This window comes from Triticum dicoccoides, chromosome 7B (genome assembly GCF_002162155.2).
Source record: "Triticum dicoccoides isolate Atlit2015 ecotype Zavitan chromosome 7B, WEW_v2.0, whole genome shotgun sequence".
Taxonomy (NCBI): Eukaryota; Viridiplantae; Streptophyta; class Magnoliopsida; order Poales; family Poaceae; genus Triticum; species Triticum dicoccoides.
This window is the reverse complement of record NC_041393.1, coordinates 171,615,210-171,666,023: the sequence shown is the minus strand read 5'-3', so window position 1 is coordinate 171,666,023 and position 50,814 is coordinate 171,615,210. Positions and strand designations below refer to the sequence as shown.

Here is a 50,814-nt window from a genome sequence, read left to right as displayed (position 1 = left end):
TGTGTGTGTGTGTGTGTGTGTGTGTGTGTGTGTGTGGTGGATACACCCAAAGAAAACAATGGCGAGGAGAGAAAGGACGCAACGGAGGATAATCCCCTCGAGCAGAAACCAAAGCGACGACGTAGGTGCCGCTCTAGATCCCGCCACAGCAAAAACAGCAATAACAGCACAAGAAAGAATAACACCCCGGTCGACTCCAAAGGAAACGACGACCCCATGGACCCAGCGATGGAGCAGGATGAGCCAGGGGACGCTGAACATAGTCTGGAACCGATGTCCGATGACGGTGATGCACTCATCATCCCGGAAAAACACTTGGAACAAGAGAACCTCCATAGAAGGTTTATTGCCACCGCGAGGAGCTTGAAGAAGCAGAAGCGAAGGCTTACATGCGCGTAGGATACGCTCAACCGCAGATGGAACAAAGTGCTTGACACTGAGGAAAAATACGGCGACGATCGCCACACAAAGAGCTACCCAAAGCGCAAGCTGCTGCCTGAATTCGACGATGAGGCCGTAGAGCTCATTCCGCCGAAAAATAATACGGCCGATCAGCCGAACCGACCACCCCGTGGCCGCGACAGGGCAGCTAATAATGTCGCACACAAGTCAGCACATGATTTACGTGAGCTTCTGGACAAAAAAGCCGGTGTGGCCAGGTGCATCTATGGATCTAGAAAACGTGCTCCGACACAGGATCACAGCCACCAAAACGATCATACCGATCGAATACCACCTCGGAATCAACACCGAACACAACAGCCGTCGACAGCATGCCATGACACATCCAAATACAGGGGTGCCGCACACCCCCTGTGCTTCACCGATGAGGTGCTGGATCATGAATTTCCAGAGGGATTTAAACCCGTGAATATAGAGGCATACGACGGAACCACAGACCCTGGGGTCTGGATCGAGGACTTTATCCTTCACATCCACATGGCTCGCGGAGATGATCTCCATGCCATTAAATACCTGCCCCTCAAGTTGAAAGGACCAGCTCGGCATTGGTTGAAAAGCCTCCCCGAAAACTCAATTGGAAGTTGGGAGAAACTTGAGGATGCTTTCAGGGCCAATTTTCAAGGGACCTATGTCCGACCTCCGGATGCAGACGATTTGAGTCACATAATCCAACAACCCAGAGAGTCAGCCCGTAAGCTTTGGAACAGATTTCTCACTAAGAAGAATCAAATCGTCGACTGCCCGGATGCTGAGGCCTTAGCGGCTTTCAAGCATAGTATCCGAGACGAATGGCTCGCCAGACACCTCGGCCAAGAGAAGCCGAGGACAATGGAAGCCCTAACAAGCCTTATGACCCGCTTTTGTGCGGGCGAGGACAGTTGGCTGGCCCGTAGCGGCACCAGCGACCCAGGCACATCCAAAGTCAGGGATGGCAATGGGAAGCCGCGACGCAATAAAAACAAGTGTCGAAACAATGAAGACAACCCAAATAACACGGCAGTCAACGCCGGATTCAGGGGCTCTCAACCCGGTCAACGGAAAAAGCCATTTAAAGGCAGCAGAGATGGACTATCCAGTCTAAAAAAAATTCTAGACAGATTATGTCAGATTCACGGCACCCTCGAAAAACCTGCAAATCACACCCACAGAGAATGTTGGGTTTTCAAGCAGGCCGGCAAGCTAAATGCCGAACACAAAGGGAGGGAGACGCCAAGTGAAGACGAGGACGAGCCTCGGCAGCCGAACTCTGGGGGACAGAGAAAATTCCCACCAGAAGTCAAAACAGTGAATATGATTTACCAACTCACATACCGAAGAGAAGGCGCAAACGCGCACTTCGAGATGTATACGCTGTAGAGCCCGTCGCCCCCAAAGTTAATCCTTGGTCGGCCTGCCCGATCACTTTTGATCGTAGGGATCATCCGACTAGTATCTGACACGGAGGATCGGCTGCCTTGGTGCTCGACCCAATAATTGACGGATACCATCTCACCCGAGTCCTTATGGATGGCGACAGTAGTCTTAATCTGATATATCAGCACACTGTCCGCAAAATGGGGATAGGCCCGTCAAGAATTGGCCAAAGCAATACCACCTTTAAAGGAGTAATACCAGGCGTCAAGGTCCGCTGCACGGGCTCTCTAGTACTAGAGGTTGTATTCGGTTCTCCCAACAACTTCAAAAGCAAAGAATTAATCTTCGACATCGCTCCATTCCGAAGCGGCTATCAGGCACTACTCGGAAGAACGGCCTTCGCTCATTTCAATGCAATACCGCACTATGCTTATCTTAAAATCAAGATGCCTGGTCCACGTGGTGTCATCACAGTTAGCGAAAACACAGAGCGTTCCTTACATGCGGAAGAATATGTGGCGGCTCTAGCACCCGAACACTGAACGGCCTCTCCAACCAAAATGATCAGTCGTCAAGGCCACGGACACGGTTAGACGAGTCTGGCGCACCACCTAAACCTAAGCTCGGGTCAACGGATACACCCCCATAGGTGGTGCTAGGGGCTGCCTGCATGTAAAAAAAGCCCATAGTTCGGCTTGACCCTATTTATACAATAGTAGATTGCATTTTCATGGTTCATTAAGAATAACCAACGTTTCGCACGAAGTCTTTCACCTGGATTTTTTCTCTCTCTCTCTCTTTTACAAATGGTCATCGTGCTACACCCTTCCAGGATACGGCACAACGGAGACAAAGGCGCAGACGTGCAGCAGGGCCTCGCTCAAAGGTTTCTTTTTAGATTCAGACCCTGCGTAAACCTTTTTAATGTCTCTTGTTGCTTCACACCCTCCGGGCACTCAACGCAATTGAGAGGGATGCTGGCGTTATTCGCATTTCGTTATGCCAGACCTATGCATGTATCTGGAAATTCAGGGCTCATTATCGAGGGCGTTACTCAGCCCAGTATATGTTGTAAAGTCCGAATACCTTAGGGAGTGTTCGGCGTCGCGAGTTTGGCCTTATATGCATCAGCTCCGAATCATGTCTTTGGTCAATAGTTGGGTTTGCCCGGCTCCCGTGTTTTGCTACCTTACGTTCCGCTCTATCGGCTAAGGTGGCACCGGGAGAACTACTGTGATTGTGCCCTGATTCATCTGGATGAGCACCTCAGTAGAGAAAGCCGAAAACTGACTGTCATGATATAACGCGAGACTGGTCAACCACTCGATGACTCAGCGGAATCTTCGCGATTCCTCCGCATTAATGAAGGACCGGTTTCCCGGTCATGTACGTACGCGCACCGTATTCGGATGAACGCGGAAGTACTAGGGGCTATATAGTAGCCCCACCGTCAAACTCCTATGGCTAAGTGAAAGTGTTAAAGCTATATAGTCCGATTGCCTAGTTCGCCGCGCTATCACCTCCTTAATGGACCAAGACGTTGGATCAAGTGTGATTACACGCTTTTTCAAACACCCCCGCATTATATGCGTGGGGGCTAAAGCCGACAACTGCAAACTTTCAGGTTATATACATACATAAACGGCCGCACATGAGGCACTATAACACTTTCGGGCAAAAGTATAAATACAACCTTTCTAATCAAAATAGCATTGTTTTTACAATTCAGATACATGGCACTCGAACATGGTGCTCTTCGAGCACTGAGCCTCTATTAAACGAGCGCCTTCTAGGACTTCTTCAAAATAGTGCTCGACCGGGTCCTGGCCTCCCGCCAGACCCCGGTTTGCAATAGCAGTGGTCTCCATCCCTATCCAATATGTTTTCACGCGGGCAAGAACCATCCGCGCACCCTCTATGCACGCCGACCTCTTCACAGCGTCGATATGCGACACATCCCCAAGGAATCGTTGCACTAAAGCGAAATAACTGTCCGACCTTGGTCCCTTCGGCCAAAGGTGATCCACGACAGACCTCATAGCAAGCCCGGACAACCTATGGAGCTCGGCCCACTCGGTCATTCGTTCATTCAACGGCAGCAGACGCGTCGGAGCACTGAACTGCGACCAGAACAACCTTTCCACCTCATGATCTTTCTGATCTTTGAAAAACTCAGTCGCATCAGCAGCACTCTTTGCCAAGTCTGAATACGCGTCTGCAACACTCCATAATTGATCCAGAGGGGCATACTTCGGATCTCCAAATTTCATCCGCAACATAAAGGGCCTCCCAGCCGCGATATCTCCGGCTTCACGAAGCTCCTCCCTCACCCCTCTCATTTCAGAGCGGGTTTCCTTGGCTGCTGCCAAGGCCTTCTTCAGGTTAGCCGCTTTCGCTTGGCTTTCCCTTTCAAGGAGCTCACATCGGCCGACAGCATCTTTCAGCTCAACAACCATCTTGGCTATTTTATCTTCGCTCCGGCGATGAGCAGCCCGCTCGGCTCTTAACACTTCGGCCGCCTTTAGGGCGGCCGCATCACTTATCATGGCTTGTTCGTTGGCTCGGGCAAGTTCCGCCCGAAGGGTCTCCATGGCAGCAGCTCCATTTGCAGTCACAGCATATTATAGATACTAGCATCATGCTCCTCTTAATATTTGCTAACAATCCGAACATACATACCCTGTGCCTCATCAAGCCGCTTGTTCACAAGCGCGATGTCGGCATCCGCCACGTCAAGCTGCCGCTTCAGTTCGGCAAAATTAGCAGTCCGGTCAGCCGCCGGACACTCAGCCGCCTGCACATAACACAGTGTGATCATTACCTGGGACTATGATCCTCGGTTTGCCACCTCTGGACGACAACCAGAGTCTCAGGGGCTACTATCTATACGGAGCACACCTAGCGTTTGCGGTACAGCCGAAAATATACATATTACTTTGTGTACCTCAAAGCCTTTGAGTAGGCTTGTAAAAGCCTCATTCAACCCGCTTTTGGCAGATGATATCCTTTCAAATACCGTACCCATTAAGGTACGATGCGCCTCTGAGATAGCCGCTTGCTCCAGAAGACCCGTCAGTGTGTCTGGCTGTGTGTCGGACAATCCCGGACTCTTCTTGTTGCTCTCCTTGGGAGCCAGATACTCCGGGCTTCGGGCGACCTTACCTTCTGGCCTTGGCGGATCAGGAGAAATCCTCCGTGACGACACCTCGAGGTCATCCTTCCCATGAGGCGGGGAGGTAGGAGGAGGCGTTTCACTCTCCATCATCTCCGGAAGAAGATCCCCCGAAGACGAACTCTGTTGAGAAGGGCTACGAGCCGGACTGCAAGAGATAGGTCTCGGTTATTATTCTCAGAGATAAAGCGGGATATATTTACCAAAGTATTCTTGATTCACTTACAGCTCGGTGGAGGGCTGGCCCTCTTGCGGGCGTTGTACGGTGAGGACGCCCTCTAGGGCAGGGCCCCCTGGCGAAGGTTTCTCCCCTCATTTGGAAACCTCCGCTTCCAAGTCTTCGGAGGCGGCCCTTTTCTTCCCGTCGGGGGAGGGGATTTTAGATTCACCTCCCCGATTATCCTCCTTAGCGGAGGCACTTACTCCCCCGGTTTGGATGTGTAAGGTATGAAGCCCGCCAGTGGCTTCTCTATTCCTCCCCTCGTCTCCTCCTGATGGCACCTGATATGGTGCGCGCTCAATCATCCTGGTTAGTAAAGGATCCGGCGAGCCTTCGGGAAGGGGGACCGAACACCTGATCCTCTCCGTCTTTCTTATCCAGTCCTGGCCGAGAGCAATTTTTCAGATTAATGTTTTGACAAATATAAAGACAGCGTGTTCGGCCGGGAAATTACTTACTTGGGTATCTGGACAGTTACAGTTGAGACCCGCATCCTCGGTGGTGTCCGGACACTTTATTCGTGATCCGAAGAACAATCTGTACATCCCTTCAAGCGTCATGCCGAAGAATTGTTGAATAGTTCGCGGTCCTTTCGGGTTGAACTCCCACATACGAAGAGATTGACGTTGGCACGGCAGGACCCAACGAACTAGCATTACTTGCATTACCTTGACAAGACTGACATCCCTCTTGAGGAGATCTCGAATGCGGCTTTGCAATGTTGGTACGTCATTAATTGACCCCCAGTCCAGTCCCTTGTTGACCCATGATGCCAGTTGAGGCGGAGGGCCCGAGCGGAAGGCAGGGGCGGCCGCCCGCTTTGTACCTCGGGGAGCTGTGATGTAGAACCACTCCCGTTACCATAAGTCAGACACCTCCGGGAAGGAACCCTTTGGCCATAGGGCATTAACGCCTCTGCTTATTACAGCGCCTCCGCACTCCTGTGTCGCCCGTTAATGACCCAAAAGTATAGGGGATCTATCATAGTCCTTTCGATAAGTAAGAGTGTCGAACCCAACGAGGAGCAGAAGGAAATGACAAGCGGTTTCCAGTAAGGTTTTCTCTGCAAGCACTGAAATTGTAGGTAATAGATAGTTTTGTGATAAGATAAATAGTAACGAGCAATAAGTAAATAAAGTAAATAAAGTGCAGCAAGGTGGCCCAATCCTTTATGTATCAAAGGATAAGCCTGGACAATTTCTAATAATAATAAAGGAGCTCCCGAGGACACATTGGGAATTATCGTCAAGCTACTTTTCATCACGTTCATATGATTCGCGTTCGGTACTTTGATAATTTGATATGTGGGTGGACCGGTACTTGGGTACCGCCCTAACTTGGACAAGCATCCCACTTATGATTAACCCCTATTGCAAGCATCCGCAACTACAAAAGAAGTATTAAGGTAAACCTAACCACAACATTAAACATATGGATCCATATCAGCCCCTAACGAAGCAACGCATAAACTAGGGTTTAAGCTTCTGTCACTCTAGCAACCCATCATCTACTTATTACTTCCCCATGCCTTCCTCTAGGCCCAAATAATGGTGAAGTGTCATGTAGTCGACGTTCACATAACACCACTAGAGGAAAAGACAACATACATCTCATCAAAATATCAAACGAATACCAAATTCACATGACTACTAATAGCAAGACTTCACCCATGTCCTCAGGAACAAACGTAACTACTCACAAAGCATATTCATGTTCATAATCAAAGGAGTAATAATATGCATAAAGGATCTGAACATATGATCTTCCACCAAGTAAACCAATTAGCATCAACTACAAGGAGTAATCAACACTACTAGCAACCCACATGTACCAATTTGTGGTTTTGATACAAGATTGGATACAAGAGATGAACTAGGGTTTTGAGAGGAGATGGTGCTGGTGAAGATGTTGATGGAGATTGACCCCCTCAAGATGAGAGGATCGTTGGTGATGACATTGGTGATGATTTCCCCCTCCCGGAGGGAAGTGTCCCCGGCAGAATAGCTCCGCCAGAGCCCTAGATTGATTCCGCCAAGGTTCCGTCTCGTGGCGGCGGAGTTTCGTCCCGTAAGCTTGCCCCTGATTTTTTCCAGGTTAAAAGTGATGATATAGCAAAAGATGGACACCGGAGGCCCACCAGGGGGGCCAGGAGATAGGGGCGCGCCCTATAGGGGGGGCGCCCCCTGTCTCCTGGATAGGGTGTGGGCCCCCTGGCCTATTTCTTTCGCTCAAAAATTCTTATTAAATCCAAAAAGTTGTTTTGTGGAGTTTCAGGACTTTTGGAGCTGTGCAGAATAGGTTTCCAACGTTTGCTCCTTTTCCAGCCAGAATTCCAGGTGCCGGCATTCCCTCTCTTCATGGTAAACCTTGTAAAATAAGAGAGAATAGCCATAAGTATTGAGATATAATGTGTAATAACAGCCCATAATGCAATAAATATTGATATAAAAGCATGATGCAAAATGGACGTATCAACTCCCCCAAGCTTATACCTCGCTTGTCCTCAAGCGGAAGCCGAAATCGAAAAATATGTCCATATGTTTAGAGATAGAGGTGTCAATAAAAAATACGGACATGAGGGCATCATGATCATTCTAATAACAACAACATATATAGATTTTGTCATATGATTTCCTATGCTCAAGTAACAAGCAATTCACAATGCCGAGTATGGTTCAAAAACTTCATTGGGAACTAACAAACTATAATCTCAGTCATTGATGCAATTGAAATTTATCATAACATCAGAAAGTGTCAATAATAGAGCTTATCAGCAAGCTCACATACTCAACTATCTCGTAGTCTCCTACCATTGCTAACACTCATGCAGTACTTGTGGTTATAGAGTTTCAGCCGGACACTGAGAAAGATAGGGGCTTATTGTGTTGCCTCCCAACGTATTCACCTTTAGGTGATGTCAACAATAATAGCCCATGCTAACTTACATCCAATTGGATACATATATAAATCATGATCTTTCAAACACGAGGAGCTTTCCAAAGGATAAAATGAAAAAGGGAAAGGTGAGGATCACCTTGACTCAAGCATAAAGTAAAAACATAAAGTAAAAGATAGGCCCTTCGCAGAGGGAAGCAGAGGTTGTCATGCGCGTTTAGGGTTGATGCATAAAATCTTAATGCAAAAGAACGTCACTTTATATTGCCCCTTGTATGTGGACCTTTATTATGCAGTCCGTCGCTTTTATTACTTCCACAACAAGTTCGTACAAAGCTTATTTTCTCCGCACTAATAAGTCATACATATTTAGAGAGCAATTTTTATTGCTTGCACCGATGACAACTTACTTGAAGGATCTTACTCAATCCATAGGTAGGTATGGTGGACTCTCATGGCAAAACTGGGTTTAAGGGTAATTGGAAGCACAAGTAGTATCTCTACTTGGTGCAAGGAATTTGGCTAGCATGAGGGGGAAAGGCAAGCTCAACATGTTTGGAAGGTCAATGACAATATACTTTAACTGAGATGTCGGAAAACATAAACCATTACGTTGTCTTCCTTGTCCAACATCAACTCTTTTAGCATGTCATACTTAATGGGTGCTTCACAATCATAAAAGATGTCCAAGATAATATATCTATATGTGAACCCCTTGTTCCTTATCACTTCCTATTAATTGCAATGATGACCAAGGCTATGTTCATCAACTCTCAACAATTTTTATGCCTCATACTTTCTATGTGTGAAGTTATCACTATCCATAAGATCAATATGAACTCTTTTATTCTTTCTACTTTCTCAAGATCATAGCAACATAGCAAAGCCCTTGACTCAACACTAATCTTTATTATAGATAGCACACGGACTCGATTACATAAAGAGATCACAAAGCAAAACTCAAACTACTTGATATCAAAACTTCAATCTACTAGATCAAGATACTACTAAAAGGATTGAACTAAATAAAGCGGTAAAGATAGGAGTGGGATGGTGATACGATACCGGGGCACCTCCCCCAAGCTTGGCAGTTGCCAATGGGAGTGCCCATACCCATGTGATTATTTCCTCGGAGGTGGTGAGGTAGGAGTTGTTGATGATGTAGGCTTGTCGTTCGTCTTCCAAGGCATAGGCTCTCCATCATAAAAGGATGATCGAGTCTCCGGGATCCTTAAATATGCAGCCAAACTCATTCGCTTGAATCTATATTCATACTCACAGTTCTGGTTTTGCAGGCCATAGGTCTGGGCTTGGAGGTGCTCGATTTTCTCTTGAAGCTTGAAGATGGTCTCCCCAATGACTTTAGCATCTAGCTTGTGGTTGTTGGTGAACTCCGTGATCATCATCTGGTTGGCGTTGAGTCCACGCTCTACCATCCCTTGACACTTGAAAACTTCCTGCTCCACGGCTTCGAGCTTTGTCTCCACGCTCCCGGCACGCCTTGGTCCCTCCACATCGCGGATGTGCAGCACCCCCTCACGCATCTTAATGGTTTGAGGGTGTTGCAGTACCTCCGCGAGATAGGGGTTGATAACCCTCTCGAAAAACTTGTCCTTGGGAGCGCTTGGAGATGCCATGATGCTCTAGATCTGAAACAGAAATAGCTCAAAATGAAAACAGAGGATATTTGCGTGATACGGTGGTCAAAACCTTCGGGAGTATATATAATGAATTTTTACCGACAAAAATACGTAACATACAAGAAAATGGAGTCCGGGAGGCACACAAGGTGCCCATGAGACAGGGGGCACGCCTTATAGGGGGGGGCCCCTCCACTCTCGTGGGAGCCTCGTGTCCCTTTCGGACTACTTCTTTCTTCCTAAAATTCTTAAATAATCCAAAACTGATAAAAATTGCCATTAAAGTTGTTTTGGAGTCGGTTTACTTACTATACCACATACCTATACCTTTTCAGAGTCTGGAACATTCTGGAAAGTGTCCCTTATGCATTCCTCAGGGGTTACGGTTTCAATAATATTAGTTTCAACATTGATAGGATTACCTGAAATATAGTGTTTAATTCTTTGACCGTTAACCACCGTTGGACTTGTGCCTTCGAAGTTGTTGATTTTTATAGCACTAGAACGATAGACCTCCTCGATAACGTAGGGACCTTCCCATTTTTAGAGAAGTTTTCCTGCAAAAAATCTTAAACGAGAGTTGAATAATAACACATAATCTCCAACGTTAAACTCATGCTTTTGTATCCTCTTATCATGCCAGCATTTGACTTTTTCTTTGAAAAGCTTGGCATTCTCATAGGATTGGGTTCTCCATTCATCAAGTGAGCTAATATCAAACAACATCTTCTCACCGACAAGTTTGAAGTCATAATTGATCTCTTTAATAGCCCAATATGCTTTATGTTCAAGTTCAAGAGGTAAATGACACGCTTTTCTGTAAACCATCTTATAAGGAGATGATGAGGACATCAATACCATTGTTACACCCACAGCCCCTGCTGCTATACATACTGGACCAATTACTAGAGCTCGCGCATGCCAACTAAATTACCAGGTACTTCCGTTTCTTGGTAATGATTCTAATGTTCATGAGAATATGATGCTGCCTAAATTGGATACATTTGTTTTGCTTACAAATGAAGGGCCTAGCTTGGAGAAGGATGAACATTGGAGCAAGAGAAAGCATGGAGATGATGGCATGCGCAAGGGGAACAAGAACGGAGTTACGAGTGATGATTTCAGGTCTTTGAAGCCACCATAACGAGTGCATGAAGCCTTGGACGAAATATACAAGATGCCACTTCACAAATTTCGTCCAGAGGCTATTATAGGTGTTGCGTCACCTTTTTATTGGGCCAGGCCCAGGTAATTTCGAAATACATTAGTATAGGCTATTTTTAGAGTCCGTATGTGTGGGGAAACAAGAGATAGGGTTGATTTCAGACCCCTCCACCAAGGGCCACGAAATTCCCCCTCTCTTCCTCCATATATACAGCCCTTAGGGCACCGTTTAGACTTTGAGTTTTGTTTAGATTAAAGTTCGCCATAGCTGCAACTTCGCGTACTTCGTTTGTGTTCAATGACCAGACAAAGGCGTCACAGAACCCCACCTTGATCAATAAAGCTTTCATCTTATATTCACAATATCCATATTGCAATCTCAGTTTCTTGCTTGTTCTTCGTTTGCTCGCAGGAAATAGACCCTCGTGGTCAGGTTGATCGTGCTCCGGCGTGGTCAATAACCTCTCGGAGTTGGTTTAGCGATTGCTAAGGCGTGACGTCCTCACACGTTCGTAGTCGGATCGTCAAAGTCGACTTCCACCAAAGCGAAATCCATCATCTCATCGAAAGACGGGACACCTTTGCCTCTATCAAGTGGTATCAGTTTTCAGGTTGCTCGGTGAGATTTTACAGTTTTTCGTAGTTCAGATCGAGTCTGTTCTTCATACCTATAGTCCATGAAAAAGCCACAAAAAAATTAGGGTTATCATCATATCCGAACCAGTCTGAGCCATTACATAATCTTTTCTGTATTTGCATTGTTAAATTTGCGGTTGCATCGTCGTGTCTAGTTGCTGGTCTTAGTGTCTAGTCCTTTAGAGTTTCGAGTTCTGTTCACAAGTTGTCACGCCGCCGCCGCATCATCATCACCGCTACCATATACCACCATCGTCATCACCGCTGCCATATACCACATATCCACCTCCATCACGCTAATCCGAGTCCACCTGCAACATATATCTGCCACCAGTCCGAGTTCCACCAGATTCATCTCCGCCACCAGTCCGAGTTCCACCAGATTCATCTCCGCCACCAGTCCTAGTCTGTGTCTAGTATTTGTTGCTTTGTTTTCGACTTCCAGATCACGCCATACTCCGAGTCGTGATAGAGAAGGACTCCCGAACTTTCGTGTTACCCGCAGTAGAAAAATAGCTCAAGTTTTAAAAAAAAACTAAGTCTGGAAAATTCTGGCTAGGCAGTTTCTAGACCATTTGTAGACTTTTTCAAAAAAAAATTGTTGCGGAGCAAAAAAAAGTGCAAAAAAAAGTGAAAAAAAGAGAGAAAAAATTCAGAGTGTGCTCCTCCCTTGTTTACGTGTAGCACCGTGATTTTGTTAGTGTTCTAGGCTTGCGTCTCTAGCACAGTCTAGCCTAGGACTAGCACAGTACTGTCGTCGAGCGTTTATTCAACTTTGCATCTCTGAATTGATTATTGCTGACCCTTTTTGCTACCATATTATAAGCCTTCCCAGCTCCACATACATCTACGTCGTGTGTTTGATTCTCCCTGGTAATCGCTCTATCCAAGCTTTGAGAGTTTTGACTAGAACGGTTGCCGATCACCACCTGCTGCTGGGTAAGAACTGGTAAGAATTTGAGATTCACTTGAAGGATTTGTGACACACCACCACCACCACTGCTTCCTAGTAGTCTGTAGAATCATATTATTTTGTGTTTCTATTGTTGCTAACCATGCCAGGATCACAAGCCGATGAGACTGATTGGGAGAACCTGACGAACAAACAGCTACATGATAAATTTCAGCAAATGATGAGTGGACAGATGCAAGATGTGCTAAACAGATTTGACGAGGCCATGGAGAAGATAGATGGCATTGAGAAGACGTTCGAAACAAAGCTTGATAGCAAGTTTAATGAATTGCTCGCGCGTTTTCCACAACCACCGCCGGCTGCACCTATCGCACCTCTGCAACAACAACAACAACGCCTCCTTCCGAATCAGTATGGACGAGCGAAGCATGTTCCTATTGAGGATGGCCAAACTTCTGGTGTTGTTGTTCCTGTTGTTGATGTTTCTTTGGCTCGTGCTACTGCTGCTGCTGGTACCCAGGAGGATGATGAGTATGCGGGCGATTATGAGGATGAGGTTGATCAAAATCAGAACTACGTGCAGCCACCAGCACGACCACCAGCAGGTCGACCTCAGGTATATATTCGTAATGGTAGGCCTGCACCACCACCTCAGGTACGAGATGATGTCCATATTTCTAAACTGAAATTGAATATTCCATCATTTGAGGGTAGATATGTTCCTGATATATATCTTACTTGGGAGTTAGAAACTGAACAACGATTTACATGTTTACAATATCCTAAGGAGAGACAGGTTACTACTGCTGTTTGTGCTTTCACTAGTTTTGCATGTGTATGGTGGTCTGAACATTGTAGATTATATCCTATTCCAACTACTTGGCCTGCTTTGAAAACTGTTATGCGTACGCGTTGGGTTCCACCATATTATCAACGTGAATTGCTTCAAAAATTGCAGCGTTTAAGACAAGGGAAAAATTCTGTAGAAGAATATTATCAGGAATTACAAACTGGCATGATTAGATGTGGTATTGTTGAGGAGAATGAAGCTATGCTTGCACGTTTTCTGGGTGGATTAAATAGAGAGATTCAGACCATTCTAGACTATAAGGAGTATACTAATATCACTCATTTATTCCATCTTGCTTGTAAAGCTGAACGTGAAGTGCAGGATCGACAAGCATTGGCGCGAACTAACTTTTCTGCAGGCCAACTTCATCATGGACACCGCGTGCATCTTCTACTTCAACTGCACCAGCACCTCAATCAGGTGCCTCCTCCAGTCGTGATACAAGAAAATAGGCACAACCACCATTATCTGCCAAGAGCGCACCTATCGGGCCTGCACAGAGTTCTTCCTCTTCCATGGCATCAACAAGGCACACAAGTGATATTATTTGTCGTTGTTGTAAGGGAGGAGGTCATTATGCGAGAGAATGCAGATCTCAGCGTGTGATGATTGCTACCGAGGATGGTGGATATGAGTCCGCTAGTGACTATGATGAGGAGACTTTGGCTCTTATTACACGTGAAGAACATGGTGGAGATGATTCTGATCATGAGACGCAATACATGGCTCCTGAAGACGCTGACAGGTATGAATGTTTAGTTGATCAACATGTTTTGAGTGTGCAGGTCACACAAGCTAAGCAAAATCAGAGGCACAATTTGTTCCATACCAAGGGAGTTGTGAAGGAGCGTTCTGTGCGCGTCATCATAGACGGAGGTAGCTGCAACAACTTGGCTAGCATGGAGATGGTGGAGAAGCTTTCTCTCACCACAAGACAACATCCACATCCTTACTACATCCAATGGTTCAACAACAGCGGCAAGGTTAAGGTAACACGTACTGTTCGTGTGCATTTTAGTATCTCTACATATGCTGATTATGTTGATTGTGAGGTGGTACCTATGCAAGCATGTTTCTTATTACTTGGTAGACCATGGCAATTTGATAAAAAATTTGTACACCATGGTAGAAACAATCAGTATACTCTTGTTCATAAGGATAAAAATATTACTTTGCTTCCTATGACTCCTGATTCTATTTTGAAAGATGATATTAATAGAGCTAATAAAGCAAAACAGGAGAAGAATAAGAGTGAAAAACAGATTGTGGCAAAAGAATTTGAGCAACAAATGAAGCCTAATAATAAACCATCTAGTGTTGCTTCTGAAATTAAATTGAAAAGTGCATGTTTATTTGCCACCAAATCTGATATTGATGAGCTAGATTTCAGCAAATCTGTTTGCTATGCTTTTGTGTGCAAAGAGGCATTATTTTCATTCGAGGACGTGCCTTCCTCTTTGCCTCCTGCTGTCACTAACATTTTGCAGGAGTTCGCTGACGTCTTTCCACAAGACGTGCCATCGGGATTACCGCCCATTCGAGGGATTGAGCATCAGATTGACTTAATTCCCGGTGCTTCACTGCCAAACCGTGCGCCATACCGTACCAATCCAGAGGAGACGAAGGAGATTATGCGTCAAGTACAAGAGCTTCTCGACAAAGGTTATATACGCGAATCCCTTAGTCCTTGTGTTGTTCCTATTATTCTAGTGCCGAAAAAGGATGGTACATCACGTATGTGTGTTGATTGTAGAGGCATTAATAATATTACTATTTGTTATCGTCATCCTATTCCTAGGCTATATGATATGCTTGATGAATTGAGTGGCTCTACAATATTCTCCAAAGTTGATTTGCGTAGTGGATACCATCAAATTCGTATGAAATTGGGAGATGAATGGAAAATAGCATTTAGAACTAAGTTTGGATTATATGAGTGGTTAGTCATGCCTTTTGGGTTAACTAATGCACCTAGTACTTTCATGAGATTAATGAACGAAGTTTTACGTGCTTTCATTGGACGATTTGTGGTGGTTTACTTTGATGACATATTGATTTATAGCAGATCTTTGGAAGAACATTTGGAACATTTACGTGCTGTTTTTATTGCTCTACGTGATGCACGTTTGTTTGGTAACCTTGGGAAGTGCACCTTTTGCACCGACCGAGTATCTTTTCTTGGCTATGTTGTTACTCCACAGGGAATTGAAGTTGATAAAGCCAAGATTGACGCTATTGAGAGTTGGCCGCAGCCCAAAACGGTCACACAAGTGAGGAGTTTTCTTGGCCTCGCTGGATTCTATAGGCGTTTTGTGCGAGATTTTAGCACCATTGCTGCACCTCTCAATGAGCTTACAAAGAAAGATGTGCCTTTTCTTTGGGGTACCGCACAGGAAGAAGCCTTCACGGTATTGAAAGATAAGTTGACACATGCTCCTTTACTCCAACTTTCTGATTTTAATAAGACTTTTGAGCTTGAATGTGATGCTAGTGGAATTGGATTAGGAGGTGTGTTATTACAAGATGGCAAACCTGTTGCATATTTTTCTGAAAAATTGAGTGGGCCTAGTCTGAATTATTCTACTTATGATAAAGAATTATATGCTCTTGTTCGGACTTTAGAAACATGGCAACATTATTTATGGCCCAAAGAATTTGTTATACATTTTGATCATGAATCTTTGAAACATATTAAAAGTCAAGCTAAACTGAATCGTAGACATGCTAAATGGGTTGAATTCATTGAGACTTTCCCTTATGTCATTAAACACAAGAAGGGAAAAGAAAATGTTATTGCTGATGCATTGTCTCGTCGCTATACTATGCTTTCACAACTTGACTTCAAAATATTTGGTTTGGAGACCATCAAAGATCAATATGTGCATGATGCTGATTTTAAAGATGTAATGCAGAATTGTAAAGAAGGAAAAATGTGGAACAAGTTCGTCGTTAACGATGGATTTGTGTTTCGTGCTAACAAGCTATGCATTCCAGCTAGCTCTATTCGTCTTTTGTCGTTGCAGGAGGCGCATGGAGGAGGATTAATCGGACACTTTGGCGTGAAGAAGACGGAGGACATACTTTCTACACATTTCTTTTGGCCAAAGATGAGACGGGATGTTGAGCGTTTTATTGCTCGCTGCACTACATGTCAAAAAGCTAAGTCACGACTCAATCCTCATGGTTTATATATGCCTTTGCCTGTACCTAGTGTTCCTTGGGGGGATATATCTATGGACTTTGTTTTAGGTTTACCTCGAACAAAGAAGGGGAGGGATAGCATATTTGTTGTCATAGATAGATTCTCGAAAATGGCACACTTTATACCATGTCATAAAAGCGATGATGCTATTAATGTTGCTGATTTGTTCTTTCGTGAAATTATTCGCTTGCATGGTGTGCCAAATACTATTGTTTCAGATCGTGATACTAAATTTCTTAGCCACTTTTGGAGATGTTTATGGGCTAAGTTGGGGACTAAACTGCTTTTTAGTACTACTTGTCACCCCCAAACTGATGGACAAACTGAAGTAGTTAATAGAACATTGTCTACTATGCTTAGGGCTGTTTTGAAGAGTAATAAGAAAATGTGGGAGGAATGCTTGCCTCATATTGAATTTGCTTATAATCGTTCATTGCATTCTACTACTAAGATGTGCCCTGTTGAAGTTGTGTATGGTTTCCTACCTCGTGCACCTATTGATTTGTTGCCTCTTCCATCTTCGGAGAAGGTTAATTTTGATGCTAAACAACGTGCTGAATTGATTTTAAAAATGCATGAGTTAACTAAGGAAAACATTGAGCGTATGAATGCTAAATATAAACTTGCTGGAGATAAGGGTAGAAAACATGTTGTGTTTGCACCTGGAGATCTTGTTTGGTTACATTTTTGTAAAGATAGATTTCCTGATTTGCGCAAATCAAAGCTAATGCCACGTGCTGATGGTCCCTTTAAGGTGTTAGAGAAAATAAATTATAATGCATACAAACTTGAGCTGCCTGCAGATTTTGGGGTTAGTCCCACTTTTAACATTGCATATTTGAAGCCTTATTTGGGTGAGGAAGATGAACTTCCGTCGAGGACGACTTCATTTCAAGAAGAGGAGGATGATGAGGACATCAATACCATTGTTACACCCACAGCCCCTGCTGCTATACATACTGGACCAATTACTAGAGCTCGCGCACGCCAACTAAATTACCAGGTACTTCCGTTTCTTGGTAATGATTCTAATGTTCATGAGAATATGATGCTGCCTAAATTGGATACATTTGTTTTGCTTACAAATGAAGGGCCTAGCTTGGAGAAGGATGAACATTGGAGCAAGAGAAAGCATGGAGATGATGGCATGCGCAAGGGGAACAAGAACGGAGTTACGAGTGATGATTTCAGGTCTTTGAAGCCACCATAACGAGTGCATGAAGCCTTGGACAAAATATACAAGATGCCACTTCATAAATTTCGTCCAGAGGCTATTATAGGTGCCGCGTCACCTTTTTATTGGGCCAAGCCCATGTAATTTGGAAATACATTAGTATAGGCTATTTTTAGAGTCCGTATGTGTGGGGAAACAAGAGATAGGGTTGATTTCGGACCCCTCCACCAAGGGCCACGAAATTCCCCCTCTCTTCCTCCATATATACAGCCCTTAGGGCACCGTTTAGACTTTGGGTTTTGCTTATATTAAAGTTTGACATAGCTGCAACTTCGCGTACTTCGTTTGTGTTCAACGACCAGACAAAGGCGTCACAGAACCCCACCTTGATCAGTAAAGCTTTCATCTTATATTCGCAATATCCAGATTGCAATCTCAGTTTCTTGCTTGTTCTTCGTTTGCTCGCAGGAAACAGACCCTCGTGGTCAGGTTGATCGTGCTCCGGCGTGGTCAATAACCTCTTGGAGTTGGTTTAGCGATTGCTAAGGCGCGACGTCCTCGCACGTTCGTAGTCGGATCGTCAAAGTCGACTTCCACCAAAGTGAAATCCATCATCTCATCGAAAGACGGGACACCTTTGCCTCTATCAGGAGACATACCCATAGGATTTTTGTATGCAGTTCTATAGGCCCATAATGCGTCATCAAGTTTTTTGGACCAATTCTTTCTAGATCTATTCACAGTCTTTTGCAAAATTAATTTTAGCTCTCTGTTGCTCAACTCTACTTGACCACTAGACTGCGGATGATAAGAAGATGCTATTTTATGATTGACATCATACTTAGCAAGCATCTTACGAAAAGCGCCATGAATAGAATGTGAACCGCCATCAGTCATAAGATATCTAGGGACTCCAAACCTCGGAAAAATAACTTCTTTAAGCATTTTAATAGAAGTGTTATGATCAGCACTACTAGTTGGAATAGCTTATACCCACTTAGTAACATAATCAACAGCAACTAAAATATGTGTATAACCATTAGAGGCAGGAAAAGGTCCCATATAATCAAAGCCCCAAACATCAAACGGTTCAATAACAAGAGAATAATTCATAGGCATTTCTTGACATCTACTAATGTTACCTATTCTTTGACATTCATCACAGGATAAGACAAACTTACGAGCATCTTTGAAGAGAGTAGGCCAATAAAAACCAGATTGTAGTACCTTGTGTGCAGTTCTATCTCCAGCGTGGTGTCCTCCATAAGATTTAGAGTGACACTTACGTAGAATCTGTTCATGTTCATGCTCAGGCACACAACGTCTAATAACACCATCTACTCCTTCTTTATAAAGGTGTGGATCATCCCAGAAGTAATGTCTTAAATCATAAAAGAACTTTTTCTTTTGCTGGTATGTGAAACTAGGCGGTAAATATTTAGCAACAATGTAATTAGCATAATCAGCATACCAAGGAGCAGTACGAGAAGCATTGATGACCGCTAATTGTTCATCAGGAAAGCTATCATTAATAGGTAGTGGGTCATCAAGAACATTCTCTAACCTAGACAAGTTGTCTGCAACGGGGTTCTCAACTCCCTTTATATCAATAATATGCAAGTCAAATTCTTGGAGCAAGAGAACCCATCTAATGAGTCTAGGCTTAGCATCTTTCTTTTCCATAAGATATTTAATAGCAGCATGATCAGTGTGAATAGTAACTTTGGAATCAACAATATAAGGTCTAAACTTATCACATGCAAACACAACTGCTAAGAACTCTTTTTTTGTAGTAGCATAATTTCTCTGGGCAGTATCAAGAGTCTTACTAGCATACTGGATAACATTCAATTTCTTATCGACTCTTTGCCCTAAAACATCACCTACAACATAATCACTAGCATCGCACATAATTTCAAAAGGTAAATTCCAATCAGGTGGCTGAACAACAGGTGCAGTGATCAAAGCTTTCTTAAGTACTTCAAACGCTTCTACACAATCATCATCAAAGACAAAAGGAATATCTTTTTTGCAATAAATTAGTCAGAGGCCTAGAGATTTTAGAAAAGTCCTTAATGAACCTCCTATAAAAACCGGCGTGACCAAGGAAACTTCTTATACCTTTTATGTCCTTGGGACATGGCATCTTTTCAATAGCATCAACTTTGGCTGTATCAACTTCAATACCTCTCTCGGAGATCTTGTGCCCCAAGATAATGCCGTCATTAACCATAAAGTGAAAAATTTCCCAATTCAGGACGAGACTAGTGTCTTCGCATCTCTGCAAAACTCGATCAAGGTTGCTCAAATAATCATCAAAATAGGATCCATAGACAGAGAAGTCATCCATGAATACCTCACAAATCGTTTCACAAAAATTAGAGAATGTAGCCATCATGCATCTTTGAAAGGTAGCAGGTGCATTACATAAACCAAAAGGCATACGTCTATAAGCAAAAGTACCAAAAGAGCAAGTAAAAGTAGTTTCAGATTGATCCTTCGTGACACAAGTATTTGAGAGAAGCCAGAATAACCATCTAGAAAACAAAAATGTGTGTGTTTGGATAGTCTTTCTAGCATTTGATCAATAAAAGGTAAAGGGTAATGATCTTTCTTAGTAGTTTTATTTAACTTACGGAAATCAATTACCATCCTATAACCTGTAATAATTCTTTGCGGGATCAATTCATCTTTATCATTAGGAACAACCATAATTCCTCCCTTTTTAGGGACACAATTAACAGGGCTTACCCATTCACTATCAGCAATGGGATAAATAATACCTGCCTCAAGGAGCTTTAGTATCTCCTTTCTTACCACTTCCTTCATCTTGGGATTTAATCGTCTTTGAGGATCTCTAACTGATTTGGCATCTTTCTCCACTGAAATCTTGTGTTGACATAATGTGGGACTAATGCCCTTAAGATCATCCAGAGTATATCCAATAGCTGCTCGGTGCTTCTTCAGAGTTTTCAATAATCTTTCTTCTTATTTCTCTGAAAGGTTAGCACTAATAATAATAGGATATATTTATTTTTCATCAAGATAAGCATACTTAAGATTATTAGGTAATGGTTTGAGTTCAAACACGGGATCACCCTTGGGTGGAGGGGGATCCCCAAGAATTTCAATGGGAAGGTTATGTTTCAGCATAGGTTCTTGTTTAAGGAACATTTCATCTATTTCTTCCCTTTCCTTCATAAACATATCGTTTTCATGGTCTAGCAAATATTGTTCTAACGGATCAGTTGGAGGAACAGCAATGGAAGCAAGACCAACAATCTCATCCTTACTAGGTGGTTCCCTTTCACGAGGTTGTCTACTAAACTTAGCGAAATTAAACTCATGAGACATACCATCTATACCGACAGTGACAATATTCTTTTCACAATTAATCTTAGCACTAGCAGTATTCAAGAAGGGTCTACCAAAAATAATGGGACAAAAATCATCTTGTGGGGAACCAAGAACAAGAAAATCAGCAGGGTATTTAACCTTCCCACACAAAACTTCAACATCTCTAACAATCCCAATAGGTTTAATGGTATCCCTATTAGAAAGCTTAATAGTAACATCAATGTCTACTAATTCAACGGGTGCAATGTTGTGCATAATTTCTTTATAAAGATCATAAGGTATCGCACTAGCACTAGCACCCATATCACATAAGCCATGATAACAATGATCTCCTATTTTAAGAGAAATAACAGGCATGCCTATGACAGGTCTACGTGTCTTAGTATCAGGTCTAGCAATATTAGCAGTCTCACCCAAGAAAGAAATAACATGCCCATCTAAGTCCTCATCCAAGAGATCTTTAACCATAGCAATACTAGGTTCAACATTAATTTTCTCAGGAGGTGTATAAGTCCTAGTATTACTCTTACGAACAACATTCGAAGCTTTAGCATGATCCTTTATCCTAACAGGAAAAGGAGGTTTTTCAACATAAGCAGTAGGAACAATAGGATCACTATAGGTAATAGTCTTTTCTTCGACTGTAATAGGTGCAACTACTTTCACTTCAACAGGAGGGTTATATTTAAACCACTTCTCTTTAGGGAGATCAACGTGAGTAGCAAAAGATTCACAAAAAGTAGCTACTATCTCAGAGTCAAGTCCATACTTAGAGCTAAATCCACGAAAAGCATCGGTATCCATAAAAGATTTAACACAATCGAACTTAGGTGTCATACATGACTGCTTACCATCGTCGGAACCCCAATCTTCAGAGTTGCGTTTAATTCTTTCCAATAAGTCCCATTTGAAATCAATATTCTTCAGCATATAAGAACCAGCATAGGAAGTATCGAGCAGGTTGCGATTATCAAGAGAAAGCCGAGCATAAAAATTCTGAACAATCATTTCCCGAGAGAGCTCATGATTGGGGCATGAATATAACATTGACTTAAGCCTCCCCCAAGCTTGAGCGATGCTTTCTCCTTCATGAGGCCAGAAATTATATATGTAATTACGATCACGATGAACAAGATGCATAGAATAGAACTTCTAGTGAAATTCCAACTTCAATCGCTTATAATTCCAAGATCTCGTATCATCACATAGCCTATACCATGTCAATGCATCTACCTTCAAAGATAAAGGGAAGACCTTCCTTTTGACAACATCATCGGGAATACCTGCAAGCTTAAATAATCCACAAACTTCATCCACAAAGATAAGGTGTAAGTCGGGATGCAATGTTCCATCTCCTGCAAATGGATTAGCTAGCAATTTCTCTATCATACCCAAAGGAATCTCAAAGTAAATATTTTCATAAAGTTCAGTAGGTTGAGGAGCAACTCTTTGCTCTTCTGGTTGGGGTGAAGATACCCCAAACAAGCCCCTCAAAGGATTAGTTTCCATAGTGACAAGTAACAGAAAATTTCAGCACACTATATAAATGTTTCCTTACCAAGTTCCACTCACCAAAAGCGCTACACTCCCCGGCAACGGCGCCAGAAAAGAGTCTTGATGACCCACAAGTATAGGGGATCTATCGTAGTCCTTTCGATAAGTAAGAGTGTCGAACCCAACGAGGAGCAGAAGGAAATGACAAGCGGTTTTCAGTAAGGTTTTCTCTGCAAGCACTGAAATTGTAGGTAATAGATAGTTTTGTGATAAGATAAATAGTAACAAGCAACAAGTAAATAAAGTAAGTAAAGTGCAGCAAGGTGGCCCAATCCTTTATGTAGCAAAGGATAAGCCTGGACAATTTCTAATAATAATAAAGGAGCTCCCGAGGACACATTGGGAATTATCGTCAAGCTAGTTTTCATCACGTTCATATGATTCGCGTTTGGTACTTTGATAATTTGATATGTGGGTGGACCGGTACTTGGGTACTGCCCTAACTTGGACAAGTATCCCACTTATGATTAACCCCTATTGCAAGCATCGGCAACTACAAAAGAAGTATTAAGGTAAACCTAACCACAACATTAAACATATGGATCCATAACAGCCCCTAACGAAGCAACGCATAAACTAGGGTTTAAGCTTCTGTCACTCTAGCAACCCATCATCTACTTATTACTTCCCCATGCCTTCCTCTAGGCCCAAATAATGGTGAAGTGTCATGTAGTCGACGTTCACATAACACCACTAGAGGAAAAGACAACATACATCTCGTCAAAATATCGAATGAATACCAAATTCACATAACTACTAATAGCAAGACTTCACCCATGTCCTCAGGAACAAACGTAACTACTCACAAAGCATATTCATGTTCATAATCAGAGGAGTAATAATATGCATAAAGGATCTGAACATATGATCTTCCACCAAGTAAACCAATTAGCATCAACTACAAGGAGTAATCAACACTACTAGCAACCCACAGGTACCAATTTGTGGTTTTGATACAAGATTGGATACAAGAGATGAACTAGGGTTTTGGGAGGAGATGGTGCTGGTGAAGATGTTGATGGAGATTGACCCCCTCCCGATGAGAGGATCGTTGGTGATGACGTTGGTGATGATTTCCCCCTCCCGGAGGGAAGTGTCCCCGGCAGAACAGCTCCGCTAGAGCCCTAGATTGATTCTGCCAAGGTTCTGTCTCATGGCGGCGGAGTTTCGTCCCGTAAGCTTGCCCCCGATTTTTTCCAGTGTAAAAGTGATGATGTAGCAGAAGATGAACGTCGGAGGCCCACCAGGGGGCCCAGGAGATAGAGGGCGCGCCCTATAGGGGGGGGGGCGCCCCCTGTCTCCTGGACAGGGTGTGGGCCCCCTGGCCTATTTCTTTTGCTCAGAAATTCTTATTAAATCCAAAAGGTTGTTTCGTAGAGTTTCAGGACTTTTGGAGCTGTGCAGAATAGGTTTCCAACGTTTGCTCCTTTTCCAGTCAGAATTCCAGCTGCCGGCATTCCCCCTCTTCATGGTAAACCTTGTAAAATAAGAGAGAATAGCCATAAGTATTGAGATATAATGTGTAATAACAGCCTATAATGCAATAAATATTGATAAAAGAATGATGCAAAATGGACGTATCACCCGTCGATCATCTTCGGCTTCACACTGAAGGTCTTGAGCCATAAGCCGAAGTGTGGGGTGATGCGGAGGAAGGCCTCACACACGACGATAAATGACGAGATGTGAAGGATAGAATCTGGAGCTAGATCATGGAAATCTAGCCCTTAATAGAACATGAACCCTCTCACAAAGGGATCAAGACTAAAACCTAGCCCTCGGAGGAAGTGGGAAACAAATACGACACTCTCGTTGGGTTTGGGAGTGGGGATGACCTGCCCTTGAGCAGGCAGCCTGTGTGGGATTTCGGCGGTGAGATACCTGGCCTCCCTAAGCTTCTTGATGTCCTCCTCTGTGAGAGAGGAGGCCATCCACCGGCCTTGAAGGTTGGATCCAGACATGGTTGAAGGTCCGAAGCGCTTAGCTTGAGCCTTGGGTGTTGGAACTCGAGGAGGGGGAAGGGAAGGATCGAGCGTGGGAAGAAAAGGACAGGTCTTGGGCCCTTTATAAAGGGGGTGAATATCAAGCGTCACCCGCGTGACCGTTTTGGAACTTACCTAAAATCAGAGAGTCATATTAACAAGCACGGTTGGGTTACCCACACCCGTATTGAAGAGAGTCCCGTGATAAGGGGAACACGATCTCTGCTTCGACAAGACGTGCCAATAAAACCGCTTCGTAACACATGTAGTGGCAGGCTGGGAAAACGGTTCGTAATGACCGGGCCGTGGTGTGATGTCACGCTATAAAAGTTGTCAGCAGATTAGATTTGTAAAATATTGTGCTCTCTACGGTGGTATGTGGAAATTATTTTGCAGAGCCGGACACGATCCTCATATTCAAGATCTTCTATGGAGTATTCGGAGAAGGAACCCGCCTTGCAATGCCGAAGACAATCTGCGCGCCGGACTCATCGTCATTGAAGCCTGGTTCAGGGGTTACTGAGGGAGTCGGGGATTAAGGGGTCCTCAGACAGCCGGACTATATACTTTGGCTGGACTGTTGGACTATGAAGATACAAGATTGAAGACTTCGTCCCGTGTCCGGGTGGGACTCTCCTTTGTGTGGAAGGCAAGCTTGGCAATTCGGATATGTAGATCTCCTTCTCTGTAACCGACTCTGTGTAACCCTAGGCCCCTCCGGTGTCTATATAAACTGGAGGGGTTTAGTCCGTAGGACAACATACAATCGTAATCATAGGCTAGCTTCTAGGGTTTAGCCTCTATGATCTCGTGGTAGATCAACTCTTGTAATACTCATATCAACAAGATCAATCGAGCAGGAAGTAGGATATTACATCCATCGAGAGGGCCCGAACCTGGGTAAACATCGTGTCCCCCGTCTCCTGTTACCATTAGCCTTAGACGCACAGTTCGGGTCCCCCTACCCGAGATCAGCCGGTTTTGACACCGACACCCACTCCTAGAGAATCTTGCATGGGCTTAAAATTCATCTTATTTTACTTTGAGGATGAATCTTCTATGTGCCTCCACTATATCTCATCATTTCAAAGTACCCAGGGGCACCACTAAAAAACAATTATGTGTTTTAGCATCCTGGCATCTCATTATTTTCTTCTCCAATTCCTATGTTATCTAATTCTTGCCCGAGAAATACCTACTACTTCAATTTCTTTTCCATCTTGCATAATATGGTTAACCACCATGTTAACAAATCCACCACAGATAAAAACGGGAACAAAACAAACGTAAAGGAATCTTGGAATGCACAATTGACAATTCAACCTTACAACATTCGACCGATTGTTAGCAAAAGCCAACAACTTTAAGTTGGTAAACAGCTCAAGTGACCGACCTTTTGTATTGTAAGAGTCAGAGCAAAATTCAGTGAACAAATATAACCTATATTCAGCATAATCATATACACTGGATTGTTTTTATGTGCACATAGTAAGAAAACTATACAAATACAAATACAAATACAAATAACAAATTTGCTCAGATCTATTCTGTGCGCGAGACAGGAAAACGAAAAATGATGGGAGGGAAAGTACTATTCTAAATCATCATTCTGTAGTCACGATCGCACATCGTCCCGGTGTCTGAAATATTGTCAATTGTGGTTAAGTTGGAGTTGGACTATCAGGCGAAAAACTCAAGCAGGAGCCTCTGAAGTACTAGTATCATCAGCAGGAGCCTCTGAAGTACTAGTATCAGCAGCAGGAGCCTCTGAAGTACTAGTATCAGCAGCAGGAGCCTCTGAAGTACTAGTATCAGCAGTTGGCATGTTGGATGCTCTATCAGGGAATGAATTCACCTCTTCTCCTTCTGATGGTGCCACTATCGAAGCGGAATCCTCTGAGGCGATATCGGAAGCAGCATCTGAAGCAGCATAAGATGATTCTGACTGTTCGGATGTTTCAGGCTGCTGTGGCTTCTGCAGACTCCAGTACATGATGCTAGCAGTCAATGTTAGGATCATTTTCTGATTCACCTGTACGAGAATTAGTTTAACATCATAAGATAAAGATAATTATGTATTTGATCTTTAGCGATATATAGCATGTTGTTTATTTCATAGCAATGGCCCATTACATCAATGATGTCTTCTGGTAACAGAAAAACAGAGCACCCGAGCTTCCGTGCAACACTGATGATGTAGGTTGCATTTAACTTCTTCTCATCATCTGCAACAGTAAAAGGGTATGCGCGAATGAGGACGAAGGAATTGCAAAAGATATACGGGGCATGATTTCATTCGGTTCTCATGATGCGCCAAAAGAAAACACATAAAACTTTTTCTTTTCTTTTTTTGCGGGAGAGACCACATATAACTTAAGTTAAAAGGTCAGCAGGTAAAAGGAAAATCAATTCATTTGTGGACGAAGAACGCACCAATTACACCCTTCGATACAACCTTCCAGTTGACAACCCTTGGCTCTACAGCACTGAGAAGCTCAAGGAAAAAAATTCCACTCGATAAGTTCTTGTCCTGAAGCAAAGAGAGAATTATGAGGGTTTGCTGGACAGATATGACAACTGAAAAGGCAGGAGCAGAGCTTTCATTGTTTAGGCAGGGGCAGAACATAGACACAAAATATCTTTGTCAAATATTTTATTACACTTATTGGTCCCCTGTTAATTTTTCTGCAAGCTCAACTGCTGCTGAAAGGCAATGTGCAATCATAAAAGATCACCTTAAAACTTTCCATTCGAGAATTTCTCCCGGAAACCTTCACTTTGTTATTCGCCCAACTCAAGATATCAGCATCGGTTATTTCTTTTCCTTGGGACCCTTGAGAATGGAATCTCAGTTTGTTTAACAGCTGGAGGATATTGAATCTCATCAATTGCCATAGAAGTGCTGAAATAAGACGTGAGATGATACTTAATATGGCAACTCCATCTAGAACAGAAAATAGAAGAAGGGAGGATGGATCATTATCAATGTCCATCTGCTACTTTTTATGACAGTTAAACAGTCATCTACCACGATGCACATTTTGGTAAAATTAACTCACCAACAATCAACTTCTTGTTTCCCTGAACAATATCATTTCCAGCTAGATTCACCATGGAAAACTTCAGATCCTTTCCAATATTTATAACTTGATTACAGTTCTCCAGTTTTCGAAATGGCATTTTTATTGGAGGTTTTGTCGCTAGCTTCCAGTTGACAGAGCCCGGATAGACTTTGTCGAGCACTTCTAGTAGAACCCACCTGCGTAGACATTTACATCACTCCTCTGTTCCCGAGAAACATGACCTGCCTCCGTTGAAAGCTTACCCAGTTCGAACATCTTCAAACACATTGTTCACGTATGTCGCAATTCCAAGGCTGTTGATCCACATTCGGAAGGCTCTCTCTTCTCGGCACAATATAACCTCATCTCGGGATGATGTTTGTGTGAGTGTAACCTGTCTGGTGTCAGTACTCAAACCGTTTCTGCATGTAAAAAATCATTCTACTTTGGTGAACATGAAATGGCATCACAGAACTACTAAGGATATGAGAACGCGTTCAGTATGCAGACCATAATAAAAAGACAGGCTTGATAACTAAGGTTCCTACAAAGAGTAGACAAGTAATTCTCACCTATGTTGGAATATTTGTGCAACAAATGCAAGGTTCAGATTTGGGGAGCCCTCAGTAATATCCTTTGGGCTCAAGTATCTTTTGCAGCCCAACTTCTCTGCTTGGTCAAGTACCACTTTCGCTCTTACGGCAGGATCCTTGGTGTCAAATGCAAGTATAGAGGAATGCTCTGGAGCAAGAGCTTTGATAAGATAGGCGTAGGCTTCAGCATCCTGTACAAGCCTACCTTGTAAGATAATTGATTGTTGTGCATCTAATAATAGAGTAATGGAGCAGTAAATGAAGATATGTTTTTGTTGGCACCACACATAAAAAATACGTTTCTATCATGCATGAGGTATTACTGAATTTGTACAAGGAATCTAGAAGGATTGCACCATTTGCATATTACAGATTGCAGCAGACAAAGTATTCAGACTTTGCTTCCCCAAAATAGTGTTTAATGCCGCGGAAAAAATAGTGTTTAATGCATGCAACACTAATCCGTTGAAAGGAAGAGGACCAAACATGCAGTTACACATAAATTCTGGAAGAGACAAGCCTATTTGTTGCGTGAACCTTGATATCTGAGGAGAAGTTGGTAACAATTTTCTTATAGCCAGCTTTCTTGAGATGATAATTCATCCACTGAAGTAGTAACTTTTCAGGTGATAAGCTCAGCACTTCATCTATATCCTGTAAAATAATAAGTAAAATAAAATGTTATATGTCCAACACAAATATATTATGTCAATAAACGACATTACATAATGAAAAGAGTAATACCTTGCTGTCATCAAAAATTTCCACCAGCTGTGGCGTCCTCTTAAGATTTAGATCAGCCAAAAGTTGTATCTACTTACATGAAAATATATATTAAATAGTGTAATAGGACAGTTATACACATCTTTATGTAGTCTGTCTGCATCATAGTAGCATACATTGGGGATTTCAGGATTCACCTTTATAATTTGAGATATCAACCCAAGAACTAGATGAGCCTGCAATATTAAGCATAGGGTTAGTCATTACTGCCCTTCTTTTAATTAGTGTACTATTTTGCACTGAAAATGATATTGATGATTAAACATAAGGGGGATGCAGGTATCTATAACGTATATGTACATTATGGTTAAATAACTAAGGACATTACAAAATGAATTCCTGGAGATGTCCATCGGGAAAAAAAAAGAATTCCTGGAGATGTATTCGGCACCACCTTAAACTTTTGGAGACACGAGAAGAAAAAGAACACGTGGAGCACAACTAACAGCAGTGTGAACAAGAAAAATAACTGTGAGACGAATGTAAGATTTTCATGGTAACCGAGCATAAAGCAGTTTGAGATGAGGTAACAACGTCGGTAAAATCATATCCATATCCACACATACCACAAAAGGAAAATACTGATATCAATTAAATCTGGTTACCATATCAATAGTTAGAATAAAAATGTACTGCCACAGGTGGTAAGAGATGAATGCATACCCTTCCTTCCACCAAGTCTTGAGCGCCAAGATTCACAACAGTACATCCAATAGCCTTTGCAGAGTTGAGGCAAAGCGTATGGTTCTCATTTCTCTCCCATGGGTTAAGGATCCTTTTTTTGTTGATGGCTCTCTCATCAATAGTCCCAGGCACCGCTACATTGATCAATTTACTGACCGTTTTATCCAGTGACCAAATAAATAAGCAAGCATTAGACAGGACTGTCAAAATAACAGTGCATCATTTATATGTTGCCATAGCTGTAAAAACCAACACAATGCAGGTGGAAACACAGCATCAGCATCTCACCAGAGCACGACCCCGTCTCTGACGAGGTCGAACAAATCATTGCCCGTGGGGTCGATCGGCAGATACTTCTTCAGGAAAGGATCGTTGCCGAGGTACGCATTGATGTGCGCGACGTAGGACGACTTCTCTGCCTGGTTGGGGCTGTGGTGGATCAGCGTGGTGGTGCTCGACTTGAGGAACGACCACGAGTTCTTGCTCCCGCTCGCACCCGCCTTGGAGCTCACCCTCTCCTGCAGGTTCAGGTACTCCTGCAGCACAACGTATCAAGCATGTAACCCACGGTATCGAAATCAAGTGCCCCTAAATTACCACTTGAAAGAACTAATGACATGATTGTCCCCTCCATCGATGTACCCGGAGGAATTGCTCGAACTCAATCTCCTGGTCGCTGTCGGGGCAAACCTCCGACAAGAAGGCAGCAATCTCCTCCTCGGAGACAACCTCGTTGAGCCCCTTCAGCTTCTTCATCAAGCCCGGCAGGTTCTTGGTGGTGACATGGCCGGACTCCCTCTTCAGAGTCACAAACTGCAATCACACCACACGACAGGATTGCATTTCGGAATTCCGAGTGGAACCGCAATGGGCACAGCGAAACGCGATTGGGAATAAAATGCAGCGGATTCGGGCGTGACCTTGGCCTTGAGCGATCGGAGCTCGACCTGCGTGAAGTGGCCCTGCAAGGAGGGGTCGGAGACGACGACCCCCACGAACCCGGACATCTATCTATCTGTCTCCGGCGGGGAGCCCAATTCTTGGGAGCGCCCTAGCGAACGCCGCTGCGGGACGCGCGGGCCTCAGATCAAAAGAGGAAATGCGGGGATCGATCGTCTCGTTCGCGCGCGCATTGGGGGATCGAATTGACGAGGGAGGGATCGCCGGACGAGCGCGTAATCGATCGATGGGAGGATGCGGGGTGGTGGCGGTGGCGCCTTTGGCACGGTCGAATTGGTGGGAGATGTTCTTGCATGCTTTGCGCCAAATCTTTTTCTGTTTAGCTTACGACATTGGGGAGTGGCTTTTGTTGCGTTCCGGATTTTGTGGGGGCCGGGGACGGGAGACGGTAGGGGCAAGGATGAATTTCTACTTCGTTTTTTTTAGTACTTTTTTTATCAATTCTTTGAATATTTTGGGAAATCTCATGTGTAGAGCTTTTTAGAAAGTTGTTACTCTTTTTTTTTTGTGAAACATGATTTTACATATTATAAAAGTTCAAAGGATGTACAAAACATCTCAAACATCATAAAAACTGTTTTTGAGGTAACCTCGTCAAGATGGTGTTCCAGCAATTTATGTAGATCGAAAAAACTGGAAGAAAAAAATACAGAGTAATCTGGTTTATAAGGAAAATTATGTCAAAAACCACACATAAAAAAATTACAACAACCATAACACCAATGTGGAAGCATCTCACCATCACCAAACACGGAGTGACTGAAAACGGGGCATTCTGAAACATCTTCGAGAAAGAAAACAATGTCCGTGGGCACCGACGCCGTCAACATCGACCCCCATCGGGACCAAAAGCTTCAGCCCACACCTGCAAACAACTGCGCCACCGAAACTTGGTAAAAGATCCAGCCAAACCAACAACCACTATTGCCGATCCCACATGACCTAATGTTTGAGAAAGTACTCTTCGATAATGCATCCATGGAGGAGAAAGATGCCCTTGAGCGTCATCATCATCGACAATGACCCTCGTTGAATCAAATCTTTCGCTCAGAGCCTTGTTCCGCGCCACCTCCACAAGCCCCGGGTAGGGGGGCACTAGGCCACAACTCCATTTGTATTCATCAATGGCGAACTGCACCAACTGAAGCAGATGGACATCACGACCACACATCACCGTTGAGGACTGCTTGAGTAGATACTAGCACCACTGACTACCTCAATGTATGAAATATGCCCTAGAGGCAATAATAAATATATTATTATATTTCCATGTTCATAATTCAGTTTATATTTTTGTGGGACGCTGCTTCGGTGCCTTAAGGCACCTGCCTTTGGGTCTATGGCAGGTGGGCCTAACAGGTGGTTGGCCCACCTATCATAGACCCAAAGGTAGGTGCCTTTAAGGCACCAAAGCTCAATCCATTTTTGTGCTATAGTTGCATTGGTTCTTGAGCATGAGATTCGAAGGAAAACTCAATTGCATGTGTGAAACCATAAACAAGAGTAGACAAGCAACCAGAAAGAAATATACATCTATAGATCAAACACGATGGCATGCATATAAATGAAGATAAACAAATAATTCACCACATGATCAACAACGTTGCTACAAATACATCAGATTAACCATAATCATGTAGGGCAGCTCATATGACTATTGTATTGAACATCTAAACACGTCAAGATGGAGAGATTACAACTTTGACTACTACCTGAACCCGTAGTCAAAGTTGATCGAGGTTGGTGATGATGAAGATGGCTCCCCATTCGACAGAGTTCCGTTCAGAGCTGAAAACAAAAATTGCCTCGAAAATGTGATTGGACGTCGGAGGAAAAATGCTTGATAATTAGAGTAGAGGTTTCGCTGGATATATATAGGTCATCGGGCACCGGATGCCACCTGAGGGGGTGCCCACATGCCACAGGTGCCCCTATAAGGTGCGAACCGACACTCTATGAGCCCCACCAGGTGTAGGGTCTGCGTCACTGGTCCTCTCCTGGCATGAAACTTTCATAACCTTTTTTTTGTTTTTTCCACATACCTTTTATGTGGTGTTTTTTCTGAAATACTAAAAACATCAAAAAGGAATTGACACTGGTCACGAGATTAATATGTTAGTCCAATAGAAAACAATAACCCAAAGTGTATGTAATTGATACAATGTAGCATGAACCATACAAAAATTATAGACACATTGAAGACGTCAAATGGCTTTGAACCGAATTTCCAGCGAAGTACCGCCATAGGTTTGTTGGAAGTTTTGCCTCAGATTACAAAGTGCTGGTGGTGAAAAATTGCATGATATATAGCTAGGGGCACACCCCATGCATGTGTGCCATGCGTCCCCCTGGTCCACCCTTTGGCATGCTTCATCCTCGAGTGAAATATTGACGCCTGATTTTTGTTTCTTACATTTTTTGGAGTCCGGGAAGGTTCATATACCCACACTCGTTAAAACATGGAAAGTGCCTTCTCGGTAATAATTATTAGGTTAGTCTAAAATATAAAATAATGCAAAAATGACATGAAATAAGCCTGATATCCCACTAAAATATTCAATGGCTTATCGGAGATAACATGTAATAAACCACCTCGGTGAGCATCGTAGCTCCTTCGTAAGAGCCATTGATGGTCAACCATGTGCCTATTTGCAGCTACCAAATCTCCACCTCTCCTCTACCGCCACCATGTTCCTTCATAAAGTAGGGGGACCAAAGATCCTCCAAAACAAGAACTGTACAAAGCTTGTTTGACGAATTGTCGATGATGCTCTTGCGACTACCTCTAGCTTCAAGCTAGCACAAACCAGGAATATGATCGTCGCTAGCCACCAGTTATTTCTTGGACATGGTGGTGGCCTGCTCCACCCCGACATAGCGCCAAACACCTATAAGGAAAGACTTGACCTCAACCTAGCATGCACATCACTTCTCCGTGTGCTTCTCTTCTCACATGTCTCTACTCTGTCCGACCTCATTGCCGGAGAATGTCGGCTCTTCGCCACCTAAAGTTGTAGGTGGTTCCAAGGGTTGGTGAAAGATCGTGGATGTCGCCTAGAGGGGGTGAATAGGTGCTTTAAAATAATTATGGTTTTGGCTTGAACAAATGCGGAATAAACCTAGCGGTTAATTTGTCAAGCACAAAACCTACAACAACTAGGCTCACCTATGTGCACCAACAACTTATGCTAAGCAAGATAAACAACTAAGTGATAGCAGATATATGACAAGAAACAATATGGCTATCACAAAGTAAAGTGTATAAGTAAAGGGCTCGGGTAAGAGATAACCGATGCACGCGGAGACGATGATGTATCCCAAAGTTCACACCCTTGCGGATGCTAATCTCTATTTGGAGCCGCGGTGTGGAGGCACAATGCTCCCCAAGAAGACACTAGGGCCACCGTAATATCCTCACGCCCTCGCACAATGCAAGATGTCGTGATTCCACTAAGGGACCCTTGAGGGAAGTCACCGAACCTGTACAAATGGCAACCCTTGGGAGCAGTCACCAAACCCGTACACTTTGGCAACCCTTGGGGGCGGTCACCGGTACTCGTCAAATTGCTCGAGGCGATCTCCACAACCTAATTGGAGACCCCGACGCTTGCCCGGAGCTTTACACCATAATGATTGAGCTCCGAACACCACCAACCGTCTAGGGCGCCCAAGCACCCAAAGAGGAACAAGCTCAAGGGTACCAAGCACCCAAGAGTAATAAGCTTCTCAACTTGTAACTTCCACATATCACTGTGGATAACTCAAACCGATGCACCAAATGCAATGGCAAGGGCACACGGAGTGCCCAAATCCTTCTCTCCCAAATCCCACCAAAACAACTAATGCTAGGGAGGAAAATGGGAGGAAGAACAAGAAGGAGAACCCCAAGAACTCCAAGATTTAGATCCAAGGGGTGCCCCTCACATAGAGGAGAAAGTGATTGGTGGAAATGTGGATCTAGACCTCCTCTCTCTTTTCCCTCGAAAACTAGCAAGAATCCATGGAGGGATTGAGAGTTAGCAAGCTCGAAGAAGGTCAACAATGGGGGAAGAACACGAACTCAAGGGATAAGCCTCAATGGGGAAGAAGACCCACTTTTATAGGAGGGGGAAAATCCAACCGTTATCGTCACAGTACGCACCGAGCGGTACTACCGCTCCAAGGAGCGATACTACCGCTAGGGTGGCAGTAGCCAAAATAAACACTACTGCAACGGGGCAACAAGGCGTACTACTGCCGGGGCGGTACTACCGCCTGAAAGGATCGATATAGTTGACTAGAGGGGTGGGGGTGAATAGGCAACTAACAATTTTTTAACTTTTCTTTACCAAATTAAACTTTGCATCAAAGTAGGTTGTCTAGATATGCAACTAGGTGAACAACCTATATGATGCAACAACAACAACAACAACAACAAGCACACAAGAAAGCAAGGGATATAACATAAGTAAGCTTGCAAAAGTAAAAGCACGAGATAACCAATAGTTGAGCCAGTGAAGACGAGGATGTGTTACAGAAGTTCCTTCCTTTTGAGGGGAAGTACGTCTCCGTTAGAGCGGTGTGGAGGCACAATGCTCCCCAAGAAGCCACTAGGGCCACCATATTCTCCTCACGCCCTCACACAATGCGAAATGCCGTGATTCCACTATTGGTACCCTTGAAGGCGGCGACCGAACCTTTACAAACAAGGTTGAGGCAATCTCCACAACTTAATTAGAGGCTCCCAATGACACCACGAAGCTTCACCACAATGGACTATGGCTCCGAGGTGACCTCAACCGTCTAGGATGCTCAAACACCCAAGAGTAACAAGATCCGCTAGGGATTAGTGGGGGGAATCAAATTTCTCTTGGTGGAAGTGTAGATCGGGGCCTTCTCAACCAATCCCGAGCAAATCAACAAGTTTGATTGGCTAGGGAGAGAGATCGGGCGAAAATGGAGCTTGGAGCAACAATGGAGCTTAGGGATGGAAGAGGTAGTCAACTAGAGGAAGAAGACACCCCTTATATAGTGGAGAGACAAATCCAACCGTTATCCACTTACTCAGCCCACGACCTGCGGTACTACCGCTCCAGACAAGCGGTACTACCGCAGGGGCTCACGGTACTACCATGATGGACCACGGTACTACCGCTGCAACGGCAGGGGCTAGTCCAGGCCAGAGCCACCAAGGCTGAGAGCGGTACTGCCGCTGACGCGGTACTACCGCTCCCCCTTACGGTACTACCGCAAGGCCAGAATGGACTAGGCTGGGAAGGGCACGGATGAATAAAAATACATCTGTGCCTACTTCCGCTGAAAATCGAACAGTGCAAAAATCCGACACGGTACTACCGCGCCAGGCATGCGGTACTACCGCGCAGGGAGCAGATGTAAAAAATTACATCCGCCCCTACTTTCGCGCGTGCTACTGAGCCAGACCAGGACTCACGGTACTACCGCACGCTTGGGGCGGTACTACCACGTAGGCACGGATGTAAAAAATTACATCCGCCCCTACAGCCGCATGAGAGGCTGAGCCTAGCCTTAGGCCACGGTACTACAACTCCATAGGAGCGGTACTACCGTGTGCACCTACGGTACTACCGCAAGGGCTTGCGGTACTACCGCAAGGGCTTGCGGTACTACCGCAGGGGCTTGCGGTACTACCGCAAGGGCTTGCGGTACTACCGCAGGGGCTTGCGGTACTACCGCTCCTCAGAATAGCAACACTAGGAATCCTTCTTTTTGCACAATAATGGAGATAACGGAGGATGCTCCAAAGCGCAAAGGGAAAGGCGGGGCAAAGGGAGAAAACGTGTACGTGATGATTCCACCCAAACCTTTCCACCACGGACCCCCTTTTAATAGTACGACTATTCTACGACTCAAATCCACCAAAAGAGACATAGAACGCCGCCGTCTTCAATAGTCTTCGAGGGGTACCAAACCTTCTTGTGCCTAACGACGAAGTGACTGAAATACTCAAGGCACACGGTTAGTCTGCAAAAGCATTGTCATCAATCACCAAAACACCTTAGGGATAAACATGCCCTTACAATCTCCCCCTTTTTGGTGGATTGATGACAATACGGGATTTGCACAGAGGGAAAGAGTATAACACAAGCAAACCCCACATCTCTAGAATATAGACGAGCTCCCCCTAGATTCATGCTAGAGAGTAAAGTGCTTTGGACCGCATGGCACGAATACTAGGATCACCACTCCCCCTATATTTTAGAGACAAAGCATATCTTGCAATAATAAGGCTAACACTAAACAAGATAATAAATATGAGCATAACATAAATAGCACGATATAGCATAAGCTCAATAAGGTAATAAGGTACGATAGAGTGCATATGTCTTACACCATATGATAGACCAAGTCTCACGAGCAAACTAAACCAAAGCAAGCAAGGTTCAACGGAACAAACACGAGCAAAGCAAACACAAGACACAAGACTCTAGCAAATCCCTACACTCTCTCCCCCTTTGGCATCGAGACGCCAAAAAGGCAGAGAGGACACCTACACACAAGTGGTGGCTCAAGCGGAGTAGTCAAACGCACGGTCCTCGTCAGACTCGGCAGCAGGAATGGTCTCCTCGACGTCCTCCTCAGAATCAGTCCACTTGAAGCCTTGTTTCGCCATCCACTCAGCCTATGGAGTGATGCGATCCTCAGAACCGCCAGAAACATCCTCTCCAAACAGCCTCATGATCTTCTTGTCACGGCAACGACTCTCCTTGGAGGAAACATGAGACCTGTACTGACCCTTGGCCTGCATGCAGAACAAGGTCTTCATCTTGTTCTTCAGCCTCTTAGCCCAAGATGGCTCAGAGGTGGGAGGGGTGTAACCCTCATAGCTGACCTCATCTGCTGGCTCCTCCTCATCCTCATCTGCATCCACATCCATGGCAGCCGCAGCCTCAGCACGAGAAGTCGTGTTAGCCCACTGAGCCTTGACACGGAGCCAGATGGAATCATGTCGAATCCAGTCAGGGGCCTCAAAGTCATCCTGAGGGTAGAGCTTCTCCCAAGTTGCTGAGATCAACTGAAACAGATACGGTCCATAGATGGGGACCTTGCGATTGAAGATGGCAAACCAAAGTCCACACCACATGATATGTGAGACATCAAGTGGTAGCGTCTGAGAGTTGCGTGCTTCTTCACATAGGAGCAACATGTCCACAAGATAAGCATGCACCTTGTCATTATCCCCAATGCGTGGGAAGAGAGAGTTGCAGAAGATCCGGTACATGATGTCAAGGAAGGAGTTGAGCACCCAAGAAGACTTGCCACTGGAGAGCTTCTTCTCAACAAGGATGGGCTGAAGCTTGTTCTTGTTGGCTGACTCGGAATTGGCATGAGGACGAACACCTTGGGGTGTAGCGAGCCCCTCATCCGAAACACCAAGCAAAGTCATGAACTCCTTCCAGGTAGCTATCAGCCGCCGACCATTGGTCATCCAAGTCATCGTCCGGTCCTCATTAGGATGAAAGTACACCGAGGCGAAGAACTAAGCCACAATCTCCGGATCATAGTCTTTGTGAAAAGAGATGATATGCTCAATGCCAAACTGCTCCACTAGATCCAGAGCCTCACCAAAGTATGCCCGGTGCTTCTCTTCCCTCATATGATGAATGTCGATCCAGTGCACATCCACATAGATATTCCGCTTGGCCTTTATCACATCTAGATAAATGAGATTCTGCTGCTTGGTCCAGAACAACTCATTCCCTCGAAGGTTGGCACGAGGATTCACATAGGGATTGATCTTCCTTCAAAAGATGAACTCAGCAAGCGGCATCTCATCCATACCCATGACGGGTTCCTTGTCCTTGGTGGCGTTGGTCTTGGTCCTGCGTTGGGGGGCACTGGAGCCCTCGGGAGCTTCATCTTGATTGCGCAGTTGTTTGGAGCCTGTGTCACGGCTTGGGTTGGAACGGCGAGCATGAGCACCTGAGCCACACACCACAAAACAAACACGCAAGAAACGTGAGAAGGATCAGTGCAAAGAACGCAACAAAACAGTGAAACAAGTAGAATTCGCACATGATAATTGCCACATGATAGATTTGACAACAACTGTAGCACTGCTTGGTCGCGCGGAACTAAAAAATTAGTGCCGCTCCAAATTACGGTAGTACCGCGCTCGCGGTAGTAACGCGCTGGAGGTATGGTAGTACCGCACGGGTGGTAGTACCACGCCGGAGGTGCGGTAGTACCGCACGTTTTCAGATCCGAAAACTACCGTGACGACAAAGCGGTACTACGGCCAATCAAATCTACCACGGGACAACATATTATGTATAAACTCTACGCATTACTACTCTCCTCCAACCTACTCTTGCAAAGATTTAGCCTAAAATCTCAAGAACAACTAGCATCTCCCCAAAAACCTAGAAGCAAAGGAACAAGCCAAAAAGAGAGGGATTTGGAGAAAGACCTTGTTCCATGGCAAGAGGAAGTGGTGGGGAACGATCCCACTGGTCGAAATCCGAGGAGAGCATCCGGAGAGGGAGATCCAGCGAGGGTCTCTAGCGTCGTTCGTGGGCAGGAGAGAGAGAGGCGGCGTGAGAAGGAGTGAATGGGTATGGGGGAGTTGGAACTCCCCCTGTCCGCTCTTAACCCCCAAGCGCTCGCTATGCCACGGTAGTACCGCGACTCATTGCGGTAGTACCGCCCGGGCGGAAGTACCGCGCCGTGGGCGGTAGTACTGCTCCACCAGCGGCGGTAAAAAATTACTGTCGTGCTGGTTGTGGTAGTACCGTGCCCTGCGGTAGTACCGTGGCGAACCACGGTAGTACCGTGAACCCAAGAAAATGCAGTTTCAAGCACGGGAGAAAACCACTTTGCACGGAATCTTCAAGAGAATACACACACCAACGAGCTAACAAGCGATACACCGCAAACAAACAAGAGGCAACAAAGACCAAAACGAGACACAACCTCTCCAAGGAGGGGGCGGTGGCCGGAGCCACCTATGTTTGAGTTGATTGGTATGGCACCGCGAAGAATTATCCTTGGGCCCATGACCAAAACTCTTCTTTGAAGCACATGTACCATCAAAAATGGCTAATATGAAAGATTTGATCAATTTATGCATAATGGGGGGAGGGAGAGTTCATTGAGAGAACAACACCCCCCCTATGTCCATGCCTACACCTAAACTAGACAACAAGTTGAGTGTGGTGGGATGTGCAAGGGTTCAAGTCACATTGCTCGAATCAATGATATTTAGCTCATGCCTTAACTCGCGAAATCTTGCTTCATCCAAGGGCTTCGTGAAAGTATCTGCAAGGTTATCATGAGTGTTGACATACTTGAGCTTGATCTCCCCTCGCCTAATATGATCCCGGATGAAGTGATACCGAATCTCAATATGCTTCGTCTTGAAGTGTTGCACCGGGTTGAGAGAAATCTTGATGGCACTTTCATTGTCACACCAAAGAGGCACTTTGTCACAAATGACACCGTAATCCTTTAAAGTTTGCCTCATCCATAAGAGTTGTGCACAACAACTATCGGCCGCCACATATTCCATTTCGATGGACGAGAGAGACACACAACTTTGCTTCTTAGAAGACCAACTCACCAAAGAGCAACCCAAAAATTGGCACCCTCCGGAAGTGGACTTCCTATCCACTTTGTCTCCCGCCCAATCGGAATTCGAATATCCTTCAAGCTTGAAGTTTGCTCCTCTTGGGTACCATAAGCCAAAGTTTGGGGTATGAGCCAAATATCGAAAGATTCGCTTGACCGCCACATAGTGGCTTTCCTTTGGTGCGTCTTAAAACCGTGCATATATTCCCACACTCAACATGGTATCCGGTCTAGATGCACAAAGGTAAAGCAAGGAGCCAATCATGGAGCGATATACCTTTTGATCCACCGCTTTACCATTGGGATCAATGTCAAGTTGGCACTTGGTAGGCATTAGAGTAGAGGCCGGCTTGACATCACTTAGCTTGAATCTTTTGAGCATGTCTTGAGTGTATTTGGCTTGGTTGATGAAGGTACCTTCTCTTCTTTGCTTGATATCGAAACCAAGGAAGAACTTCAATTCTCCCATCAAAGGCATCTTGAACTTAGAGGTCATGAGAGCGGAAAATTCCTCATTGAAAGCTTTGTTAGGGGAACCAAAGATAATATCATCAACATATAGTTGGCATACAAACAACTCCCCTTTGACCTTCTTAGTAAAAAGAGTGGGATCGATTTGCCCAACCTCAAATCCATGATCTTGTAAGAACTCGGTAAGGTGGTCATACCACGCACGTGGGGCTTGCTTAAGGCCATAGAGTGCCTTATCGAGTTGATACACGTGATTCGGAAAGTAGGGATCCTCGAACCCAGGGGGTTGCTTGACATAAACGAACTCATTAATAGGACCATTAAGAAAAGCACTCTTCACATCCATTTGTTGTAACTTAAAGTTGTGATGGGAAGCATAAGCAATCAACAAACGAATGGATTCAAGGCGAGCAACGGGAGCAAAGGTTTCACTGAAGTCGATACCCTCGACTTGGGAGTAGCCTTGTGCTACCAATCTTGCCTTGTTGCGAATGATGTTCCCATGAGCATCTTGCTTGTTCTTGAAAATCCACTTGGTTCCAATGACGTTGTGGTTCCCCGACGGCCTTGGCACCAATCTCCACACCTTGTTATACTCAAAGTTATTGAGTTCTTCATGCATGGCATTGAGCCAATCCGAATCTTCGAGCGCCTCATAGACCTTTTGAGGTTCAACACAAGAGACAAACGCGTGATGTTCACAATAGTTTGCTAATTGTCTATGAGTGCTTACCCCCTTTCTTAGGCTTCCAACCACGTTCTCCATGATATGACCTTGGGTGGTGAGCTTGGAAGCAATCTTCATGGCACGACGCTCTAATTCCTCCTCGAATGTGGAGGGAGGAGGATTAACTTGATTATCTTGAGCGTGGTCTTGAGCTTGCTCTTGATCTTGAACTTGCTCGAGGGGGAGAACTTGACCTTGGGCATCATTTGGTGGTTCAACACCATATTGAGGTTGATCTTGTCCTTGGTCTTGTTTCACAAGGTTGAGGGCCTTCACTTTGTTCTTCGGAAGTGTGTGGGTCTTGGGTTGGTGATGGCTCCACTTGAGTGGAGCATTGTCCTTCTCCTTCCGTCACAAGGGGTTCCTCAATGGGTAGGATATGACCCACACCCATTCTTCTTATGGCTTGGGGAGGAATTTCATCACCTACATCACAAGTACCACTTTGCTCCACTTGGGAGCCGTTATTTTTGTCAAACTCCATGTTACACGTCTCCTCAATGAGTCCGGTGGACTTATTGAGGACACGATAAGCATGAGAGTTTGTAGCATAACCAACAAATATGCCCTCATAAGTTCTAGCCTCAAATTTATACAAACGAACACCTTTCTTGAGAATGAAACACTTACACCCAAACACCCAGAAGTACTTGAGGTTGGGCTTGTTACCGGTAAGTATTTCATAAGGTGTCTTGTTCAAGCCTTTGCGGAGATAGAGCCGATTGGATGCATGACATGCTGTGTTGATGGCTTCAGCCCAAAAGTTGTATGGAGACTTGAACTCCGCCATCATGGTCCTTGCCGCATCCATCAACGTCCGGTTCTTCCTCTCCGCGACACCATTTTGTTGAGGGGTATATGGTGCAGCATATTGATGCTTGATCCCCTCATCACTAAGAAACTCATCCAAGGTGTAGTTCTTGAACTCGGTGCCATTTTCACTTCTTATTGTCAAGATCTTTGCATCATGTTGATGTTGAGCTTCATTTGCAAAGTCGATGACGGTTTGTTGAGTTTCACTCTTCCTCTTGAAGAAATATACCCAAGTGTATCTTGAATAATCATCTACAGTCACCAAGCAATAATTTCTACCCCCAAGACTATCAAAGGATGGAGGCCCAAAAAGATCCATGTGAAGGAGCTCCAAGGGTCTCTTCGAGTAGATGATAGTCGTGGGAGGGTGAGCCTTCTCATGAAGCTTTCCTTCGATACAAGCACTTCAAGCACGATCTTTGGCAAAGCTAACGTTTGTTAGTCCACGAACATGGTCCCCCTTGAGAAGACTTTGCAAAGATCTCATATTGACGTGGGCTAAACGGCGATGCCAAAGCCATCCCACATCAACTTTAGCCATTAGGCATGTCGCGGTCTTAGTGGGTCGCTCCGAAAAGTTAATCACATAGAGACCGTTCTCGACATGCCCAACAAAGGCTACTTTAAGAGTCTTGCTCCACAAGAGGGCCATGGTATCAATATCAAAGAAAGTGGCAAAGCCCACGAGTGCAAGTTGACGAACGAAAAGTAAATTGGATGCAAGGGACTCAACAAGCATGACTTTCTCGATCGTTAGATCATGAGAGATGAAAACCTTGCAAAGACCCAATACCTTAGAAGATTAGGCATCACCCCACTTGACATTGGTGGGCATAGATGGGATCTTTTGCACGTCCACCACCAAGTCCTTGCTCCCGGTGTAGGACCTTGAGAAGAGGTGTCTAGAGGGGGGGGGTGATTAGACACTAAGAGCCAAAGTTGCAGTTTTTAAGTTTCTTTAAAGTTTGAGTGGAGTTTAGGAACAAGTTTAACATTCACAACATATAGCAAGCAAGCATGCAAAGAGTATATGAGCAGCGGAAAATAAAGCATGCAACTTGCAAGAATGTAAAGGGAAGGGATTGGAGGATTCAAACACAATTGGAGACACGGATGTTTTTGGCGTGGTTCCGATAGGTGGTGCTATCGTACATCCACGTTGATGGAGACTTCAACCCACGAAGGGTAACGGTTGCGCGAGTCCACGGAGGGCTCCACCCACAAAGGGTCCACGAAGAAGCAACCTTGTCTATCCCACCATAGCCGTCGCCCATGAAGGACTTGCCTCACTAGCGGTAGATCTTCACGAAGTAGGCGATCTCCTTGCCCTTACAAACTCCTTGGTTCAACTCCACAATCTTGTCAGAGGCTCCCAAGTGATACCTAGCCAATCTAGGAGACACCACTCTCCAAGAAGTAACAAATGGTGCGTTGATGATGAACTCCTTGCTCTTGTGCTTCAAATGATAGTCTCCCCAACACTCAACTCTCTCTCATAGGATTTGGATCTGGTGGAAATAGGGTTTGAGTGGAAAGCAACTTGGGGAAGGCTAGAGATCAAGATTCATATGGTAGGAATGGAATATCTTGGCCTCAACACATGAGTAGGTAGTTCTCTCTCAGAAATAGGATGCTGGAAGTGTAGGTTCAGTCTGATGGCTCTCTCCACGAATGAAGAGGAGGTGGAGGGGTATTTATAGCTTCCACACAAAAGCTAACCGTTACACACAATCTACCAAACTCGATGGGACCGAATTGTTAAACTTGGTCAGACCGATTTAGCAAATAATGTGACCGTTAGGGTTTTCGGTGGGACCGAAATGCAACTCGGTAGGACCGATTCAGTTAGGGTTAGGGCATAAAGTAATCTCGGTAAGACCGATTACACAAACTCGGTGGGACCGATTTTGGTAATAAGCTTTCCAGAGAGTTGGTCAGGCAAACTCGATTGGACCGACTATCAAACTCGGTGGGACTCATTTTGATAATAAGTCAACCAGAAAGTTTGCACTGTAATCTCGGTAGTACTGATTGCTCAAACTCGGTGAGACCGATTCTGATAATGGACATACACAGAGAGATTACAATCCCATCTCGGTGAGACCGAGATCCCTATCGGTGAGACCGATTTGCCTAGGTTTTGTGGCAGTGGCTAAGACATCCAAACTCGGTGGCGCCGGATAGGAAGAATCAGTGGGGCCGAGTTTGACTTTAGGTTTAGGACATATGTGTGGAAGTGGGAAAGTAGTTGAGGGTATTTGGAGCATATCACTAAGCACTTTGAAGCAAGAGGCTCATTAAGCAACACCTCATCCCTCCTTGATAGTATTGGCTTTTCCTATAGACTCAATGTGATCTTGGATCACTAAAATATAAAATGAAGAGTCTTGAGCTTGAAGCTTGAGCCAATTCTTTGTCCTTAGCATCTTGAAGGAGTTCCCACATCCTTTAGTCCATGCCACTCCATTGTTGAACTTATCTGAAATATACTAGATAAAAGTGTTAGTCCAATAAGAGATATGTTGTCATTAATTACCAAAACCACCTAGGGAGCACTTGTGCTTTCAATCTCCCCTTTTTTGGTAATTGATGGCAACATACATCAAAGCTTTAGATAAAGATATAAAAAATAGCAAGTAAAGCTTTGGAAAGACATGTGACAAGCATAGGCTCCCCCTACATGTATGCAATCATGTGAATATGAAATATAGAAGCATGTGATAGCATAACCATGATAGAGTAGGCAATGTGTTACATGTATCTTGGCTATATGCATCAGAGCAAAAAGTATTAAAGAGAACACCTTCATGCCCATGAGTACTTCTTGCAAACAATATGTACATCAGCAAGAATTCCTCATACACATGATTGTGATGCATATACTTACCTTGTGGTCTTGAGTTGGCTTAGGATGGAATGAACCTGTGGAAACAAGGTTAGATAACACAGATGCATCTACTAGCTAGAGCAAACAGAAGAAACCACAAGAATACCAAGACTGGGATGACATGTAGAGAGTGAGTACTGAGTACCACATTGGATTAGACATGTCCCCAAGAGTAAAGATATGCAATGAATTTAAATGATCTCTTTCCCTTAGATGTCTTGCTCCCCCTGAATCTAACATGGGATACTCGGAGAAGATAGGGAACAGAAAATCAGAGCTGAAGGAAAACAGAGCTGAAAGATATGAATGATGATCAGAGCTAATGTATGCTAATGAAAAATGAGCACAATAGATCATATGAACATGTCTCTCCCCTCAAGAAGACATGTGGACATCTCTCCTCTTGAACACCAAGCATCTGGGATCCTTGAGAAATACTTTCTACTTTAGTATTCTCTCCCCCTAGAGATCTCTCTCTCTCTCTTTCCCTGAAGGATCTCTCTCCCCCTGAGAAGGTGATCTCTCTCTCTAAATGATAAGCTTTGATGTGATCTCTCTCCCCCTTTGACATTAATTTCCAAGAAGGGCTTGATAAAGATGTAATCTCTCTCTCCCTCTGGAATCTGTCGTGAATGGGTTTGATCCTTGAGACACAGAACAAAGCAATGATAAGGATGTGATGCTTGTAGAGGACAAGATTCATTGAGTGGAGCTGGATCAAAAGAAACATAGAATAAGTGGCAAACTATTTTTCCTGTTGTGAAATCGGTGGCACCGAGTGGTATGCTTCGGTTGGACCGAGAGGATTCGGTTGGACCAAAAATAACAAATCGGTGTAACCGAGTTCATCGCAGAGAAAACACTTGTCACCTCAGCTCACTAGACTAGTAAGATCTCACAAAGATTTGCAAGGAATTAACTGAAGGATGTGCAAGGAATTTGATGCAGAGAATGCAGAGCAAACAGAAAGAAATCTAGATGAAGTTTTTTTTGAAAGGGGAAACACATATGCATGAGACAAATGCAAAAACACAGAAAAGAATACAAGAGAACTTCATCTAGAGATGGTCGGCGACAAAGTCACCTATGTTAGAGTATATTGACTTAGGAGTCAAGTGATATCACTTGATCATAGGTCATACTCATCGTTTAAGCTCAAAATGGGGTTGCCATTTTTCTTTTAAGTATCTTGATGTATTCACATCTTGTCGAGTTGCTTTAACTCATGACTTGGAGTAAAGCTTCTCTAAGATGGATTAACATACCTTGGTTGGTGGTGTTGTCCATGCAGTTGAACTTGTGTGGGTTGCTCAAGGTTGATGTATCTCATCAAGAATTGGAGCACCACTTGGAGTTTTAGTCCATCTACCTACATGGGTTAGTTCTTGCAAGGAAGAGCACTTGTGTATCCAAAAATGACAATCATGAAGCTCAACATAGAATTTGTCAAAGGATATGTTTGAATGGTTTTGTGCTTCCTTGTCTTCAACCACCTTGTGTAGAGACTTGGTGATGTAGAGATTGCTCAAGATATGAGTAGGTTATAATCTCATGGAATTTGATTCAACCAAGTACCTACATGGGTTAGATAACATGCAAGATACAAATATATCCAAGACATAAGATTTTCATCATAAGAGAAATATCAAGGATTAGTCATAAGCTCATGTCTTGCATGTATCCAATGGAGTATCTACTCCAAGTTTGAAGCATCAATGATGTTCAATTCTCCTATTAACCTGCAAAACACTTTCTCATCAAGAGGCTTAGTGAATATATCCACTAATTGCTTTTCGGTGCGAACATGCTTAAGATCAATGTCTCCCTTAGCAACATGATCTCGAATGAAATGATGACGAACTTCAATATGCTTAGTTCGAGAATGTTGCACAAGATTATGACCAATTTTGATAGCATTTTCATTGTCACAAAGAAATGGAACATGTTTCACATATATCCCATAATCTTTAAGAGTTTGGGTCATCCAAAGTAATTGAGCACAACATGAACCAGCGGCAATGTATTCCGCTTCGGCGGTGGATAAGGATATCGAGTTTTGTTTGTTGGAGGACCAAGACACAAGAGATCTACCAAGAAATTGACAAGTACCCGAAGTGGACTTTCTATCAACCTTGTCTCCGGCATAGTCCGAGTCGGAGTAGCCAACAAGATCGAAAGAGGCCCTCTTAGGATACCAAATGCCAAAATTTGGTGTATGGATTAAGTATCTCACTATCCTTTTCACAGCCTTAAGATGACATTCTTTAGGAGCAGCTTGATATCGTGCACACATGCACACACTTAGCATAATATCGGGATGTGAAGCACATAGATATAACAATGAACCAATCATAGAGAGATAAACCTTTTGGTCAACCGGTTCACCATCTTTGGTTAAGTCAAGATGTCCACTAGTAGGCATGGGTGTAGTCATACCTTTGCATTCTTGCATATTGAACTTCTTGAATAAGTCCTTGGTGTACTTTGTTTGAGAGACAAAAGTACCTTCCTTAGTTTGCTTGATTTGCAAACCAAGAAATAATTTGAGTTCACTCATCATAGACATCTCAAACTTCTCCGACATTATCTTCCCAAACTTTTCACTAAAATGAGGGTTAGTTGAACCAAATATAATATCATCAAGATAAATTTGGCACACAAAGAGTTCTCCATTAACCCTTTTAGTAAAAAGAGTAGAATCAATTTTCCCAATTTCAAAGCCTTTTTCAATAAGGAACTTGGTCAAGCATTTATACCATGCTCTAGGAGCTTGTTTAAGTCCATAAAGAGCTTTGTGAAGTTTGTAAACATGATTGGGTTTCTTAGGATTGACAAAGCCGGGAGGTTGTTTAACATAAACTTCCTCCTCTATTTCACCATTTAGAAAAGCACTTTTAATGTCCATTTGGTACAAGATGATATCATGGTGATTAGCATAGGCAAGTAAGATGCGAATGGACTCAAGTCTAGCAACGGGGGCGTAAGTCTCACCATAGTCCATACCTTTGACTTGTGTGTAGCCTTGGGCGACGAGACGTGCTTTGTTGCGAACTACTTGTCCATCTTCATCTTGCTTGTTGTGAAACACCCATTTGGTACCGATGATGTTGTGGTTGTTGTCGAGCTTCTCAACCAATGTCCAAACTTGGTTCCTCTCAAAGTTGTGTAGCTCTTCATGCATAGCATTTATCCAATCCGGATCTTCCAATGCTTCTTCAACCTTCATAGGTTCAATGCTAGAGATGAAAGAATAGTTTTCAAAAAAGTTAGATAAACGAGTTTTAGAGCGAGTGATTCTCCCGGTTTGAATGTCATTGTAGATTTGCTCGACGGGATGATCTTTAGCAATTCTTGCTCGAACTCGTGAAAGCTTTTGCTTGGGTCTTCGTTGAACATCTTCTTCATCTTGTTCTTCTTCTTCTTGGCCTTCTTCTTCGTTCTCTTGTCGTGGTGGAGAAGGAGGTTGTTGGCGTTCATCTTGATGCACTTCCTCGTTTTCTTCATCTTGGTGTGTCCCACTTGTGGATGCTTCCGTATCAACTCTTGGTTCACCTTGTCGTGAGGTAGAAGCTTCCACTTGGACGGACGAGGTACTCTCCTTCACCTCCGTTGGACGGACCTTGCCAATAGACAAGTCTTGGATTGCTTCCGAAGGATCTTTGTCTCCTACATCAATTGGCAATTGCTCTACTTGCGAGCCGTTAGATTCATCAAACTTCACATCTACCATTTCTTCAACCTTTCAGGTGAAATTGTTGTAGACACGGTAAGTGTGAGAGTTTGAGCCATAACCTAGTAGGAAACCTTCATGAGACTTAGGAGCAAATTTAGAACGACGATCCTTATCAAGAATGTAGCACTTTGAGCCAAATACTCGAAAGTATCCAACTTGGGGTTTGTTACCAGTGAGGAGCTCGTATGCCGTCTTGATGAGTAGCTTGTGAAGATACAAGCGATTTGTTGCATGACAAGCTGTCTCAACCGCTTCTGCCCAAAAGTGCTTCGGCGTCTTGTACTCATCGAGCATCGTTCTCGCCATTTTGATGAGCGTTCTTTCTTCCTCTCAACAACTCCATTTTGTTGAGGTGTGTACGTAGCCGAGAACTCGTGTGAAATCCCTTCTTCGTCAAGAAAGGTGTCCACATTTGCGTTCTTGAACTCCGTTCCGTTGTCGCTGCGAACCTTCTTGATATTCACTTCAAATTGATTTTGGGCCTTCCTAGCGAAGTTTTTGAAGATCTTTTGGACCTGCGATTTATCATCGAGAAAGAACACCCACGTAAATCTGGAAAAATCATCAACTATAACTAGACCAAAAGAATTTCCACCGAGACTCTTGTAAGAGTTGGGACCAAAAAGATCCATGTGAAGCAGCTCGAGTGGCCTCTTTGTGGTCATGATGTTCTTCACGGGATGCCTTCCTCCAACCTATTTACCTGCTTGACAAGCAGTACAAAGTCTATCCTTATCAAATATGACATCATTAACTCCAAGAATATGATTTCCTTTAATAAGCTTGTCAAGGTTTCGCATACCAACATGTCCTAATCGTCTATGCCATAACCAGCCTTTTGAGGATTTAGCAATGAAGCAAGTTTTAGGTTGAGCCTTTTTAGTGAAATCAACAATGTATAGATCACCTCTACGCACACCGATAAAGACCATTTTATGATTATCTCGACGAAACACTTGGCAATCTACTTTAGTAAATAGAACATTGAAACCGAAATCAGCAAGTCTAGATACTGAAAGTAAGTTGTAACCAAGAGATTCAACGAGCATAACATTTTGTATGGAGCTATCATGTGATATGGCCACCTTACCAAGGCCAACCACCTTACCCTTTGAGTTGTTAACGAAAGTGACATACTTTCAAGGACTATCATTATCAGCAAGCTCACGCAACATGTCTTTATCTCCGGTCATGTGATCGGTACATCCACTATCAAGAACCCATTCCTTTCCTCCTGACATATATCCCCGAAGATTTGCCATAAGACCAAAATGTCTCAGCGCATCATCAAGATCAAAGTCACTATCATCATCCTCATCATAGTATCCATGTTCAACATCGTCATGTGGTGGATCAAATCCTAGAGAGGGTGATTCGTTAGAGTGAGTTTGACAATAATCTGGTCTATGAATTCTTATAGCTTCGGAAATAATGTCACTAATAATACCAACATTTCCTTTGGCACACATAAGGTTTGTAAGCTCAAATAGACGATCACCAAACATAGCATTACTAGTATTCATTTTACTCAAAGCAATAGACTTATAGAGAATTTCATCAAGATTTTTCAAGGAATAATCTGGAAATCGTTCCTCAAGAAATTTCCATATAGTATAGGCACACTTAAAGGTAGGCAAACATCCAATCAAGTTTCCAGGCAATCCTCTAAGGATAAGTTCGGCAGTTCTAAGATTCCTAACCATATCAATTGACTCATCATGGGTTGGATGCATAGGATCAATATAAGGTGCACAAGGGCAAGCAATGTACTTGTTCAAATGATATTGAATGAAAATTACAAGCATCTCATTTTTTCACTCATGAAAATACTCTCCATCAAGAATAGGCACTCTATGTCTAAGACTCCGCAAAGTAGACTCATCCATCTTCCTCCAACGGTGATTAAACCAAGGCAATGGAGACCAATGCTCTGATACCACTT

The 50,814-nt window shown here is 43.9% G+C and overlaps 1 protein-coding gene across 1 annotated transcript; it reads right to left on the bottom strand.

The window, feature by feature from the left end:
* Window positions 1–26,031: 26,031 nt before the first annotated feature.
* Window positions 26,032–30,950, bottom strand: LOC119340080 (fimbrin-4-like). The gene is made up of 14 exons (XM_037611993.1): window positions 30,617–30,950; window positions 30,339–30,509; window positions 29,985–30,232; window positions 29,676–29,847; window positions 29,150–29,188; window positions 28,974–29,042; window positions 28,767–28,883; window positions 28,209–28,420; window positions 27,900–28,058; window positions 27,634–27,833; window positions 27,310–27,476; window positions 27,008–27,104; window positions 26,708–26,799; window positions 26,032–26,606 (listed from the first exon to the last, which is right to left on the bottom strand). The coding sequence occupies exons 1-14, from the start codon at window positions 30,701–30,703 to the stop codon at window positions 26,268–26,270; spliced, it is 2,169 nt and encodes a 722-aa protein (XP_037467890.1). The 5' UTR covers window positions 30,704–30,950; the 3' UTR covers window positions 26,032–26,267.
* Window positions 30,951–50,814: the final 19,864 nt, after the last annotated feature.

Coding starts and splice junctions, on each gene's coding strand:
- LOC119340080 (XM_037611993.1), bottom strand. CDS start 30,703: ATGTCCGGGTTCGTGGGGGTCGTCGTCTCCGACCCCTCCTTGCAGGGC. Junction 30,510..30,616: donor TCCGATCGCTCAAGGCCAAG/GTCACGCCCGAA, acceptor GTGTGATTGCAG/TTTGTGACTCTGAAGAGGGA. Junction 26,607..26,707: donor TACCAGAAGACATCATTGAT/GTAATGGGCCAT, acceptor ATTCTCGTACAG/GTGAATCAGAAAATGATCCT.